At 44.0% G+C, this 72,089-nt stretch overlaps 1 protein-coding gene across 1 annotated transcript; it reads right to left on the reverse strand.

Moving 5' to 3' along the window:
- Nucleotides 1-27,124: 27,124 nt before the first annotated feature.
- LOC119352089 (receptor-like serine/threonine-protein kinase SD1-8) lies at nt 27,125-31,995 on the reverse strand. The gene is made up of 7 exons (XM_037618824.1): nt 30,669-31,995; nt 30,200-30,310; nt 29,371-29,495; nt 28,977-29,193; nt 28,024-28,261; nt 27,821-27,953; nt 27,125-27,662 (listed from the first exon to the last, which is right to left on the reverse strand). Exons 1-7 carry the CDS (start codon nt 31,993-31,995, stop codon nt 27,351-27,353), a joined length of 2,463 nt encoding a protein of 820 aa, XP_037474721.1. The 3' UTR covers nt 27,125-27,350.
- Between the last annotated feature and the right edge of the window lie 40,094 nt (nt 31,996-72,089).

Here is a 72,089-nt window from a genome sequence, read left to right on the forward strand (position 1 = left end):
GCAAGATGACATGATGTAGAGAGATAAATTCATGCAATATGAAATAAACCCCATCTTGTTATCCTCGATGGCAACGATACAATACGTGCCTTGCTACCCCTTCTGTCACTAGGTAAGGACACCGCAAGATCAAACCCAAAGCTAAGCACTTCTCCCATGGCAAGAACTACCAATCTAGTTGGCCAAACCAAACGGATAATTCGAAGAGACTTGCAAAGATAACCAATCATACATAAAAGAATTCAGAGAAGATTCAAATATTATTCATAGATAGACTTGATCATAAACCCACAATTCATCGGTCTCAACAAACACACCGCAAAAAGAAGATTACATCGAATAGATCTCCACAAGAGAGGGGGAGAACTTTGTATTGAGATTCAAAGAGAGAGAAGAAGCCATCTAGCTAGTAACTATGGACCCGAAGGTCTGAGGTAAACTACTCACACTTCATCGGAGAGGCTATGATGATGTAGAAGCCCTCCGTGATGACGGCCCTCTTCCGGCGGAGCTCCGGAACAGGCCCCAAGATGGGATCTCGTGGATACAGAAAGTTGCGGCGGTGGAATTAGGTTTTTGGCTCCTCTTTTGATCGTTTGTGGGTACGTGTGTATATATAGGAGGAAGAAGTACGCCGGAGGAGCAACGAGGGGCCCACGAGGCAGGGGGCGCGCCCTAGGGGGGCGCCCCTCACCCTCGTGACCGCCTGTTTTGTTCCTTGGAGCAGGGTCCAAGTCTCCTGGATCACGTTCGGTGAGAAAATCATGTTCCCGAAGATTTTATTCTGTTTGGACTCCGTTTGATATTCCGTTTCTTCGAAACACTGAAATAGGCAAAAAAACAGCAATTCTGGGCTGGGCCTCCGGTTAATAGGTTAGTCCCAAAAATAATATAAAAGTGGAAAATAAAGCCCAATATAGTCCAAAATAGTAGATAATATAGCATGGAGCAATCAAAAATTATAGATACGTTGGAGACGTATCAGGCATCCCCAAGCTTAATTCCTGTTCGTCCTCGAGTAGGTAAATGATAAAAAGAGAATTTTTGATGCGGAGTGCTACTTGGCATAATTTCAATGTAAATATTCTTACTTGTGGTATGAATATTCAGATTATAAAGATTCAAGACAAAAGTTTATATTGACATAAAAAATAATAATACTTCAAGCATACTAATAAAGCAATTATGTCTTCTCAAAATAACATGGCCCAAGAAAGTTATCCCTACAAAATCATATAGTCTGGCTATGCTCCATCTTCACCACACAAAGTATTTAAATCATGAACCCCGATGACAAGCCAAGCAATTGTTTCATACTCTAACTTTTTCAAAACTTTTTCAATCTTCACGCAATACATGAGCGTGAGCCATGGATATAGCACTATAGGTGGAATAGAATGGTGGTTGTGGAGAAGACAAAAAGGAGAAGATGGTCTCACATCAACTAGGCATATCAACGGGCTATGGAGATGCCCGTCAATAGATATCAATGTGAGTGAGTAGGGATTGCCATGCAACGGATGCACTAGAGCTATAAGTATATGAAAGCTCAAAAAGAAACTAAGTGGGTGTGCATCCAACTTGCTTGCTCATGAAGACCTAGGGCAATTTTTGAGGAAGCCTACCATTGGAATATAGAAGCCAAGTTCTATAATGAAAAATTCCCACTAGTATATGAAAGTGATAACATGAGAGACTCTCTACTATGAAGATCATGGTGCTACTTTGAAGCACAAGTGTGGTAAAAGGATAGTAACATTGTCCCTTCTCTCTTTTTCTCTCATTTTTTTATTTAGGCCTTTTCTCTTTTCTATTTATTTTATGGCCTCTTTTTATTTGGGCTTCTTTGGCCTCTTTTATTTATTTTTCATCCGGAGTCTCATCCCGACTTATGGGGGAATCATAGTCTCCATCATTCTTTCCTCACTTGGGATAATGCTCTAATAATGATGATCATCACACTTTTATTTTTCTTACAATTCAACAATTACAACTCGATACTTAGAACAAAATATGACTCTATATGAATGCATCCGGCGGTGTACCGGGATATGCAATATGAAAATGATGGAGTGTGTCATGATGAACTAGATGGTGGAAAGTTGCATGGCAATATATCTCGGAATAGCTATGGAAATGCCATAATAGGTAGGTATGGTGGCTGTTTTGAGGAAGGTATATGGTAGGTGTATGATACCGGCGAAAGGTGCGCGGTATTAGAGAGGCTAGCAAAGGTGGAAGGGTGAGAGTGCGTATAATCCATGGACTCAACATTAGTCATAAAGAACTCATATACTTGTTGCAAAAATCTAGAAGTTATCAAAGCAAAGTATTACGCGCATGCTCCTAGGGGGATAGATTGGTAGGAAAAGATCATCGCTCGTCCCCGACCGCCACTCATAAGGAAGACAATCAATAAATAAATCATGCTCGGACTTCATCACATAATGGTTCACCATACGTGCATGCTACGGGAATCACAAACTTTAACACAAATATTCTTTAAATTCACAACTACTCAACTAGCATGACTTTAATATTATCACCTCCATATCTCAAAACAATTATCATGCTTCAATCTTTTCTTAGTATTCAACACACTCAAAAGAAAGTTTCACAAATCTTGAATGCCAAGCATATTATTATTAAGCAAATTACCATGCTATTAAGAGTTTCTCAAAATAATTTAAGTGAAGCATGAGAGATCAATAGTTTCTTTAAAACAAATCCACCACCATGCTCTAAAAGATCTAAGTGAAGCACATAGAGCAAAATTACATAGCTCAAAAGATATAAGTGAAGCACATAGAGCAAAACTAATTAGCTCAAAAGATATAAGTGAAGCACATAGAGCAAAACTACATAGCTCGAAAGATATAAGTGAAGCACATAGAGTATTCTATCAAATTTTAATTCATGTATGGCTCTCTAAAAAGGTGTGTACAGCAAGGATGATTGTGGTATACTAAGACACAAAGACACAAATAATACAAGACGCTCTGTCGGTGTCAAAACCGGCGGATCTCGGGTAGGGGGTCCCGAACTGTGTGTCTAGGCCGGATGGTAACAGGAGGTAGGGGACACGATGTTTTACCTAGGTTCGGGCCCTCTTGATGGAGGTAAAACCCTACGTCCTTCTTGATTAATATTGATGATATGGGTAGTACAAGAGTAGATCTACCACGAGATCAGAGAGGCTAAACCCTAGAAGCTATCCTATGGTATGATTGTATGTTGTGATTGTTGTCCTACGGACTAAAACCCTTCGGTTTATATAGACACCGGAGAGGGTTAGGGTTACACAAGGTCGGTTACAAAGGAGGAGATATCCATATCCGTATTGCCTAGCTTGCCTTCCATTCCAAGTGGAGTCCCATCCAAACACGAGACAAAGTCTTCAACTTGTATCTTCATAGTCCAACAGTTCGGCCAAAGGATATAGTCCGGCTGTCCGGAGACCCCCTAATCCAGGACTCCCTCAGTAGCCCCCAAACCAGGCTTCAATGACGATGAGTCCGGCGTGCAGTATTGTCTTCGGCATTGCAGGGCGGGTTCCTCTCCAAATTTCGTGTACCTGTCGAAATAGTGTCTGGCCTCTTGTGAATGTTGCACTGCTTGGCTTCCACGCCCAATAATGGCCACTTTCCACGTGTCGAGCGAATGTGAAGAGCCAGGGTGCTTTTACATTTACCCCCCTAGCCATGTGAATGAGCTGCCTATTAAAAAGACGAGGATTCAGATCCAAATCACACCATCCTCCCTTGGCGAGCCTTCATCGGAGCGCATTCGACAGAGATCCATTCCATAATGGCCAGTCGACGCAGCTCCTCCTCTCACTCCCCTAGCCCCAAGCCTGAAGATTGGGAGAGATGTTCTGTCCCGCACAACAAATTAGTGATGCTTCAGACCAAGGGATTTCTTCCCCCAGCGTACATGGTCCCGGTTTGAGCCGGGCTTGCCACCTATAATGGCGGAGAGCCTTCCCAATCCCTCCAAGGGAGAGCGGGTATGCCTTGTCCCTTATTTGGTAAGAGGGCTCGGATTTCCAATTCATCCGTTTCTCCGGGGGCTCCTGGAGTTCTACGGCCTCCAGTTGCATAACCTTACGCCTGCCTCCATGCTGCATATCGCGGGATTCGTAGCCCTTTGCGAGTTGTTTTTGGGCTGTGAGGCTCATTTCGCTCTGTGGAAGAAGTTGTTCTGCCTTCTGCCCCGTTCTCAGAAGGGGTCAATATATCAAGTGGGCGGAGCCAAAGTGTGGCGTATTGCCGGGACAGGATACCTGTCCGAAACCCCAAAGAAGACTTCCGAAGACTGGCCTTCAGAATGGTTTTATATAGAATACGTCCCCCTCCCGGATCCTATTAGAATCGGCCTTCCTGAGTTCGACAACGCCCCTTTGAAGAAGCGCCGGAGCTGACGTCCATGGAGCTCCCTGGAGGAAGATGACAGGGACGTTCTTTACCTGATGAGCCGGATAAGTTTTTTAGCTCGATCCGGATTGACCATGACCGAGGTCATGGCCATATGTATTATGCGGGGGGTGCAGCCGCTTCAATATAGAGGCCACCCCATGTCGGATTTCAACGGGGAGGATGACGCCACCCGCCACGGCCGCAAAGGGCTGGGATCGGTTGCTGATCTAATAAAGATCTTATCCACTTTGTACAAGGGAGAAGAGGAGGAATTCCTTCGTGTCAACCCGCATGGCGGATTTTCTATGTACAATCCTCTGAGCTGGGTAAGCGGAGACTTTTTCTCGCCCATCCGTTTCGTACTCCCGTAGTTAAGTATTCAGTCTAGCGATTTCATCGCAGGAGCTGCGCCCGGCTGTAAAGGAGATAAACAGCCCCCCTCCACAACCCGAGGACCCTGGACGGTCCTTGACCCGGCCTCCCAGGAGGATCCGGACATATCTGTGGAGCTGATCGATGGGGTATTCTACCAATCGAGTAATGACAACGCTTTGGTGGCCATTACGGCCGATTACCTGGGCTACTTCCAGCCTCACAGGTGACTGAGACCGAAGTCCCAGCACTTTGAAAGGGGATCCGTCCTTGCGTGTTTTTGATTGTCGTATAACAGCCGTGTTTTGCAGGGGAGGTCCTTGAGGCGGAAGGCTGAGCCTGCGGCGACTAGCCAACAAGGGACCGCGAGGCCAGGCAGGCTGAAAAGACCCGCAGTCCGGATTGAGACACCGGCGCAGCGGTACGGCGCACCGTTTTTATTGCAAGACATTGTTCTCAAAGGCATATTAACGCCCATGCCTTCTTTTCAGGAAAAAGATCGCTCGCCGGACTATACCCATAGAGGCTACTAATCGCGCCTCCACCAGCCAGGCTCCAAGGCCGGATTCGGAGGCGGGAACGAATACGAGGCGTGCACCGGGCGCTCCTCCGATAGAGGATGCGGATAAACTGTCCGCCACCAATTCCGAGGTGGAAAGTGCCATGAACCACATGCGTCGCCGTACTGTTCTTCGTGACACTTGTTTCTCCCAAGAGGCATTGGATGCCTTCAACTCGGGAGATGCGTACCTCCGTGCCGCTCAAAATGATCTAGCCAGAGCCACGAAGCAGTATGTAAAAGACATATAGGTGAGAAAATTTGGTGATTATATATATCAGTAGCCCCTGAGACTTGAAACAGTTAGAATAACTGATTTAAGGATCATTTGTTATGCAGGTTCTTACCAAAAAGAATACTCAATTGTCCCAGGAGCTGGAAGAGTGCAGAGCCCAACTTCAGGCCGCATTGGCCGCGGCGGGGGAGCCAAAAGAGACCCCCTCTGGTAATATATCCTTCAAATGATAAGTGTCATATAGGATACGGCGTATATGCAGATCTGACGATAAAATTGCAGATGATGCTGGAGTAAATCCGGATAAGCAACAGCTCCTATGCCAGCTGAAGGCTGGTGAGAGCGTGCTTACGAGGGTGAGGCAGGAGAAGAATGATCTCCTAGATGCCAACACCAAGCTAGGCGTGGAACTAAAAGATGTTCGTGCCCAACTGTCGGACTCTGTTAAGGAGAATCGGCGGCTTCGACGCGGCATATTTAGTAAGTGCTTGAACGAACTTTGAAAAAGAGTTCGGCGAGGAAGCTGGCTGACAGAGTTATGTCTGTAGGTATGCTAACAGGTCGTCCTGCCGAGGAAATGCCCGGTTCAACGGGTGATCTTCTTCCCGAGCTCTCACAGCTGCACGAACGAGTTCGGCAGGTGATACAAGGCGTCGCCCAGGCCTTGTGGCCATCCATCTCCATACCCGAAGGCCTTGGAGAGCTTGCAGAAAAGCTGAAGGGAGCGCGGCGGCGCTTCCGATTATGGAAGATATCGGCCTGCCGTCAGGGCGCCAGGGAAGCCTGGGCAATGGTGAAGACACGGTACACGAAGGTTGACCCGAACCACATGGACGAAGTCGGACCTGTGGGGCCCGATGGGAAGGAGATCCCTGTGAGCTTAGTGTACGGCCAAGTAGAATTGGCCGCAAAGTATTCCCAACAGGACTGTAGAATAGAAAGCCTATTGGATGGTATTGAAGAGGAATTCAACCAGTCAAATTGACTATGTAATTTAAAGTGACATGTATAATGCCTTCTAGCCGGATTGTAGATCGTTTGTCGTGGCGGACCTTTTCGCTTCAACCTCGGGACCCGACGGTCCGGAGTGTATCCGAATAGCCTCTCGGTTATGTAAGAACCGGGGCATGCGTGGAGACTAGGCATAGGGTTCATTAGTGCTTTATCAGACAAGTGCCCAACTAGCTATGTTATATTACATGGGTAGTAAGAAACATCTTCCAGGGAGAATAGTTCCGTTAAGGGTTCCTTTCCCTGGGTAAGCATGCCCTAAAGTGCATGTCCGGACTGCGATAAGAAGCGCAGAAAAAGAATCTGGGGGCAGATATGGAAAATAAATAAAAGTCATCTTTTGTTCACCGACCGAATATTCCCTTAAGAACGCTAGCTTTCGGCTTCACCCAGTCTGAGGTACACATCCGGCTGACCCGGTGGTAACAATCGCAGAGGTGCTCCCCTTATGCCCTAGCCAAATTAACGGGAACGTAGGGCATAAATACAAGAGCCATGCAACCCAGCTTGGCCAAAACTTAAGTCATATCGATGCATATAATGGTGAAAAAAGGTACATGCGGAAGTATAGCACATGTGTTGGGCGTGAGGCCCAGGTAAATAATTTAAGCTTCTGTGAAAGAAGCCCCCAGGTATGAAGAGTGCGGCTAGTGCATCTGAAATGTATGAGTGAGGCACAAGGTGACCCTTGAAGGCCTAGAGAAATAATAAGAAAAAGAAAGAAAGGGAAACAAGATAGATGATGCATATGCAGAAAATGGACAAAGGGAGGGGACTAACATAGAGTCCGGTGGTAGGCGTAGAATCTTCGAAGCCTAGCTGCGTTCCATGGGTTTGGCTCGAGTCGACTAGTCGATGCATCCCGCAGTCGGTACGCTCCACCGGTCAGAACTTGGTCGATAATGAAGGGACCTTCCCATTTGGGCTCGAGCTTGTTCTTTTTCTTATCCGGCAGTCGTAGAACTAGTTTGCCAACGTTATAAGTTTTGGCCCGTACTTCTCTGCTTTGGTATCTGCGAGCCTGTTGCTGGTAAAATGCGGAACGGGCTTTGGCTACGTCGCGCTCTTCCTCCAAGGTGTCCAGACTGTCCTGCCGATCGAGCTCGGCTTCTCTTTCTTCGTACATGCGCACTCGAGGTGAGTCATGAATTATGTCATAGGGCAAGACTGCCTCTGTGCCGTACACCATAAAAACGGTGTATATCCAGTACTACGATTCGGCGTGGTCCGCATCCCCCAGAGTATGGAGTCGAGCTCCTCTACCCAGTGTGTGTCAGACTCCGTTAAGGAACGCAGTAATCTGGGTTTAATGCCGCTCATTATAAGACCGTTTGCTCGTTCGACTTGACCGTTGGTTTGTGGGTGATAGACCGAAGCATAATCGAGCTTGATGCCCATTTTGCTGCACTAGAGTTTTATCTTGTCGGCCGTGAAGTTCGTGCCGTTATCAGTGATGATGCTGTGGGGGACGCCATAACGGTGTACGACCCCGGATATGAAATCTATCACCGGTCCGGATTCGGCTGTCTTAACCGGTTTAGCCTCTATCCATTTGGTGAATTTATCCACCATGACCAATAAGTATTTTTTCTTGTGGGTTCCCCCTTTAAGGGGTCCAACCATGTCAAGCCCCAGACCGCGAAGGGCCATGTAATGGGGATTGTTTGGAGGGCAGTGGGTGGCATGTGGCTTTGATTTGCAAAGAGCTGGCAACTGGCGCAACGTTGGACCAAGTCCTGTGCATCTGCCTGGGCCGTTGGCCAATAGAATCCTATACGGAAGGCCTTGCTTACAAGAGCCCGGGCTGCGGCATGGTGACCGCCAAGTCCGGCGTGAATTTCTGCCAAAAGGTTCCGCCCTTCTTCTTCGGAGATGCACCTTTGAAGGACCCCGGTAGTGCTTTTCTTGTACAATTCTCCCTCATGGACCCTGTAGGCCTTGGATCGCCGCACTATGCAGCGTGCCTCATTTTGGTCTTCGGGAAGTTCCTGTCTAGTTAGGTAGGCCAGAAATGGTTCTGTCCATGGGGCAATAGTGGCCATTATTTCGTGGGCTGGATGTGTTATTTCAGTGTGGGAGCCTCCGATTGTGTCAGAGAGTTCGGTATCGGGTATTTTGGCCGCGTCCGAACTGTTGTTACCGGTGTCCCCTTCCCATGCTACGGATGGCTTGAAGAGCCTTTCCAGAAATATGTTGGGAGGGACCGCGTCGCATTTTGCACCAATGCGGGCGAGGATATCCGCCGCCTGATTGTTTTCCCGAGCCACATGGTGAAATTCGTGCCCCTCAAACCGAGCTGACATTTTTAGGACGGCATTGCGATAAGCTGCCATTTTCGGATCCTTGGCATCAAAGTCTCCATTTATTTGGGATATCGCGAGGTTCGAATCCACGCGCACCTCTAGGCGTTGAATGCCCATGGATACTGCCATCCGGAGACCATGTAGAAGGGCCTCATATTCGGCTGCGTTGTTGGAGTCCGTATACATTATCTGTAGTACGTATTGAACGGTATCTCCCGTTGGGGACGTCAAAACGACGCCAGCCCCAGACCAGCCAACATTTTGGAGCCGTCGAAGTGCATGATCCAGTTTGAATATGTGTCGTACTCCTTAGGGAGTTCGGCTTCCGTCCACTCGGCGACGAAGTCAGCCAAAACTTGCGACTTAATAGCTCGCTGTGGCTTGTAAGTTATGTCGAACGGGAGGAGCTCAATGGCCCATTTGGCAATCCGGCCCGTCGCGTCGCGGTTGTTTATAATATCGTTAAGTGGTACTTCCGAGGCTACCGTTATCGAACACTCTTGAAAGTAGTGTCGCAGCTTCCGGGATGCCATAAGTACCGCATATGCTATCTTTTGATAATGCGGGTACCGTGATTTGCATGGAGTAAGGACAGTGGACACATAGTAAACCGGCTTTTGAAGGGAGGATTTGTGTTTGTCCACTTCTCGCTCGACGACGAGCACTGCGCTTACTACTTGATGAGTTGCCGCAATGTATAATAGCATTGGTTCGCCAATGTTTGGCGCGGCCAGGACTGGGTTTGTTGCCAATATGGATTTTATTTGGTTGAGTCCGGCCGTGGTGGCATCCATCCACTCGAAGTGTTCGGTGCGACGGAGGAGGCGATACAGGGGTAATGCCTTTTCTCCCAAGTGGGAGATAAAGCGGCTTAGAGCCGCTACGCATCCGGTCAATTTTTGTATATGTTTGAGGTCTGTTGGGGTAGCCAACTCTGACAACGCTCGGATTTTGGCCGGATTAGCTTCAATACCTCTACCGGAGACAATGAATCCCAGGAGCTTTCCGGCTGGTACGCCAAAAACACATTTTTCCGGGTTGAGCTTGATGTCATATGTTCAGAGGTTATCGAATGTGAGCCTCAAGTCGTCTACTAGAGATTCGACATGCTTGGTTTTGACGACCACGTCATCTACGTATGCCTCCACTGTTTTTCCGATCTGGTTTGCCAGACATGTCTGAATCATGCGCTGATATGTTGCGCCGGTGTTTTTGAGCCCGAAGGGCATTGTGTTGAAGCAGAATGGGCCGTATGGTGTGATGAATGCCATTGCGGCTTGGTCTGGCTCTGCCATTTTAATTTGATGGTAGCCGGAGTATGCATCGAGGAAACACAATGAATCATGTCCTGCGGTAGCATCGATGATTTGATCGATGCGGGGGAGGGGGAAGGGATCCTTTGGGCAGGCCTTGTTAAGGTCCTTAAAATCGACGCACAAGCGCGATGATTTGTCCTTCTTTGGTACCATCACCAGGTTTGCTAGCCAGTCCGGATGTTTTATGTCTCTGATGAATCCGGCCTCCAATAGCTTGGCTAGTTCCTCTCCCATGGCTTGTCTCTTAGGTTCGGAGAAACGCCGAAGAGCCTGCTTGACTGGCTTGAATCCTTTTAGGATATTTAGGCTGTGCTCGGCCAGCCTGCGTGGGATTCCTGGCATGTCTGAAGGGTGCCAGGCAAAAATGTCCCAGTTCTCACGTAGGAACTCTCGCAGTGCAGCGTCGACATCAGGGTTTAATTGTGCCCCGATGGAAGCTGTTTTTGTAGTGTCCGTTGGATGGACTTGGAATTTGACTATTTCGTCTGCCGGTTTAAAGGAGGTGGACTTGGATCTTTTATCGAGTATCACGTCGTCCCTGTTCACTGTGGAGCACAGCGCAATTAGTTCCTCGGTCGCTAGGGCTTCGGATAGTGCCTCAAGGGCCAGTGCGGCTATCTTATTTTCGGCGCGGAGTGCTATCTCCGGATCACTAGCAAGAGTGATGATTCCGTTGGGCCTGGGCATTTTGAGCTTCATGTACCCGTAATGGGGTATGGCTTGGAAGATTGTAAACGCCTCCCGCCCTAATAGAGCGTGGTATCCGCTGCTGAACGGGGCCACTTGGAATGTAATTTCTTCGGACCTGTAATTATCCGGCGTGCCGAATACCACATCTAGTGTGATTTTCCCAGCACAGCGTGCTTCCCGACTGGGGATGATTCCTCTAAAGGTTGTGCTACTTTGCTCAATGCGGCTCCAGTCTATTTCCATCTTTTGAAGAGTTTCCTCATAGATGAGGTTTAATCCGCTGCCGCCGTCCATGAGTACCTTGGTGAGTCGAAAGCCGTCCACGATTGGACTGAGGACCAGTGCGGCTGGTGCTCGGGCTGTTCGGAATTTAGGTTCGTCACTGGCATTGAAGGTAATAGCCGTGTCACTCCAAGGATTTATTTCTGCTATGTGGCAGATTTCGGCCATGCTGCGGAGTGTTCGCTTGCGTCTATTATTTGACGCGAAGGTCTCAAAGACCGTTAACACCTTATTGTTGTCCACAGGATGGTGCTCTGTGGTATTTGGGAGGAGTAGATCCTCACCACTTTTGGCCACCTACCAGAGTATCCAACATGCTCTAAGGCTGTGCGTTGGTATTGCATCCGCTGTACTATGAATTTTGCAGGGTCCGTTGAGCCATCCCTCCAGTATGGTTCCTTGCCCCGTAGAGGGCTTTTTCTTTTTGGTAGTTAACCCAGGTGTATTGTGATAATGCACCCTTTTATTTTGGACTGGGTTTGTATTCAGGGCCGAATTATCCCAAAATTTTATTTCGGTTTTCCAGGCGCTTTCCATCGCACAGTACTTTCATACTACGGACACCAAGTTGGCAAAGCGTGTAATTTTGCGGCGATTTATGGCGTTGCGAATTCCCTTGTCTGTGCAATTATTGCAGAAGAATGAAATTGCGTCTTCCTCGCGGCAGTCCTTTATCCTGTTCATGGCCAGGAGGAATCTGGCCCAGTAATGGTGTACTGTTTCTTCGGGCTCTTGCCTAATTTGGGATAGATCGCTTATGTTTGGGTGGGTGGGTGGAATTGAACCTGAATCCTCACCCAATCTGAGACTCACGGGCCAAGGAGTTTCAAAACTCGGAAGTTTGGATTCTTGGATGTTTTCCAATAAATCTAGCCCGCTGCCTGACTCTAGGTTCAGGTCCTGAGTGATGTCCTCCCCTCCGCGGGTATCCGGCTTGGAGGGATCAGGAATCCGGACATAGCTAGTCCTTAAGATAGATGAAGGGTTGCCGCATTGTTCCTCCACCACTGCAACGTGATGGGTGACCTGGGGAGAGTTGATCTCTCTCAGATCGGGTTTAGGCCCAATCTGATCGTAGTCTGTAGCGACTCCCAGGGCGGCGATGTGATCCAAGAGCTCGTTCAGGGAAAAGAGTTCCATTGGATCTAACTGCTCGGCGAGTTTCGAGTTGACGTGAAGATTGCTTTTGATGACCCGAGAAGTCATCGTCGGCGCAGCGGCCGAACAGGCGGTCATAAGAAAACCACCTAGCCGGAGAGTTTGGCCGATAGCCAAAGCTCCCTTAGCAACAATGCCGTCTTTAAAACGGGATGAGACATCCTTCCTGGTGGCTACGGCACAACAAAACTCTCAATGAAAGAACCAATGTCAGTGTCAAAACCGGCGGATCTCGGGTAGGGGGTCCCGAACTGTGTGTCTAGGCCGGATGGTAACAGGAGGCAGGGGACACGATGTTTTACCCAGGTTCGGGCCCTCTTGATGGAGGTAAAACCCTACGTCCTTCTTGATTAATATTGATGATATGGGTAGTACAAGAGTAGATCTACCACGAGATCAGAGAGGCTAAACCCTAGAAGCTAGCCTATGGTATGATTGTATGTTGTGATTGTTGTCCTACGGACTAAAACCCTTCGGTTTATATAGACACCGGAGAGGGTTAGGGTTACACAAGGTCAGTTACAAAGGAGGAGATATCCATATCCGTATTGCCTAGCTTGCCTTCCACGCCAAGTAGAGCCCCATCCGGACACGAGACGAAGTATTCAATCTTGTATCTTCATAGTCCAACAGTTCAGCCAAAGGATATAGTCCAGCTGTCCGGAGACCCCCTAATCCAGGACTCCCTCACGCTCCAAGCAAAACACATATCATGTTGGTGAATAAAAATATAGCTCTAAGTAAATTACCGATGGAAGTGGACGAAAGAGGGGATGCCTTCCGGGCATCCCCAAGCTTTGACTTTTTGGTGCCCTTGGATTGTCTTGGGGGTGCCATGGGCATCCCCAAGCTTAGGCTCTTGCCACTCCTTGTTCCATGATCCATCAAAAGAATTCACCCAAAACTTGAAAACTTCACAACACAAAACTCAAAATATAAAACTCGGGAGCTCCGTTAGCGAAAGAAAACAGAAGACCACTTCAAGGTACTGTAATGAACTCATTATTTATTTATATTGGTGTTAAACCTACTTTATTCCAACTTCTCTATGGATTATAAACTATTTTACTAGCCATAGATTCATCAAAATAAGCAAAAAACACATGAAAAACAGAATCTGTCAAAAACAGAACAGTCTGTAGTAATCTATAGCTAGCGCAAGATCTGGAACCCCAAAAATTCTAAAATAAATTGCTGGACGTGAGTAATTTATCTATTAATCATCTTCAAAAATAATTAACTAAATAGCACTCTCCAAATAAAAATGACAGCAGTTCTCGTGAGCGCTAAAGTTTCTGTTTTTTACAGCAAGTTCAACAAGACTTTCCCCAAGTCTTCCCAACGGTTCTACTTGGCACAAACAATAATTAAAAACAAAAAACACAACCAAAACAGAGGCTAAATAATTTATTTATTACTAAGCAGGAGAAAAAAGCAAGGAATAAAAATAAAATTGGGTTGCCTCCCAACAAGCGCTATCGTTTAACGCCCCTAGCTAGGCATAAAAGCGAGGATAGATCTAGGTATTGCCATCTTTGGTGGGAAATCCATAAGTGGCTCTCATGATAGTTTCATATGGTAATTTATTTTCTTTCTTGGAAAGTGTTCCATGCCCTTTTTTAATGGAAATTGAAATCTAATATTCCCTTCCTTCATATCAATAATCGCACCAACCGTTCTAAGGAAAGGTCTACCAAGAATAATAGGGCAAGAAGGATTGCAATCTATATCAAGAACAATGAAATCTACGGGCACATAATTCCTATTTGCAACAATAAGAACATCATTAATCCTTCCTGTAGGTTTATTAATAGTGGAATCCGCAAGATGCAAGTTTAGAGAGCAATCATCAAAATTACGGAAATCTAGTAAATCACACAAAGTCTTGGGAATAGTAGAGACACTAGCACCCAAATCACACAAAGCATAAAACTCATGATCTTTAATTTAATTTTAATAGTTGGTTCCCACTCATCATAGAGTTTTCTAGGGATAGAAACTTTTATCTCAAGTTTTTCTTCATAAGATTGCATCAAGGCATCAACAATATGTTCGGTGAAGGCTTTATTTTGACTATAAGCATGTGGAGAATTTAGCACAGATTGCAACAAGGAAATACAATCAATTAAAGAGAAACTTTCATAATTAAATTCCTTGAAATCCAATATAGTGGGTTTAGCAACATCTAGATTTTTATTTCTTTCAATCCCACTTTCACCAATTTCATCATTAAGATCTAAATACTCTGAATTTTTAGAACGCCTTCTATGTAAAGGAAGATTATATTCAGTTTCATCAAGATTCATATTGCAAAACAAAGATTTAATAGTGGACACATCAATAACTTTTAGATCTTCATCTTGATTTTCATAGGAATTGGAGGAACACGCTTTAATAAAGGCATCTTTGGAACCACGCATCCTAGCGGTTCTTTCCTTGCACTCATCAATGGAAATTCTCATGGCTTTGAGAGACTCATTTATATCATGCTTAGGAGGAATAGATCTAAGCTTTAAGGAATCAATCTCAAGAGAAATTCTATCAACGTTCCTAGCCAAATCATCAACCTTAAGCAATTTCTCTTCAAGCAAAGAATTAAAATTCTTTTGTGAATTCATAAACTCTTTAACACTATTCTCAAATTCAGAAGGCATCTTATAATAATTTCCATAAGAGTTGTTGTAGGAATTCCCATAATTATTAGAAGGATTACTAGGATATGGCCTAGGATTAAAATTCCCTCTATAAGCGTTGTTACCAAAATTATTCCTACCAACAAAATTCACATCCATAGATTCATTGTTATTCTCAATCAAAGTAGACAAAGGCATATCATTACGATCAGAAGAAACACTCTTAGTAGCAAATAATTTCATAAGTTCATCCATCTTTCCACTCAACACATTAATTTCTTCTATCGCATGCACCTTTTTATTAGAAGATCTTTCAGTATGCCATTGAGAATAATTAACCATAATATTATCTAGGAGTTTAGTAGCATCTCCTAAAGTGATTTCCATAAAAGTGCCTCCCGCGGCCGAATCTAAAAGATTTCTAGAAGCAAAATTCAATCCGACATAAATTTTTTGTATAATCATCCACAAATTCAAACCATGAGTAGGGCAATTACGTATCATTAATTTCATTCTCTCCCAAGCTTGTGCAACATGTTCATGATCAAGTTGTTTAGAGTTCATAATATCGTTTCTAAGAGAGATGATCTTAGCGGGAGGAAAATACTTAGAGATAAAAGCATCTTTGCACTTGTTCCATGAATCAATACTATTTTTAGGCAAAGACAAAAACCAAGCTTTAGCACGATCTCTAAGCGAAAAAGGAAATAGCTTCAATTTAACGACATCATTATTGACATCTTTTTTCTTTTGCATATCACATAAATCAACGAAGCTATTCAGATGAGTGGCGGCATCTTCACTAGGAAGGCCGGCGAATTGATCTTTCATAACAAGATTCAACAAAGCAGTATTAATTTCACAAGATTCAGCATCGGTAAGAGGAGAAATCGGAGTGCTAAGGAAATCATTATTATTGGTATTGGTGAAGTCACACAATTTAGTATTATCTTGAGCCATCGCGACAAACAAGCAATCTAACACACGAGCAAACAAAAAAGACAAGCGGGCAAAAAGAGGCAAATAGAGAGGGAGGATAGAGAGAGAGGGCGAATAAAACGACAATGGTGAATTGGGGGAAAGGAAAACGAGAGGCAAATGGCAAATAATGTAATGCGAGAGATAGGGATTGCGATGGGTACTTGGTATGTTGACTTTTTGCGTAGACTCCCCGACAACGGCGCCAGAAATCCTTCTTGCTACGTCTTGAGCTTGTGTTGGTTTTCCCCGAAGAGGAAGGGGTGATGCAGCAGAGTAGCGTAAGTATTTCCCTCAGTTTTTGAGAACCAAGGTATCAATCCAGTAGGAGGCCACACTCAAGTCCCTCGTACCTGCACAAAGCGATAGCTACTCGCAACGAACGCGATTAGGGGTTGTCAATCCCTTCACGGTCACTTACGAGAGTGAGATCTGATAGATATAATATTTTTAGTATTTTTGGTATAAAGATGCAAAGTAAAAAGTAAAGGCAAAGTAAAAAACCAAAGAAAGATTAAAGTAATGGAGATTGATACGATGAGAATAGACCCGGGGGCCATAGGTTTCACTAGTGGCTTCTCTCAAGAGCATAAGTATTCTACGGTGGGTGAACAAATTACTGTTGAGCAATTGACAGAATTGAGCATAGTTATGAGAATATCTAGGCATGATCATGTATATAGGCATCACGTCCGTGACAAGTAGATCGAAACGATTCTGCATCTACTACTATTACTCCACTCATCGACCGCTATCCAGCATGCATCTAGAGTACTAAGTTAAAAACAGAGTAACGCCTTAAGCAAGATGACATGATGTAGAGAGATAAATTCATGCAATATGAAATAAACCCCATCTTGTTATCCTCTATGGCAACGATACAATACGTGCCTTGCTGCCCCTTCTGTCTCTGGGTAAGGACACCGCAAGATTGAACCCAAAGCTAAGCACTTCTCCCATGGCAAGAACTACCAATCTAGTTGGTCAAACCAAACGGATAATTCAAAGAGACTTGCAAAGATAACCAATCATACATAAAAAAATTCAGAGAAGATTCAAATATTATTCATAGATAGACTTGATCATAAACCCACAATTCATCGGTCTCAACAAACACACCGCGAAAAGAAGATTACATCGAATAGATCTCCACAAGAGAGGGGGAGAACTTTGTATTGAGATTCAAAGAGAGAGAAGAAGCCATCTAGCTACTAACTATGGACCCGAAGGTCTGAGGTAAACTACTCACACTTCATCAGAGAGGCTATGATGATGTAGAAGCCCTCCGTGATGACGGCCCTCTTCCGGCGGAGCTCCGGAACAGGCCCCAAGATGGGATCTCGTGGATACAAAAAGTTGTGGTGGTGGAATTAGGTTTTTGGCTCCTGTTCTGATCGTTTGGGGGTACGTGTGTATATATAGGAGGAAGAAGTACGCCGGAGGAGCAACGAGGGGCCCACAAGGCAGGGGGCGCGCCCTAGGGGGGGCGCCCCCACCCTCGTGATCACCTCTTTTGTTCCTTGGAGTAGGGTCCAAGTCTCCTGGATCACGTTCGGTGAGAAAATCACGTTCCCAAAGATTTTATTCCGTTTGGACTCCATTTGATATTCCGTTTATCCGAAACACTGAAATAGGCAAAAAACATCAATTCTGGGCTGGGCCTCCGGTTAATAGGTTAGTCCTTAAAATAATATAAAAGTGGAAAATAAAGCCCAATATAGTCCAAAACAGTAGATAATATAGCATGGAGCAATCAAAAATTATAGATACGTTGGAGACGTATCACGGCACGCGGACGACGTCTGGGCGGCGGGCTGCGTCGGGGCGGGGCAAGTGATGCAGAGATGTATCTGGAAAACGCTAAGTGGTTTCTTATATACTGAGAGCATTGGTCCCGGTTCGTGGCACAAACCGGGACCAATGCCCCCCTTTAGTCCCTGTTGCTGGCACCAACCAGGACCAAAGGTCTCTTTTCAGCAGCCCAAAGGGCGGGAAGCAGAGGCCTTTGGTCCCGGTTGGTGGCACCAACTGGGACTAAAGGGGGGCATTGGTCCCGGTTTGTGCCATGAAGCGGGACCAATGCACCCCTTTAGTCCCGGTTGGTGGCACCAACCGGGACCAAAGGCCTTGTGCTGCCCCGCATCAAAAGTTTAGTACCACCTCGTTAGCTGAGAGAGCTCGAGGATGGTTTATAAGCACTGATGCGCCCACCCTCTCGAGCTCCTCTCAATTGTAGGCTTTCGGGCCAAACCATACGCTGTGTGCCTGTGTGCCTACTGGGCCTCCGGCGGGCCTGAATCCTGGCCCATGGTAGGGTTTCTAGTCGTATTCAGGCCGTGGGGGCCCGGTAGGTGGCACTTTTTTTGTTTTCTTTGTTGCTTTATTTATTTTATTTTGTTTCTACTTACAACAAAATACTTATTGTTGCTATTTTTATTTATTTTATGAAAGTTTATTTTTAATTATTTTTCTTTTAGGTCACAAAAATTATAAACTTTCTGTTAGTGCCATTAGTTTTCAAATTTGTTTTTTTTGTTTTCTTTGTTGCTTTATTTGTTTTATTTTGTTTCTACTTACAACAAAATACTTATTGTTGCTTTATTTATTTATTTTATTAAAATTTATTTTTAATTATTTTTTCTTTTAGGTCACAAAATTATAAACTTTCTGTTAGTGCCATTAGTTTTCAAAGTTGTTTTTTTTGTTTTCTTTGTTGCTTTATTTATTTTATTTTATTTCTACTTACAAAAAAATACTTATTGTTTCTATTTTTAATTTATTTTATTAAAGTTTATTTTTAATTCTTTTTGCTTTTAGGTCAGAAAAATTATAAACTTTCTGTTAGTGCTATTAGTTTTCAAATTTGAATAGTTAAAATTTGAATTCTTTGAAATTTGTGTGAATCACAAGTTTGTGATTAACTTTACTATAAAAATAGTTTTTTTCTATTTTTTGTTTTGTTTTTTTGCATTATTTATTTTCTTTTATTTTTTGCTTTATTTTTTAATTCCTTTTGCTTTTAGGTCAGAAAAATTATAAACTTTCTGTTAGTGCCATTAGTTTTAGAAAAATTATAAACTTTCTGTTAGTGCCATTAGTTTCCAAATTTGAATAATTAAAATTTGAATTCTTTGAAATTTGTGTGAATCACAAGTTTGTGATTAACTTTACTAAAAAAATGAGCATAGATGCACTTATAGAGAAAATTCAACCTAAATTCATAGTAAATTTCTATGAATTTCAGAGAAATTCACTCTAAATTTAGGTCAAATTTCCTGTATAAGGGCATCTATTTTCACTTTGAGAGGAGCTCAACAAGGTAGAGAGGGAAGGGCTTATAAACCGGTGTGAGCGCCCTTCGGTTGGCGAGGTGGGACTAAACTCTGACCGCAACGAGGACCAACCCTTTAGTCCCGATTTGTGGCACAAACCGAGACTAAAGGTCATGGGTCAGGGGCGAGGCACATTGGTCCTGGTTGGTGCCACGAACCGGGACCAATGCCCCCTTTAGTCCCGGTTGGTGGTACCAACCGGGACCAAAGGCCTTGTGCTGCCCCGCGTCAAAAGTTTAGTACCACCTCGCTAGCTGAGAGAGCTCGAGAGTGGTTTATAAGCGCTGCTGCGCCCACCCTCTCGAGCTCCTCTCAATTGTAGGCTTTCAGGCCTAACCATACGCTGTGTGCCTGTGGGCCTACTGGGCCACCTGCGGGCCTGAATCCTGGCCCATGGTAGGGTTTCTAGTCGTATTCAGGCCGTGGGGGCCCAGTAGGTGGCACTTTTTTTTTTGTTTTTTTGTTGCTTTATTTATTTTATTGTGTTTCTACTTACAACAAAATACTTATTGTTTCTATTTTTTATTTTATTAAAGTTTATTTTAAATTATTTTTCTTTTAGGTCACAAAAATTATAAACTTTCTGTTAGTGCCATTAGTTTTGAAATTTGAATAGTTCAAATTTGAATTCTTTGATATTTGTGTGAATCACAAGTTTGTGATTAAGTTTACAATAAAAATAGTTTTTTTATATTTTTTGTTTTGTTTTTTGCATTATTTACTTTCTTTTATTTTTTGATTTATTTTTAAATTCTTTTTGCTTTTAGGTCAGAAAAATTATAAACTTTCTGTTAGTGCCATTAGTTTTAGAAAAATTATAAACTTTCTGTTAGTGCCTTTAGTTTCCAAATTTGAATAATTAAAATTTGAAATCTTTGAAATTTGTGTGAATCACAAGTTTGTGATTAACTTTACTAAAGAAATGAGCATAGATGCGCTTAAAGAGAAAATTCAACCTAAATTCATAGTAATTTTCTATGAATTTCAGAGAAATTCACTCTGAATTTAGGTCAAATTTCCTGTATAAGGGCATCTATTTTCACTTTGAGAGGAGCTCAACAAGGAAGAGAGGGAAGGGTTATAAACTGGTGTGAGCGCCTTTTGGTTGGCGAGGTGGGACTAAACTCTGACCGCAACGAGGACCAACCCTTTAGTCCCGGTTTGTGGCACAAACCGAGACTAATGGTCATGGGTCAAGGGCGAGGCACATTGGTCCCGGTTGGTGCCACGAACCGGGACCAATGCCCCCTTTAGTCCCGGTTGGTGGTACCAACTGGGACCAAAGGCCTTGTGCTGCCCCGCGTCAAAAGTTTAGTACCACCTCGCTAGCTGAGAGAGCTCGAGAGTGGTTTATAAGCGCTGCTGCGCCCACCCTCTCGAGCTCCTCTCAATTGTAGGCTTTCGGGCCTAACCATATGTTGTGTGCCTATGGGCCTACTCGGCCACCTGCGGGCCTGAATCCTGGCCCATGGTAGGGTTTCTAGTCGTATTCAGGACGTGGGAGCCCAACAGGTGGCACTTTTTTTGTTTTTTGTTGCTTTATTTATTTTGTTTTGTTTCTACTTACAACAAAATACTTATTGTTTCTATTATTATTTATTTTATTAAAATTTATTTTAAATTATTTTTCTTTTAGGTCACAAAAATTATAAACTTTCTGTTAGTGCCATTAGTTTTGAAATTTGAATAGTTCAAATTTGAATTCTTTGATATTTGTGTGAATCACAAGTTTGTGATTAACTTTACAACAAAAATAGTTTTTTTCTAGTTTTTCTGTTTAGTTTTTTGCATTATTTATTTTCTTTTATTCTTTGCTTTATTTTTTAATTGTTTTTGCTTTTAGGTCATAAAAATTATAAACTTTCTGTTAGTGCCATTAGTTTTAGAAAAATTATAAACTTTTTGTTAGTGCCATTAGTTTTCAAATTTCAGTAGTTAAAATTTGAATTCTTTGAAATTTGTGTGGATCACAAGTTCGTGATTAACTTTACTAGAAAAATAGTTTTTTTCAAGTTTTTTCTTTTGTTTTTTGCATAATTTATTTTCTTTTAGTTTTTGCTTTAATTTTAAATTCTTTTTGATTTTAGGTTAGAAAAATTATAAACTTTCTGTTAGTGCCATTAGTTTTAGAAAAATTATAAACTTTCTGTTAGTGCCATTAGTTTTCAAATTTGAATAGTTAAAATTTGAATAATGGTATTACGAGGGCCGAACCATAAGACATTAAAGCATTTCAAATGAACTCTAAAAAAGTTAAAAGTTGGCATGGTATCATAATTCCACCCACATAGCATGTGCATGTACAAAATGGACAATGGTATCATACTCGTCTGTTACAAAGTTGGCATGGTATCATCATAATAGTTACGGGAGAAAGTCTTCACTTTTTCTTCGCTTGTGTCATTTGCTTATTGCGCCGTAACCATGTATAATCTTCATCGTTTATCAGGATGCTTGGGTCAGCCTTGACTTTGAAGGGAGGAATTTCATGAAACTTTTCATAATCTTCAGACATGTCTGTCTTGCCCTCCACTCCCACAATGTCCATTTTCCTGAAAGAACTATGTGGCGCTTTGGCTCATCGTATGATGTATTCACTTCCTTATCTTTTCTTTTTCTCGGTTTGGTAGACATGTCCTTCACATAGATAACCTGTGCCACATCATTGGCTAGGACAAACGGTTCGTCGGTGTACCCAAGATTTTTCAGATCCACTGTTGTCATTCTGTACTGTGGGTCTACCTGTACCCCGCCTACTGACAGATTGACCCATTTGCACTTAAACAAAGGGACCTTAAAATCATGTCCGTAGTCAAGTTCCCATATGTCCACTATGTAATCATAATATGTGTCATTTCCCCTCTCGGTTGCCGCATCAAAGCGGACACCGCTATTTTGGTTGGTGCTCTTTTGATCTAGGGCGATCATGTAAAATGTATTCCCATTTATCTCGTATCCTTTGTAAGTCAATGCAGTCAAAGATGGTCCCCTGGACAACAAGTACAACTCATCACAAACAGTGTTGTCACCTCTGAGACGTGTTTCCAACCAACTGCTGAAAGTCCTGATGTGTTCACATGTAATCCAGTCGTCGCACTGCTCCGGGTGTTTGGAGCGCAGACTTTTCTTGTGTTCATTGACATACAGGGTCACCAAGGTAGAGTTCTGTAGAACTGTGTAGTGTGCTTGAAACCAAGAATATCCGTCCCTGCATATTATTGAGTACCCTCCCAGCGTGCCTTTTCCAGTCAGTCTCCCCTCATACCACGATTTAGGGAGACCTATCTTCTTAAGGCCAGGAATGAAGTCAACACAAAACCCAATGACATCCTCTGTTTGATGGCCCATGGAGATGCTTCCTTCTAGCCTAGCGCAGTTACGGACATATTTCTTTAGGACTCCCATGAACCTCTCAAAGGGGAACATATTGTGTAGAAATACGGGCCCCAGAATGAAAATCTCGTCGACTAGATGAACTAGGACGTGCATCATGATATTGAAGAAGGATGGTGGGAACACCAGCTCGAAACTGACAAGACATTGCGCCACATCACTCCTTAGCCTTGGTACGATTTCTGGATCGATCACCTTCTGAGAGATTGCATTGAGGAATGCACATAGCTTCACAATGGCTAATCGGATGTTTTCCGGTAGAAGCCCCCTCAATGCAACCGGAAGCAGTTGCGTCATAATCACGTGGCAGTCATGAGGCTTTAGGTTCTGGAACTTTTTCTCTGGCATATTTATTATTCCCTTTATATTCGACGAGAAGCCAGTTGTGACCTTCATACTAAGCAGGCATTCAAAGAAGAATTCTTTCTCTTCTTTCGTAAGAGCGTAGCTGGCAGGACCTTCATACTGCTTCAGAGGCATGACGTCTTTTTCGTGCAAACGTTGCAGGTCCTCCCGTGCCTCAGGTGTATCTTTTGTCTTCCCATACACGCCCGAGAAGCCTAGCAGGTTCACGCAAAGGTACTTCGTCACGTGCATCATGTCGATTGAAGAGCGGACCTCTAGGTCTTTCCAGTAGGGTAGGTCCCAAAATATAGATTTCTTCTTCCACATGGGTGCGTGTCCCTCAGCATCATTCGGAACAACTAGTCCGCTGGTACCCTTTCTAAAGATTACATGTAAATCATTGACCATAGCAATTATGTGATCACCGGTACGCATGGCGGGCTTCTTCCGGTGATCTGCCTCGCCTTTGAAATGCTTGCCTTTCTTTCGACATTGATGGTTGGTCGAAGGAAATCGACGATAGCCCAGGTACACATTCTTCCTGCATTTGTCCAGGTATATACTTTCAGTTTCATCTAAACAGTGCGTGCATGCATGGTATCCCTTATTTATCTGTCCTGAAAGGTTACTGAGAGCGGGCCAATCGTTGATGGTTACAAACAACAACGCGTGCAGGTTAAATTCCTCCTGTTTGTGCTCATCCCACGTACATACACTGTTTCCATTCTACAGCTGTAAAAGTTCTTCAACTAATGGCCTTAGGAACACATCAATGTCGTTGCCGGGTTGCTTAGGGCCTTGGATGAGAACTGGCATCATAATGAACTTCCGCTTCATGCACATCCAAGGAGGAAGGTTATACATACATAGAGTCATGGGGCAGGTGCTGTGATTGCTGCTCTGCTCCCTGAAAGGATTAATGCCATCCGCGCTTAAACCAAACCATACGTTCCTTGGGTCACTTGCAAACTCAGGCCAGTACTTTCTCTCGATTTTTCTCCACTGCGACCCGTCAGCAGGTGCTCTCAACTTCCCGTCTTTCTTACGGTCCTCACTGTGCCATCACATCAACTTGACATGCTCTTCGTTTCTGAACAGATGTTTCAACCGTGGTATTATAGGAGCATACCACATCACCTTCGCATGAACCCTCTTCCTAGGGGGCTCGCCATCAACATCACCAGGGTCATCTCGTCTGATCTTATACCGCAATGCACCGCATACCAGGCATGTGTTCAGATCCTTGTACGCACCGCGGTAGAGGATGCAGTCATTAGGGCATGCATGTATCTTCTGCACCTCCAATCCTAGAGGGCATACGACCTTCTTTGTTGTGTATGTACTGTCGGGCAATTCGTTATCCTTTGGAAGCTTCTTCTTCAATATTTTCACTAGCTTCTCAAATCCTTTGTCAGGCATATCATTCTCTGCCTTCCACTGCAGCAATTCTAGTACGGTACCGAGCTTTGTGTTGCCATCTTCGCAATTGGGGTACAACCCTTTTTTGTGATCCTCTAACATGCGATCGAACTTCAGCTTCTTCTTTTGACTTTCGCATTGCGTCCTTGCATCGACAATGACCCGGCGGAGATCATCATCATCGGGCACATCGTCTGGTTCCTCTTGATCTTCAGCAGCTTCCCCCGTTGCAGCATCATTGGGCACATCGTCTGGTTCCTCTTGATCTTCAGCAGCTTCCCCCGTTGCAGCATCATCGTATTCAGGGGGCACATAGTTATCATCGTCCTCTTCTTCTTCGCCATCTTCCATCATAACCCCTATTTCTTCGTGCCTCATCCAAACATTATAGTGTGGCATGAAACCATTGTAAAGCAGGTGGGTGTGAAGGATTTTCCGGTCAGAGTAAGACTTCGTATTCCCACATTTAGGGTATGGACAACACATAAAACCATTCTGCTTGTTTGCCTCAACCACTTCAAGAAAATCATGCACGCCCTTAATGTACTCGGAGGTGTGTCTGTCACCGTACATCCATTGCCGGTTCATCTGCGTGCATTATACATAATTAAGTGTGTCAAAAACCATTACAGAACATCATGAATAGATAATTAAGTGACCAAATTAATAGAAGTTCATCATTACATTAAAACCAAAGTACATACATAGTTCTCATCTAACAACATATAGCTCTCGAGAGCATCTAATTAATTAAACCATACATTGAAACTATGTAAAACATTTCAATGCGAAAACAAATGCGATCATAATCGCAACCAAGGTATCAATTGATCCAATGGCATAGTGATACCAAGCCTCGGTATGAATGACATATTTTCTAATCTTTCTTATCTTCAACCGCATTGCATTCATCTTGATCTTGTGATCATCGACGACATCCGCAACATGCAACTCCAATATCATCTTCTCCTCCTCAATTTTTTATTTTTTTCCTTCAAGTAATTGTTTTCTTCTTCAACTAAATTTAACCTCTCGACAATAGGGTTGGTTGAAATTTCCGGTTCAACTACCTCCTACATAAATAAAATCTATGTCACGTTGGTCGGCATAATTGTCATAAACAATAAATGAAGCAAATAGTTATAAAAAGATAATATATATACCACATCCGAATCATAGCCAGGACGAGGGCCGACAGGGGTGGATACCAAAACCATCGCACTATATAATAACAAGCAATAATAAAAGTAAGAAAATTAGACAAGTATCTATCTAAAGTAAGAATTTTTTTTCTTTCAGAAAGAAGATAAAAAACAAGAGGCTCACCACGGTGGTGTCGATGACGAGATCGGCGCGGGCGATCGACGGTGGTGAAGACGGGAATGGGGACGTGACGGGCCGCTAAACCTAGACAAATCTCGAGGAAAATGGAGCTTTGAGGTCGAGTTTCGAGAGGAAAAAACTTAACTAGTGCGGCTTGGGCATTTCATCGAACACCTCATGTGCATAGGAGGTGAGCTAGAGCACCACAAAGCCCTCCCCTCGCCGGCCAGAGAAAAACAGAGCACTGGAATGCTCTGCTCGCGGGCGAGGGGTATATATAGGCACCTCATTGGTCCCGGTTCGTGGCATGAACCGGGACTAAAGGAAAGCCTGTTGTCTCGGTTCAAACCATCAACCGGAATCAATGATGGTGGGCCAGGAGCGAGGCTCATTGGTCCTGGATCGTCCCACCAATCGGGACCAAAGGGGCCAGACGAACCGGGACCAATGCCCCCACGAGGCCCGGCAGACCCCTGGCCTCACGAACCGGAACCAATGCCCCCATGGGTCCCGGTTCTGGACTGAACCGGGACTAATGGGCTGACCCGGCCTGAACCAAAGCCCTCTTTTCTACTAGTGGGGTGGTTCGCCCCAAAAAAAAATTGACAAGAAATATGACATGTGAACATTTTAACCAAGCAAATGAATTAGGGAAGGTGATACGAGGGCTGAAGAAACTTTAGCCACGCTGCTCATCAAGGAAGTCTCCTGGCAAAGTCATTATCTGTATGCATCTTTATAGTGGTCCTCGGCTTGTATGTAGTACGGATTTTTCTTGTTTTCTGCTGCATTACCCTATAGGAACTTCCTTTTGAATGGAGACGAAGAGGCTAGCGGGCCAAATGACATGTTAATTGGAAAAGAACCTGTGGGTCATCTAAGGTTGGTGGTCTAGGAATCAAGTCATCAAGGGCTAGAACAGAGCACTTCGGGTTCGTTGGGCTTGGTACGAGTGGAGCAAAAACAACCAGATACATTGGAAAGGCAATGCCATCCGTTGCGATTCCTCGGGCCGACAACTATTCTCTCCTTGCACTCAAATATTCATTGGGAATGGAGCTCGCGCAAAGTTCTGGGTCGACAGATGGCTGCATGGCAACGTGCTCGCGCTGCTTGCGCCGGGGTTATTTTTTGCTCGCTCGCCGAAAAAACTTGACAGTCAAAGAGGACCCGGATAGGATTCACTGGATGAATGGGCTGCAGGGGATTAGTTGTGAGGAAAGAAAGGAAAGCACCTTTGCCCGTTGCCTGCCAAAAAAAGAAAGAAAGACTGACAGACAAATCGATGTCTACATATAGTACAGTAAGTATGTACTGCGTGTACTCAAGAATAACCACATGAACAAAGACAACTCCTATATGCAATTTAGACTACGTTTTACACTGCGCTGGATTCTCATAATCACGATTGCCCAACCAATTTCCTCCCCATTTTAGTGTTTGCTTCACCCGCCTTTTTTTCACTGTTGAACAATTTTTTTTTTGAGGGACCACTTTTGAACCTAATTTTACAAACACAAACCGAGCCTTTAATAAATCGCCTACAAGCGAGGCTGCAGCAACAACTAGTTGCACCCAATAGGAATTTACGTCAAATCAATAGTAGTGGGGCTCAAAAGATCTGTCTCAAGCCCATGTGATGAATTCGAAGGTTGTACAACTCCTCCGCTATCCAGCACCGGCCTTCTCGGCCGATCGATTTGCGATGCCGTGCTAGTCAGCATAGCGACAACTGTGGACATGGTTGGCCTTTCGCAGGGCGTCTCCTGGACGCAGAGGAGCCCAATTTGGATGCATCGTTTTAGCTCAGACAATAGCTCAGGCTCGGATTTGGCGAGTGGCACCACTGCGGTGTCAAGAAGCTCCATAGTCCTGTTCTGCTCCCACAGTTCCCATGCCTACCAAAAAGATTCGCCAAGTTATGTCTTGCTTCATTTCACGAAGAGAAATATTAAAATCAGACTGAGTGCCGGAACACAACATCAATATATATTGTACATGGATGCACATGCCTTAGTTTGTGATAAATATGAATTCCTGAAGTATCTGAGCTTACATGAGAAAGGAGCCTATGCAAGCCACCATTCCTTTCCCCGCTGATCGTCTCGAGGAGGACAACTCCGAAGCTATAGACATCACATTTCAGCGTCATGTCCCCTCTCCGTGCATACTCTGGAGCTGCGTATCCCCTTTTTAAAGAACTCAACAATGTTAGGTATATATCTGGTGGTGAAGTAGCATATATATTTGACTACTTACGGTGAAACTACAATTGTTTGATCAGGCCCCGCCTGGTCGACGACAAACAGCTTAGCGGTGCCAAAGTCGGCAATTTTAGGCTTCCACTCATCATCTAGGAGAATGTTCCCAGGCTTGATGTCCCGGTGGATTACACTCTCACCCGATCCTCCATGTAGGTACGCAACACCATGCGCAATGCCATGCAGTAACTCCAACCTTCTTGTCCAGCTCAGTAAAGCACGCAGTTTAGGTATACCTGTGAGTGCCAAATATGTATTGTTAGATAGGTACACCCACTTTGATAATATTCATAAATAATGCATTTTAAAAGGTAAAAGTTCATTTTACTCCCCTAATTGTACAGATTTAAGTCTCTAGTTGTTTCTAGCTCACTTAACCCCCGACTGTCCATCCTAGAGCACATCACCCTTTAACCAATTTTCGAAATGAAAAAAATCTTTGTAAAAAGATTTCAAAAAATCCGTAGAAAAATCATATATGTTAGTTGTACATGAAATACATACGAATAACTATCTGAAGAAAAAAAATGCCACGACAGCTTATGACCTAACGGACCTATTTAATTATTATTTTTTACATTGGTTGCTATTTTGTAACCAAATGACACGTATATACTGACCCCATGACTGAAAAAGGATCTCGGATGTGATAGCTTCTGGCGTTAGGTGGGTTCAAATATAATTTGAGAGGGTAAGTGAGTCAAGCTAATAAGTCAGGGGAATAGTTAGGGGATATAAGGGAAGAGTGGACTTAGGAGGTGCATGCATGTAAACAGTAGATTAATAAAACTTGAGAGATAGTGCATACACAAGAATTAGACGGTCGAGTTTTCATGATAAGTCGAGAAATTTACCGCTTGGAATAAACGGGTAGCTACCTCAAAAAACAATCAACAACTCAGAAAAAAAGATAAGTCAAGAAATTTCTCGTGTTCTTGTAGCAGTGTGTACCGAATATGTAGACGTTCAGGCTCTTGTTCTGCATGTGTTCATAGATGAGTATTCTCTCCTTGCCTTCGTTACAGTAAGCAAGGAGACGAACAAGATTGCCATGCCGGAGCCCGGCCATCACTTCCACTTCTCTCCCGAAATCCTTCTTGCCTTTCGTGGTTAGTGCTGACTGTTTAAGCCTCTTGACAGCGATCATTCTTCCTTCAGGCAGCAGCCCCTGTTGATTTTGAAATTTTAGATGATAAGAATTGAGCTGTAGAGTTTGCAATGGATGGTTCTATATGTGAAAATCATGTGAAGGATATAGTCATGCATGAGTTTCTCAAACAGTACAAGATAGACCCACACACATCACAAACCCCACTCATATCTCTTTAGTAGAAAAAGAACTAACCTTGTAAATGATACTAAATCCTCCCTGGCCTATAATGTTACTTTCAGAGAAGTTTCCAGTGACATCCTTTATAATGCTTAGATTAACTGAAGGAACGGCCATAGCAGGATTTTGAGGGATAGCACCTGCAACAAGAACATATTGATTATTATGCTTGAAATTGTGTTACAACATGTATAGGTCCGGCAAGGCATCAGTGGAATGAGATTTAAGAAAATCAAATCACGAATAATAGTGAGTTGTTGGATCTCCATCGAACAATCACTTGACAAAAGAAAATAAGTTACATGCGATAAAAAAGAAGGATTTTTACGAGACTAATCTAGTAGTGCAAAGTTCACTAGACCAAGACTTGGAGAAATCTCAGGCCTTGTTGCCGGAAGTTTCATGGCAGCCTATGGAACTGTTCTAAGAAAAATTGTTCCATAGGCTGAACGGCAAGAACATGTTAGGGATGCACATGCGCTAGTTAAGTTTGTGACCTCCCTCTCTAACGGTGGGCATATTTGGTTTGCCACATATCCCTAGCCCGGTTTGTATCCCCAATAACATTATATCTCTGTTCCCTAAAAAAACCTTTAACGAGGTTGTGGACTTGGGTGTTAAAATTCTAGAAATGGGGATATTTTTCCCTCGCCAAAATGACCAAAAAAATCATGAATCTAGTCTAGAAATTTCAAATCGTTTTATATGTCACCAACCGTAATTTTTGATTTTTTTAATATAAAATCATGTTTAAGTTTAAACCAGTCCAATTATCTTGTATTTTTCCTTTTTCTCCATATGAAATAACAGTAACAGCGAACCATCCCATCAGAGTAGAAATTACCTATGATTCTGCGTTTCCGTCTCCACCAAATCAGAGAGACGACCAGAAGAACAATGACACCGGAAGCTACAGGTGCGACAACAAGTAGAGTAGGAAACTCTTTCTGGTCATCTGTTATGGCAGCAAAACGGTGAACTGTGAGTTCAAACATGCATGAACTAAAAATTAAAACTCTTTTTTTTTCCAACATGCATGTATAAATCGAGTCAATATTTTTGTCAAGGTGTATGACTGTGACTTGATTTACATGCATGTGTAAATCGAGTCGACAAGCAGAGTAGGAAACTCTTTCTGGTCATCTGTTATGGCAGCAACCAGTTCAAACGTGAACTAAAAATATAGAAACTCTTTTTTGGTCCAGTAGGTGTAAATCAAGTCAATTTGTCTCTCAAAAAGTTGAGTCAATTTGTGTCAAGACAAAGAAGAAAGGTGCATGGCAACGGTAGGTGGTTGGATAATCTGTACATACCGAATTCTGATTTTGACAACCTCAGGTAGAGATCTTGCCCCCTGTCGACGAGACGTAGATCGACGATGGCATCCGCCCACATGACGCAGCCGGTGCCGTCGCCGCCTCCCCGGATATCGGCCGCGGCGTAGGCCCGGCACGAGCAGTCGGCGAAGCACCTCGCCCTGCACCCCTCTAGCGTGACGTTCATGTCCACCGACGCGTTCTGCGTGTCAGGAAGCTTCACGCGCCGCACCACCGCGAAGCCGTCCGTCGTCGCCCCGCCGGCACAGTCCAGGTCCGCGTCTCGTCGGCACCCGCCCGCCGCGGTGTCCTTCACCTCCTGATCCGACAGCGACGGGATCCCGGCGGCGGGGCGGCTGAACCCCACGACGCAGCCGCAGAACCCCGACGACGCCGCCTCGGGGTCGCAGAGGCCGAACGCCCCGCACCGCGCGTAGGTGTCGCACTGGTCCCTCGGCCCCTTGAACAAGGGCTTCCACGCCCGGGTGCCCGCGTCCCACATCAGCCGCTCCACGTCGCCGGTGTAGTTCACCACGACGCGGGTCAGCGGCGCGCCGGGCTTGGCGGTGTACCCGTAGGTTACCTCCCACGGGCTCGTCGTCGCCCGCAGCGTGTACTTGTCCGCGTACGCCGTCACCTCCGGGACGCCGTTGAAGTAGAGCCCGTTCCACGGGCCCGTGCGGTACCTCTTGACGTCTCCTTGCCACAGGACGATGTCCGGTAGCCCCTTGGTCTCCAGCGTGCGGCGGTAGTCCCCCGGAGACGGGTCGTCGGCGGACCTCCACGCCGTGAGCTGCCACTCCGCTCCGGTCCAGAGGTCCTTGCCCAGCTTCATGTCGGGCAGCAAGGTGTCCGTTGGGTGGTCGAACGATTGCCACAGTGCGGCGCTGCTGCTGCCATTGTGCACGACCAGGTTGCCGGAGTCGAGAAGCTGAACCACCGCGGCGGAGGCGGCCATGAAGTTCGGTGACCACACCGTCCGGCAAGAGCCGTCGACCAGGACGAGGCTGCTCAGGTCGTCGAACACCAGCATGCCGGACTTGTCGGGCAGAGGCTGGTCGCGGTTGGCGACCCAGCAGACGGTGTCGTTGGACACGGAGAACCATATGCCGAGGTACCTCTTGGCGGACGCCCCGGGAGAGAAGAACCCCAGGGTGAAGGAGCCGTCCGGCGAGACGAGCGTGTCGCCGTCGGTGAGGTTCTGGCCCTTCTTGAACCTATCACGGACACCGGAGGCGGCGGGGGTTTGGACTGAAAGGAGGAAGAGAGTGATCAAGAGCAGCTGCAGTAGGAGGTGTACCAGAAGTTGGCTGGTTACCCTCATTGCTTTGCATTGTCCTTGCACAGCGGAGCTCATACATGGGCCATGGAATATATACAGTCGAATTGAGAGGATGGTCATGCACTGAAGTTGTTACTCGGCTTGGACCGAGAACATAACTTTTTTCATCGAAATTATAACATGTTACTTTGGCCAATTTAGTTGGTAGTAATAGTACGTACTACTACCTCTGTATCAAAATATAAGGCCTTTTTAAAGATGGAAATAAGCTTTGTTTACTATGGAGCTGGTCAAGAGGCAGTAGCACTGCAATTTTACTATTTTTTTAGGGCTGCAATTTTACTATTAGAAGGAGGGAAACTTCCCGCATATGGACCGGAAACCAGTAAAATCCAAACAAATACTTTCCGCCGTTCAACAGAAGCCAATTTTCCAGGAAGTTGCAATCTCAGCTGATTTTCTTCAGTTGTTGATGTGACAGGGGTGCATATGATGGGGCAATCATGGAGCCAAGAAAACTTCTCCATCTCAAACGAGTGGTTCCTCTCAAGAACAATGTAAGTGGGCATGCTTCTAGAGTCATTAGACTAGACCTAAGTGATATGGCTATTACTCCAGTAAAATGCAGTGCTGTGTCATCGATCGCTACTGCTACTGGAATACCAACGATGACGGCGAGGTGATTTTCAACGTGATGTAACTGAAGCTACTCTCGTTCAAAGCTTTGAAGTGGTTGATTGGTCATCCTGTGATCCCAGTCCAGTTCAAGTGGATTCGCGAGAGTCCTTGTCAGTCTCAAGGCTCTAAGCACATACTTTTGTCTCGATTCTTATTGCGTCATTGGTTGAATACTCTCCTTGGAGTGATTAAAGAATTCCATTCTTGCTAATAGATTATTCCTGGTTGTCATATTTTTGTGGAAGTCGTGGTTGTTGGAGGCTTGGAGCCTATAGTGTTTCAATTACAGTGAAAAGGAAAGGCTCTTGGTGAGTTGAACAAAGTTGTAATACCTAAATTCGGAGTAGGTCTCATAGCAAGTTCCGTGCATGTAGGTGATGTGGCACCGTAGTTGAAGAAAAAGAAAAGATACCGGTATTAATATGATATATCATGCCATAACTCATCCAATGAGGAAATTTAATGGCAAATGGATCTCGTACACAACTTCTCATTGGGATTCCACATATGAATAAATAAAGTGGCACAAATTAACATACCAGGCAATGACACTATGCAGTGGGTAGGTAGTAGTAGTAACTAAGATAATATCCTTCACTGTGATGTGGAAGGGTGGGGTAGACCGAGTAGTTAGTGATAGTTTAGGGTGGAAGGGTGTGCATGGAAGCAAGCGGGACTACTAAGGCTACTTATAGTGGGGAGTATCATATACTAGTATTACTAGTAGAGTGCCCGTGCGTTGCCACGGGCTTTTGGAATATTTTTGTTGAGTTGTATAAACATAATGACTGTTTAATTTCACATGTAGAGATAAGATAGCATGGGAATGTCGATGCCTTGTCACGTGCCACAAAAATATTTTGCTGGAATTATGCAAACACAATGCATGTCAAATTTCACATGTAGAAACAAGATAGCATGGGCACAATCGGGTGTTTATCGTAGTCCAATTCACTTGCAATGTAAATTGATAAAAAAATGATAAATTAACGATGTATACATATAGAGCGATGATCCAATTAAAATTCTATTACAAATTAATATAAAGTTGTTGTGCTTAAGAAATTTTCACACAATTCTTTTATGGAAAGATATACAGAAACGATGTGTTCTCGTTGATGGACATATACAGAGGGGTTACAACTTGCATCCCTAGAGCTGGCGACACAATTCTTCTATGGAAAGATATTCCGATCGATGACGAACCCCTTTCCAACAAGCTGCCACACATGTTCTCTTTCATAAGGGAGGAGGATATTTCTATAGTGCAATTCCAAGACAGACCACATGCTTCTAAAAACTTTTACCTCACTCTATCAATCGAGGCGCTACATGAATTAACATATCTGCAGAATCATATGAATGGTCTCTACTTGGAACCAATGATGGTTGATGAATGGATTACTTGTTGGGGAGATGTTTAGTTTCGGCCCAAGAATTTCACCAACTTCTTTTTCAGAGAACTGCAGCCACCCGCATACATCACAATGATCTGGAAGACAAAGTGTATCATGAAACTTAAAGTGTTCACCTGGCTGATGTCAATGAACAGAGTCAACATAAGGGACATGCTCCACCGGAGACATTTTGATATTGGAGTCACTCCTGTCTTTTGTGCAACACCACACCACTGGAAACGAACAAACACCCATTCTTTGAGTGCACCTTCAGTGCGGTCTATTGGAACTCCATCAATATTCAATGGGATACCAACTTGGAACTTCAGGAGATGTTTGATGCAGTGAAGTCTTCATGGCCACACTCATTGTTCAATGCAATCAAAGTCCCGGCCGCCTGGAACATTTGGAAACAAAGGAACATATGCTACTTTGACAAGATTGCTGCATTCCTGTATGATTGGAAAAGAGCACTCAAAGCTGACTTGGAAAATCTTAAATTCAGAGTTAATCCTGAATTGGTCTCCTTTCTTGATAGCTTCATCCCAAACCTATCTCTATAAATCATAGTTCCTTTCTTTTTATTTGCTTCTTGGCCATGTAATTACCCAGTACTTTATTTTGAGTAATATATAATAGTAGGAGACTCCTGTTGTTTTCAAGGTTCAAAAAAAATTAATTCCCACAAAATATCACGAATGTTGTTTTTAGCTTGATTCACATGATATTTGAGTAAGCATGATAAAAACTTCTTCGTTAGCTTATATACACATCTTGCACAAGCAACGTGTAACGGAGCTTCATGATGAAGGACTTAAAATGTGCAACGGAAAATACTCATGGTGTTAACCGGACGAACTAATTCTTTACCATTCCATCAAAGCATAAAAAAACATAATAGCCAGACACATTTCTGCATTTCCTAAATTAGTACTCCCTCCGTAAACTAATACAAAAGCGTTTAAAACACTATTTTAGTGATCTAAACATTCTTATATTAGTTTATAGAGAGAGTATTATTTTAAATATAGTGATAACAAAAATAAATGTTGGTACTTTGAATGTAGAAGGTTTTGTAGTACATTTCTTGAAACGTTACAAAATTTCTATGGTTTCCAGTTTTTCCCCTCGCTCACTCACTCACCCACTCACCCAGTCGCCTCTTCACGCTCATTCCCCTCGCTCACCCACTCCACCAAATCCCTAGCCCGCGGCGGCGACGCATCTCCCCCTCACTCGCGTCGGTGAATCAACCGCGTCGCCGCCCTTCTCCTCAGGCGTCGCCGCCAGGCCTTCTCGTCCGCGTCACCTCTCCCTCTCGCCCGCATCCTCAGCACCACAGTTGAGCCAAAGTTGGATATTTTAGCGAGGTCGAGTAGGAGCGTGAGAAGCGCGGGCACGGCGGCCTTGTCCTGCTCGAGGAAGGCGGCGACGGATGCTAGCGCTCCTCGCCGCCATCGACCTGCAAGGAGGAGCGCCGTGTTGGACGCTGCCATCTCCGACGCTGCTGGTACTCCTCCGCCGCTACGAGTGCCCCGTCACCTGCGCCCAGGTCAGCCGCGAAGTCGAGCTCCCCATGCTTGACCTGCAAGGTTATCATCCTTAATTTTCCCCACACCTTTACAATCTCTGGAGCCTAGGATTCGGGGAAAGGCAAGGAGAGATTTTGGAGCTGATTGTGATGTGATTGTTGATGTGGATGGAATATGGATGTAGATGTACTGTGGTCAAGAACTGCTCTCTGCCGCGGGAGTAGATTGGAAAGGCTGCTGCTGCTGCCACTACCACTCGCCGATTCGGGCATGGTAAAGACCACTCGGTTGCACTACTCCATGTGTAGATGACTGAACTTGGGTGTGAGCATTTTGATGCCTCTGAATTTAGTAAATTCAGTACTCACAGGAGTACACTTTCAGTACTTAGGAGTACATTCCCCCTAGAGTATTTGTACTACAGGAGTACTTTCAGTACTGTAGGAGTACTTGTATTGTTTCTTAGAGTATTTGCTTGGAGTAAATATTGTAGTTTAACTGAAATCAACATTTCTGAAAATCATGTTTATCAATGGGTTGTAAGTACTGAAATCAACATCTCTGAAATCATGTTTTTCATGCTGTAGTATTCTTTTTGTCAGGATTTTAGTACTCTTGCTTGGCTCAAACCAAACTGATTCTGCTGTAATACTCATGTTGTAGTATTCTTTTTATCATGCTGGAGAACTTTGATTGATCTAGTGGGCTCAAACCGTACTGATTTTTAGAGTATACTCCATGTTACTTCCATTTTAGAGCACATTCTTGGAGTGGATCTGCATTTCATAAAGTTAACAAGTGGGAGTACATGAAGCACTACATTTTAAGTCAAGGAGAAGATGGTGCCTGCTCCGTGATGATGCCACCAGCACCTACGACTTCCTCGACCACCACCACCATGATGACGACTTCCTCGAACGTGGTGAGTACTCCTCCAATGCTTGTACTCTTATCAATGTTTACTGCTGTGATCATGGAGTAGTTAGCTGATGTTATCATGGCAGGAGTAATGCACCATTAGTTGGTAAGAAATGATTTTAGTATGAAACCTCTCGACAGTAACTGTTTTTTTGTGAGGAATAGTACATGGTTTCAACTTTATTTGCCCCATTCCAAGTTCTGAAATCATTACCAAATCATACGAAGCATGAAACAATGTTCAAGCTGATTTGGTGAATCCGTAGATTACATCTTACTGTGTGTTCCCAAAATATTCAGCATTGCAAAACAAAGAAATATTAAATACAAGTTTCACTATGGATGATAGTGTGAAAAAATATATCATATTTTCTTTTTCCTGGGAGCATCATGGACCAACTTGTCAATGTAACCTCGGTTGTATACTACATCTACATCCCTGTCAATGAACATGTGCACTATTGAACTATCTATGCATCTACATCTCTATGAAGATACATATACTACTGCATCTTGGATGAATACTATTGTCAGTTTACTCGCATGAGCCATTCAAGGAAAGTAGTCTCTCAGTTCTAGTGTACCTAGATGTACGATGAAACGAATTTGTGAACCAAAGCAATTTGAGTTGACAACCGGACAGAGGAAGCGGGCAAGAGATGATTTATTTATGGGCGATGATGATTTGCTACAAATACATATACTGCTACCTTCCATGCATGTCAGCATCTGATGCTACCACTTGATTCCCTGAAGATTGAAGAACCACCCCTGCCATTAACAAATCATTTCATATAAACTACTGTACCTAGCAATGTAAAAAAAATACAAAAAGGATAAAATCACTAAGCTGTCATAGAAAAAATGGCACACTCCTGGCCGTCCTGCATGTTTTGGCTTCAATTTCCCTCGCCTTGCATGTCACTGCGTCCTTAAGAAAAACAAACACATTGATAATTATAATTAAGAACTTTGCCTACAACAAAACAAAACCAGCAGAAACTCATCGCTTTCATTGTCTTCAAGACCCTCATTGTCCTCTAATAATATAGTTCGAGAGAAGTCCACATTACCCCTCGAACTTGTCTTTGGCTTCACTTTACAAACCTCAGAATTGTGTTCATTCAAGTTTCATCCTTCAACTTTATAAACCGTTCATAATTATAAGGGGTCTGCTTCAGTATACCCAACCTTCTCTTATTTTATTTATTAGAACATGCCGATGTTACATTATTCTGAACTTCCCATCTTATTTATTAGAACATGCCGATGCCACTGAAAATTATGATTACTATATCCGCACAGCCTCATACCTGGACTACTTGGGTAATTCTCATCAACATTTCGTATGAAAGGCGCATCAAGCCCTACCTGATTCCCCTCGCACGTATGATCAGAACCTGCAGGGAAGGGATCAACAAAAAAGCCGTAAGCTGTATACAGAAACAAAGATGAACACCCATATATTGTTTCGTATGAAAGGGATCACCAAAAAAGCCGTAAGCCGTAAGCTGCATAAAATGTTTCGTATGAAAGGCACATCGGGTAGTACCATTTGAATTTCCTGGTACATATGCGCCATAAACATGTGTGAGATTACTCGCCGCCGGCAACGAAGCAGCTTGGTGCACACCGACCCGTAGCAAACTTGTTCCGTCTGATTTGTTCTTGCCTGGATCAATACAAAGCCAATGATATATAGGCAACAAAGTATGCAGGCAACATTCTCAGCATTGAGTAACTATATCGTCAACATTTTCCTTTTCCCTTTTATCCTCAGCTACCTAAATACCCAGATAGAACTCTGCTTGCCCAACAGCTCCACATGCTCTGACTTCTTCTGTCTTTTTAGCTTCTCCTTGTTCCTCCAGCTCTCGGCTTCTCAGCTTCTAAGATCTTTCTTTCATCTGTACATCATCACATGTGCGCTATAGGTGTGCCTAAAGATGCATTTTATTGCCACTAACAAAATGGTGAGCTATTCTAAAAAAAGGCACACCATGATAATTAAGGTAAAACAAGGTTGAGTCCCATGAGCAGTACTACAGACAAATAGGAGTCCTTGTTTCCTGTAAGAGGTTCATATGAAAAGTTAAGGCAATGATAATTAGTAAGACTGACGCTGCGGATTAAAGCCAATTGGATGAGGTAATTCGTCAAAGAAGTACAATGCAAAGCTGAAACAATGCAAGTGAATTAAAAGAGGGGCTGATGGAAATTGAGCTTCAAGTGGCGATATCCTTCGTGGCATATGTAATGCAACCAATTCAGTTCAATATGTATTTATTATGTTAGCATGAAGGGTAAAAAGAAAGGGGACAAACTAATCTTATGTTTAAGCATACAAAAAAAGTAAAATCTAAATAGTGATGTGATCACTTCCTTTTAAACAGTTGTTACGATCAGGTCAGAAGATTGAAAAACTATAATATTTATAACAATGGAATAGAGGGGCTACTACATTACACACTTATGTTTCTACTCATTCAGTTGAGAAAATCCATGATGCACAAAACAAGATCAGTTTCATCCATCTAATTGTTAATGACCACAAAATGACATGATACAAAAGAAAATAGCATGTGCATTTAATAGAAAGTGCTTGTGCATTGCTACTGGCAATAATGGAGATAACTGAATACCATGTGAATTTAACGCAAAATGAAGGTTCCAACCAAAGATTCAAAATACCCATCACCTCCATGACATGATAATTTAGAATGACATATCAGTGGATATCACCAAAAGGAGGACCTCCTATGGTGTAGGAGGCTTCTGATATATTAAGATCAAAGTCTTCTCACCATAATGGAGATAACTGAATACCATGTGCATTTAATAACACAAAATGAAGGTTCCGACCAAAGATTCGAAATAACGAGAACCTCCATGACATGATAATTTAAAATAACATATGTGAATGTATTTGTACTATAAAGTTATTCAATGTGCCATGTGATAGGAAAGAGAGAAAATATGCCTAGGTAGGTTCTTACTACAATTGTTGCTCCTGCTACTAATTACCAGTCACTTCAATCAATAGCTAAAAAGTATTTTAACTTTTTCTCTTCCCTAAAAAGTATTTTAATGTTTTTCTCTGCCCCTGCTCTTGGATTTGATTGCAGACTTGATTAGCCTTACCGAATCTTAGAGTTGCTTCGCCAAGGCGTGTTGTTTTTCGCCTTCCCATTGCATTCAACAATTTTTTTTCCTATCACTCCCTTTAGCTGATGGTTCATCCCCACATAAGATGTACCTGATGCTCCCTGGAAAACCACATTTGTGTATCTTCTGTTACATACATGAGATTCTCTAATGCGTGTTTAGGCAGGAGCTAGCAAATTAGGAATGAAACATACAAGCCTAGTGAACACTGGATTCACGCACAACCACAGGAAATCCCTCCAAACTAAACTAACCTGTGAATCCTGCTTCAGCGAGGCAGGTGAGGAGGAGGGTTACCAGAGGCTGGAGGAAAATGAGAGTAGGGACTGCCCGCCGAGCATCCCCATCGCTGGCGAGCCGAGCATCCCCAGCCGGTAGCAAGGGACAAGGGAGCAGTAGGCACTACGTACCTCCATTATTAGAGTTAAATGTCATGTCTGGACTGACCTTTCCTTCTTCCTGGGCAGCCAACACTTTGTAGTTGGAAATAGTATCAGTTTACACTCCTGATGAAGTGGTAAAAATACATAATTGAGAAATAGATTTACCCTGATAATTGCTTGCACTGCACACTTCCTTACATTTGAATTTGCAGATGATTCTTCAAATGGGAGATGTTCCAAAATTTAGTGATTACCTGATATTTCAGATGATGATTAGGATGATTGACAAGGAAGAAATGTTCCACAGGCTTGCTAACTGATTCATCAGGGTCTGGTGGTATGTTCCGTATAAGAACCTACAATAAAAACACATTGATGACTCAGAATCAAAAGAATAATCAGAGAACCATTAATCTAGATAAGATCATTGTTGTATGCAGCATTCTTTTTCCTAGCAAAGGGATCTAAACTGAGCTCATGTATAAGTTGCAATCACAAAGGGATCCCATGGCCTCAATCCTCATCTCCGTCTCTCTATCCCGATCTGATTCTCTCCGTCTTGCACCAAATAGAGAAAAGAGGGGAGATGAACCTGAGGGAGGAAGGCGATCGCATGGTGGCGAACGCAGGAGGAACCGGAGGACGGGAGCACGGTGGTTGATGCCTAGGGTTTAGCGCAGGTCGTGGCGGCGTCTCCTCTGGGAGGTCGGCGGCGTGCGAAGGCGAAGGCGTACCTCAGCAGAGGTGTCCAGATGGCGACCCAGAGGTCCACAATGATGGCGGCGGCGCCTCCTTTGGGACCTCAACGGCGGCGCCTCCTTTGGGACCTCAACGGCGGCGCCTCCACGACCCCTCGGAGCCGGCAAAGGGATCCGCGGCTAGCGCCTGGGATCTGCCAGGCGGCGGCGTTCGCGTTGCGAATAGATCCAGGGGTCGTCGCTCCTTCCCCTCGTACGTGCGGGCGATAGGTTTAGCTTTTTTTGTCGCTGGTTAATTTTCGTAGGTCTTTTTTCGTTGGTTAACCTTCGTAGGTCTTTTTTCAGTCGTACGTGCATGGGTGCGGGTTGGGGTCTTAGCACGAGGTTTTTTCGGTTTGTGGTGACTAAGTCAGAGGTGGGAGGAGATATAACAAAAACCATAGGAGGTGGGACTAAAAAAACCTGGAAGCGAGACTACCAACTGCTCCATTAGGAGTAGAGATACATATGATATTAGTATATGATGCTATCTTTATAGTGCATAATATCATAGAGTAGTATTATAGATGACCTTATTTATGGCTATGCATTACACAAAGTAGTATAATATTTATTATGTTACGGTATCTACCAATATTACTCTAACCCCTCCTCTCTCTCTCTTCTTTAATTCTGTCACATCGTCATGTTTATACTATTCCCGAGTGCATGATACCAGCTATGATACTCCCACTATGGCCAGCCTAAAGGGTGACATGAACAACTTCTTCCGTGATGTGGAAGGGTGGGCTAGACCGAGTAGTTGGTGATAGTTTAGGGTGGATGGTGGTGTTGATGTTCATGTACATATAGTTTGTAACACTAACATGGAGGGGCTATTTAATCCATTTTTCTCTTTATAATATAGTACGCACACTCGTGTGTATTCGAGAAAGAAAAGATAATATGCTTCACTATAGTAGTACCCACCATGAGAGACGTAGAAGCATCTATTGGCCATGGTTATCCCGTTGGTCAAAAGACAAGCTCTCATCCATCAAAGTAGTGGTTTTAGCTTGAAAAATGATCATAGTGACATATATTAAAAATATATATAACTATGAAATGCAATTACTTCTCTTGATATAGACATAAGGTTGTATTCTATGTACAAATTGCATGTAAGCTTGATATAACTATCAACAATGCAGTGGGGAGTAATCTGTTGACCTATTGTAGTGGTTTAAAGAAGATAGTGTACACATATATCAAGGGGAGTAATTGCACCACATGTTGCAATCCAGTGTTGTGTGATTTGTAAGGTTGCATTATATGTACAAATTTAGCATCAAATTCCAAGGCTTGCTAACCTCATAGGATGCACTTAATTTCTGTGTTTCTCATAGGCTTTCAGTTTTTTTTTTCAAGCCGGGTTTGGTGAATATAACAAAACATATTATCATAGTTCACCATAAAGGGAAAAATCAGGATTGCACTTGTCTCTCAAGGTGACTCGGGTGGCACGTCTAGGCCACCGGCATGAGAGCCTCATTTCCCGTATCTCCTTCTCTTGTCGCCGCCATTGTGCCACCTTTATGGATTGAGATTACGACCTAGAGGGGAGAGGTGAATAGGTCTCCACAAAATTTACTATTTTACGGTAGCAATTTTGGTTTTACGAATAAATAAGTTCTCATAAATGAAACTACATTGAGTACGCCCTATATAATGATATAATATAACAACAAGGTAAATAACACAAGCAAAAGAAGTCGTATAGGAATAAACGGGGTATGCGGAGAGAAGAGATGTGTCCCAATGTTCACTTCCTTGGAGTGAAGCGGGTCACTATTTGAGAGGTACCAAAGGTTTCCCGATGGCACAAAGGCTCACCTTCATCCCTTTAAGCCTCCATTGCAAAGTAGGAGCTCAATCACTAATGGACGACCTTGGCATGGCTTCCAAACCTTCACAAACTAGAAGGAATCCAAAAACTTGGATCCTCATTAGTGACTCCTACGTCCTAGGGGTCTTCGACCTCCAAGTGTGTAACAAGATTGATGGATAAAGCTTGAAGCTTCCTCAACTCATGAAAGTGATTGGTCAAAGGATAGGGGGATCTTGGAGCTTGGCTAGGGTTAGCTCCTTCCTCAAATATCTCACCAAACTCTCCAAGAATAAATGGATTTGAGCTTGGGAGAGGTGGGGATGAAATATCTAAGGTTTGTAATAAGAGGCTGAAAGTGGTTAACCCTATCCCAAAGTGGTATGGTGTCATTTATAAGTAGAGGAGAACTATCTGTTTTTTTGGACTGAACTACAAGCAAGGACGGTCCGACCATGTAAATGACTCATCATCAAACATGTCAAAGCCAGTGCACAGCGGGCTCGAATCTTAGCCTTGCACGGATCGACCCAAAAGCTAAATGGTATGACTCGAGATCGAACGACCCCGGGCAGTACTAAACAACATGCATGGATGGTCCGACCTGTTAATCACCCCACGACTTGACTTGGTCGCTACTCCAGACCTAGATGGTTCAGCTAACTGGCCCTGATTTATGACTCGAGGCTGATCGACCTGGATGAAATTCCTGGACTCCGATGTGACGTTGAGTGACCCTGAACACGCCTGACTACTTTTCATGGACAATCTAGTAGGAGCTTTGCCTACGCCAGCCCAAAGTGCTCAGTCGTACGAACCGTCCTAAATGGTTCGGATATATAGTCCGGTTTCCTAAAAGCAGCATTTTGATAAGTTTTAAGAAAATAAGAATTTTGGCCTACGACATTGGTCTTTTTGGTGGATTGGTAGGCTGCATGTTTATACCATGATATGAGCAAGCACTTTGCTAACCACAATCCTAGCTCTCTGGTTATAACTCAAGAACCAAAAATAAAGGCTACAAAAAAACAACCCTCATAGTCCTATTCAGTATTTTCACTTTTGGTGGGTCATTGATGCTTGACGACCTTCATACATGGAACTAAAATCTGCACATAGATTTATCAGTCTCAATATTCCCTTTAATTTCTCATCATAAATGCCAGAACATAGTTAAGAGCCCAGGTGCGTTTTCACACCAGGGCAAACCCCACGTCATTGGCGACACTGGGACTTCCCACAGATAGAGGGCATGGCAGGCCTTAGAGGGTTGGGTTCCAAGTGGGGCGGAGCTGGTATGAGTATCAGTCCACTGTGTTGCTTCTAGCCGGTGTCGAGGGGCAGCCAGCTGTGAAGGTTGTCGCTCCTCCAGCACCCCCATCGTATAGCAGTACTTGCGATTTTGATCAGGGTGGCAGCGAGCCTATTTCCCTAGTCATTCCTTGTGGCAGGATGTGGACTCATGGCGATAAGGTGCCGAATTTTCTATCCAACACGTAATGCATCGGCAGCACCCATTAACAACTTTCACCAGTGGTGCTTTACATTCAGTAGCATCGCGTCAATCTGGTGATGGAGCCTGCGACATGTAGATCCCTGCGCTGATAAGAACATATTTCAGTGAAACTATTCATATTTCTCTCATGGGGCAATGGGTGTTGAGCAAGTGCGCACCCACTTCCTCACCCCCACTCTACGCCAACACTAAGTGGATGGGCCCACTGCGGCACCACGCAGCTCACCTCCTTTTTTCTTCATTTATTTTCCCTTTTTTCTTTCATTTTTGCATTATTTACTTATTTTCCCATTTAATGATCATTTCTCATAAATTCAAGAATATTTATTACAAAATTTGGACTTTTTATAAAACTAAATCTCTTGATATTGTGGACATTTTAAATATTAGTAACATTCTTAAAACTCATGAACATTTTTCTAAATTGGTAAATGTTTTTAAATCCAAAATAATTTTTTTTAACATTTTTCTGGATTCGTGGAAAAATTGAAAATCTGAAATATTTTTCAAAATTTCTACATAAGACGGTTATGTGACCAAAATAAACCCTAGCTCGTAACTGCTACCAAACCCGTCCGTCGAATATCTCATAGCAGTAGCAAGTTATGTGACCAAAATGAATAAAAAAAACTAGGAGGTCTCGGCTCGTCATAGCTATACCTCGCTCATAGTAAGACCGAAACCTGCCCCTATTGGGTCAGCCCAGTAGTAGGTTTGTGCATTTTCTCGATCTAATTTCACTTTTTCTCAACTTTTTATTTATCTTCTTTTTTTACTTTTAATTTTTTTTCTCAAATGAATACACATATTCCACAAAGAATTACTTATTTTTGAAAAAAAATGTTTAGGCAGTGTTAAAAACATGTTTGTGCAACTTTTAAAAAATGTTGATTGCTTTTGAAAAAAATGGTTCAATGCATATTTGAAAGATTATTAAAACATATTCAAAAACATACAAAAGCATATCTTTGAAAAATAGGTTAAACATGTATTTGCAAAATGTTAAACGAACATAGAATACTTTTTTTGGATGTATACAAAATTATAGGTGTGTATAAAAATAGGAGACATGAAACATGTATCTGAAAAAAAACATTAACCATTTCATTTAAAAAATGTTTGTACTCCTATGGGGTGCCCCCTCCCCCGTATATAAAGGAGTGGAGCAGGGGAGGGCTGGCCCTCTCTATGGCGTGCTGATGACCCACAAGTATAGGGGATCTATCGTAGTCCTTTCGATAAGTAAGAGTGTCAAACCCAACGAGGAGCAGAAGGAAATGAACAGTAGTTTTCAGTAAGGTATTCTCTGCAAGCACTGAAATTATCGGTAACAAATAGTTTTGTGATAAGGTAATTTGTAACGGGTAACAAGTAATAAAAGTAAATAAGGCACAACAAGATGGCACAATCCTTTTTGTAGCAAAGGACAAGCCTGGACAAACTCTTATATAAAGGAAAACGCTCCCGAGGACACATGAGAATTATCGTCAAACTAGTTTTCATCACGCTCATATGATTAGCGTTCAGTACTTTGATAATTTGATATGTGGGTGGACCGGTGCTTGGGTACTGCCCTTCCTTGGACAAGCATCCCACTTATGATTAACCCCTCTTGCAAGCATCCGCAACTACAAAAGAAGTATTAAGGTAAACCTAACCATAGCATGAAACATATGGATCCAAATCAGCCTCTTACGAAGCAACGCATAAACTAGGGTTTAAGCTTCTGTCACTCTAGCAACCCATCATCTACTTATTACTTCCCAATGCCTTTCCCTAGGCCCAAACAATGGTGAAGTATCATGTAGTCGACGTTCACATGACACCACTAGAGGAGAGACAACATACATCTCATCAAAATATCGAACGAATACCAAATTCACATGACTACTTATAGCAAGACTTCTCCCATATCCTCGGGAACAAATGTAACTACTCAAAAATCATATTCATGTTCATAATCAGAGGGGTATTAATATGCATAAAGGATCTGAACATATGATATTCCATCGAATAAACCAACCAGCATCAACTACAAGGAGTAATCAACACTACTAGCAACCCACAGGTACCAATTTGAGGTTTTGAGACAAAGATTGTATACAAGAGATGAACTAGGATTTGAGATGAGATGGTGCTGGTGAAGATGTTGATGGAGATTGACCCCCTTCCGATGAGAGGATCGATGGTGATGACGATGATGATGATTTCCCCCTCCCGGAGGGATGTTTCCCCGACAGAACAGCTTCGCCGGAGCCCTAGATTGGTTCCGCCTCGTGGCTGCGGAGTTTTGTCCCGTAAGCTTGCTTATGATTTTTTTTCGAACGAAAGACTTCATATAGCAGAAGATGGGCACCGGAGGCTTGCCCGGGGGCCCACGAGGCAGGTGGCACGCCCCCACCCTCGTGGATGGTAGGTGGCCCCCCTCTGGTGCTTCCTTCGCCCAATATTTTTTATATATTATGAAACTGACTTCCGTGGAGTTTCAGGAGTTTTGGAGTTGTGCAGAATAGGTCTCTAATATTTGCTCCTTTTCCAGCCCAGAATTCCAGCTACCGGCATTCTCCCTCTTCATGTAAACCTTGTAAAATGAGAGAGAATAGGCATAAGTATTGTGACATAATGCGTAATAACAACCCATAATGCAATAAATATCGATATAAAAGCATGATGCAAAATGGACGTATCAACTCCCCCAAGCTTAGACCTCGCTTGTCCTCAATCGGAATCCGATGTCAAAAAATATGTCCACATGTTTAGAGATAGAGGTGTCGATAAAATAAAATACGGACATGAGGGCATCATGATCATTCTTATAACAACAACATATATATGTATATTGTCATATGCTTTCTTATGCTAAAGTAACAATCATTCACAATTTGAAGTATGAATCAGAAACTTCATTGGAAACTAACAAACTATAATCTCAGTCACTGAAGCATTTGCAATTTATCATAACATCGGAAAGAGTCAATATAAGAGCTTTTCAGCAAGTCCACATACTCAACTATCATTTAGTCTTTCGCAGTTGCTAACACTCACGCAATATTTATGGGTATGAAGTTTTAGTCGGACACAAAGAAAGATAGGGGCTTATAGTTTTGCCTCCCAACCTTTTACCTCAAGGGTAATGTCAACAATAATATTTCATGAAAACTCACATCCAATTAGCTATATATATCAGGATCTTTCCAACACATTGTGCTTGCCAAAGGATAAAATGTAAAAAGGAAAGGTGAAGATCACCATGACTCTTGTATGAAGTATAAGACAAGAATAAAAGATAGGCCCTTCGTAGAGGGAAGCAGAGGTTGTCATGTGCTTTTATGGTTGGATGCATAAAATCTTAATGCGAAAGAACGTCACTTTATATTGCCACTTGTGATATGGACCTTTATTATGCAGTCCGTCGCTTTTATTTCTTCCACATCATAAGATCGTATAAACTTATTTTCTCCACACTAATAAATCATACATATTTAGAGAGCAATTTTTATTGCTTGCAACAATGACAACTTACTTGAAGGATCTTACTCAATCTATAGGTAGATATGATGGACTCTCATGGCAAAACTGGGTTTAAGGATATTTGGAAGCACAAGTAGTATCTCTACTTGGTGCAAAGAATTTGGCTAGCATGAGAGGGAAAGGCAAGCTCAACATATTGGATGATCCATGACAATATAATTTATTTCGGATGTAAGAAAACATAACCCATTACGTTGTCTTCCTTGTCCAACATCAACTTTTTAGCATGTCATATTTTAATGAGTGCTCACAATCATAAAAGATGTCCAAGATAGTATATTTATATGTGAGAACCTCTCTTTCTTTATTACTTCCTATTAATTGCAACGATGACCAAAACTATGTTTGTCAACTCTCAACAACTTTTATTCATCATACTCTTTATATGTGAAGTCATTACTCTCCATAAGATCCATATGATCTATTTAATTCTTTTTATTCTTTCTCTCTTTTATTCCCTCAAGATCATAGCCAGATAATCAAGCCCTTGACTCAATACTAATCTTTATTATATATAGCTCACAGACTCGATTACATAGAAGGATCATAAAGCAAAACTCAGAACTAGATCATACTAAAACTTTATTTTACTAGATCAAGATATTACCAAAAGGACAGAACTAAGAAAAACGGTAAAGATAAAAGTGTGATGGTGATACGATACCGGGGCACCTCCCCCAAGCTTGGCAGTTGCCAAGGGGAGTGCCCATACCCGTGTGTTTATGTCTCCTTCCTCGGAGGTGGTGATGATGGAGTTATTGATGATGTAGGCTTGTCGTCCATCTTCCAAGGCATAGGATCACCATCAGGATGATCGAGTCTCCGGGATCCTTGAATCTGCAGCCAAACTCATCCTCTTGAATCTATATTCATACTCACAGTTTTGGTTTTGTAGGTCATAGATCTGGGCTTGGAGATGCTCGATTTTCTCGTGAAGCTTGAAGATGGTCTCCCCGATGTTCCTGGCATCTAGCTTGGTGTTGTTGGTGAACTCCGTGATCATTATGTGGTTGGCGTCGAGTCCACGTTCCACTGTCTCCTGGCACTTGAAAACTTGTTGCTCCACTGCTTTGAGTCTTGTCTCCACGCTTCCGGTCCTCCTTGGTCCCTCAACATCGCGGATGTGCAGCAACCCCTCACGCATCTCAATGGTTTGAGGATGTTGCAGCACTTCCGTGAGGTAGGGGTTGATGACCTTCTCGAAGAACTTGTCCTTGGAGGTGCTTGGAGACATCATATTGATCTAGATATGTCAGAAAAACAGCTCGAAACAAAAACGGAGGATATTTGCGTGGTACGATAGTCAAAACCTCCGGGAGATTATATAATGAATTTTTACCGACCAAAAGAAGTATCGTGCAAGAAAATGGAGTCTAGAGAGTGCACGAGGTGCCCACGAGGCAGGGGGCATGCCCAGGGGGTAGGGCGCGCCCTCCACCCTCGTGGAAGCCTTGTGTCCTTCTCGGACTGCTTCTTATTTTCCTATTTTCTTAAATATTCCAAAACAGAGAAAAATTGCTATTAGAACCGTTTTGGAGTTGGTTTACTTACCGTACCACATACCTATTCCTTTTCGGAGTCTGAAACATTTTGGAAAGTGTCCTTTATGTATTACTCCGAGGTTACGGTTTCAATAACATTAGTTTCAACATTTATAGGATTATGTGAGATATAATGTTTGATTCTTTGATCGTTCACCACCCTCAGATTTGTGCCTTCGAAGTTGTTGATTTTTATGGCACCGGAACGATAGACCTCCTCGATAACGTAAGGACCTTCCCATTTAGAGATGAGTTTGCCTGCAAAAAATCTTAAACGAGAGTTGTATAGCAAAACATAATCACCTACATTAAACTCATGCTTTGTATCCTTTTGTCATGCCGTCTTTTAACTTTTTCTTTAAACAGTTTGGCATTCTCATAGGCCTGGGTTCTCCATTCATCAAGTGAGCTTATGTCAAATAACCTCTTCTCACCAGCAAGTTTGAAGTCATAGTTGAGCTCTTTAATGGCCCAATATGCATTATGTTCTAGTTCGAGAGGTAAGTGACATGCTTTTCCATTATCCATTTTATACGGAGACATACCCATAGGATTTTTATATGCAGTTCTATAAGCCCATAATGCATCATCAAGTTTCTTGGACCAATTCTTTCTAGATCTATTAATAGTCTTTTGCAAAATTAATTTAAGCTCTCTATTACTCAATTCTACTTGACCACTAGACTGTGGATGATATGGAGATGCAATTCTATGATTAACATCATACTTAGCAAGCATTTTACGAAAAGCACCATGAATAAAATGTGAACCACCATCAGTCATTAAGTATCTAGGGACTCCGAAGCTTGAAAAAATAACTTCTTTAAGCATCTTGATAGAGGTGTTATGATAAACACTACTAGTTGGAATAGCTTCTACCCACTTAGTAACGTAATCAACAGCAACTAAAATATGTGTATATCCATTAGAGGAAGGAAACGGTCCCATATAATCAAAGCCCCAAACATCAAATGGTTCAATTACAAGTGAATAATTCATAGGCATTTCTTGACGTCTACTAATATTACCACTTCTTTGACATTCATCACAAGACAAGACAAACTTACGGGCATCCTTGAAGAGAGTAGGCCAATAAAAACCGGATTGTAATACCTTATGTGCAGTTCTATCTCCAGCATGGTGTCCTCCATAAGCTTCGGAGTGACACTTGCATAGGATCTATTCCTGTTCATGCTCAGGTACACAACGTCTAATAACCCCATCTACTCCTTCTTTATAAAGGTGTGGGTCATCCCAGAAGTAATGTCTTAAATCATAGATTTCTTTCTTTCTTTTGTTGGTATGTGAAACTAGGTGGTATAAATTTAGCAACAATGTAATTAGCATAATCAGGATACCATGGAGCAGTACGAGAAGCATTTATGATGGCTAATTGTTCATCAGGAAAACTATCATCAATAGGTAGTGGGTTATCAAGAACATTCTCTATCCTAGAAAAGTTGTCTGCAACGGGGTTCTCAGCTCCCTTTCTATCAATAATATGCAAATCAAATTCTTGTAGTAGGAGAACCCATTTAATAAGTCTAGGTTTGGCATCTTTCTTTTCCATAAGATATTTAATAGAGCATGATCAGTGTGAACAGTTACCTTAGAATCAACAATATAAGGTCTGAACTTATCACAAGCAAATACAACTGCTAAAAATTCCTTTTCAGTAGTAGCATAATTTCTCTGGGCACTGTCTAGAGTTTTACTAGCATATTGGATAACATTTAATTTCTTATCAACTCTTTGTCCTAGAACAACACCTACAGCATAATCACTAGCATCACACATAATTTCAAATGGTAAATTCCAATCAGGAGGCTGAACAATGGGTGCAGAAATCAAGACTTTCTTAAGTATTTCAAATGCTTCTACACAATCATCATCAAATACAAATGGAACATCTTTTGGTAAGAGATTAGTCAAAGGCCTAGAAATTTTTGAGAAGTCTTTAATGAACCTCCTATAAAAATCGGCATGAGCAAGGAAACTTCTTATACTTTAATGTCCTTAGGACACGACATCTTTTCAATAGCATCAACTTTAGCTTTATCAACTTCAATACCTCTTTCAGAAATTTTATGCCCCAAGACAATACCTTCGTTAACCATAAAGTGGCACTTTTCCCAATTCAAGACAAGATTAGTTTGTTCACATCTCTGCAAAACTCGACCAAGGTTTCTTAAGCAATCATCAAAAGAAGTTCCATATGCGGAGAAATCATCCATGAAAACCTCAACAATCTTTTCACAAAAGTCAGAATATAGCAGTCATACATCTTTGAAAGGTAGCAGGTGCATTACATAAACCAAACAGCATACGTCTATAAGTAAAGGTACCGAAAGGGCAAGTAAAAGTTGTCTTTTCTTGATCCTCTTTTGACACAGGTATTTGAGAGAAACCAGAATAACCACCTAGAAAGAAAAAATGTGTATGTCTGGATAATCTTTCTAGCATTTGATCAATAAAAGGTAAATAGTAATGATCCTTTTTAGTAGCTTTATTTAATTTGCGGAAATCAATTACCATTCTATAACCTGTAACAATTATTTGTGGAATCAATTCATCTTTATCATTAGGAACAACAGTAATACCTCCCTTCTTAGGGACACAATGGACAAGACTTACCCACTAACTATCAGCAACGAGATAAATTATACATGCCTCCAAAAGCTTTAGTATTACTTTTCTTACCACTTCTTTCATCTTAGGATTTAACCGTCGTTGGTGATCAACAACCGGTTTCACGTCTTTCACCAATTTTATTTTGTGTAAGCATAGAATGGGACTAATGCCATTAAGATCATCAAGAGTATATCCAATAGAAGCATGGTGCTTCTTTAGAGTTTTCAATAATTTCTTTTCTTCATGCTCTGAAAGGTTAGCACTAATAATAACATGATATATTGTTTTCTCAATAAGATAAGCATATTTAAGAGTATCAGGTAATGGTTTAAGCTCAAATACGGGATCACCCTTGGGTGGAGTAGGATCCCCTAGGATTTCAACAGGCAAGTTGTGTTTCAAAATAGGTCCCTATTTAGAGAATACTTCATCTATTTCCCTTCTTTCATTCATAGACATATCATTTTCATGGTCGAGAAAATATTGTTCTAAAGGATCATTAGGAGGCACGGCAATAGAAGCAAGACCAATAATTTCACTTTACTAGGTAATCCTTTATCATGGGGTTGTCTATGAAATTTAGCAAAATTAAACTCATGAGACATATCCCCCAAACCAATAGTAACAACATATTTTTTGCAATCTATCCTAGCATTAACAGTATTCAAGAAGGGTCTTCCAAATATAATGGGACAAAAGTTATCTTGTGGAGAACCAAGAACAAGAAAATCAGCCGGATATTTAACTTTCCCACACAAGACTTCAACATCTCTAACAATTCCAACTGGTGAAATAGTGTCTCTATTAGCAAGCTTAATTGTAACATCAATTTCCTCTATCTGAGCAGGTGCAATATCATGCATAATTTCTTTATATAAGGAATGAGGTATTGCACTTGCACTAGCACCCATATCACATAAGCCATGATAGCAATGATCTCCTACTTTAACAGAAATAACAGGCATGCCTACAACAGGTCTATGTTTATTTTTAGTGTCGGGTCTAGCAATTCTAGCAGCTTCATCACAGAAGTAAATAACATGCTCATCAATATTATCGGCCAAGAGATCTTTAACCATAGCAATACTAGGTTCAACTTTAATTTGCTCAGAGGGTGTAGGTGTTCTAGTATTACTCTTACGAACCAAAGTTGAAGCTTTAGCATGATCCTTTATTCTAACAGGGAAAGGTGGTTTCTCAATATAAGCAGTAGGAACAACAGGATCAACTTTATAAGTGATAGTCTTTTCTTCAACTCTAATAGGTGCAACTACTTTTACTTCAATGGGAGGATTATATTTAAACCACTTCTCCTTAGGGAGATCAACATGAGTAGCAAAGGATTCACAGAAAGAAGCTACTATCTCAGAGTCAAGTCCATATTTAGTGCTAACTTCCGAAAAACATCGGTGCCCATAAAAGATTTAACACAATCAAACTTAGGTGTTATACCTGACTCCTTACCTTCGTCGAGATCCCAATCTTCAGAGTTATGTTTAATTCTTTCCAATAAATCCCATTTGAATTCACTAGTCTTCATCATGAAAGAACCAGTACAAGTAGTATCGAGCATGGAGCGATTATTGAGAGAAAGCCGAGCATAAAATTTTTGAATACTAATTTCTCTTGAAAGCTCATGATTGGGGCATGAATATAACTTTGGCTTAAGCCTCCCCCAAGCTTGAGTGATGCTTTCTCCTTCGCGAGGCCAACAATTATATATATAATTATGATCACGATGAACTAGATGCATAGGATAAAACTTCTGATGAAATTCCAATTTCAATCGGTTGTAGTTCCATGATCCCATATCATCACATAGCCTAAACCATGTCAATGTCTTTCCCTTAAAAGATAAAGGGAAGACTTTCTTCTTGATAACATCCTCGGGCATACCTGCAAGCTTAAATAATCCACAAACTTCATCCACATAGATTAAGTGCAAATCGGGATGTAAGGTTCCATCACCTGTGAAAGGATTAGCTAGCAGTTTCTCTATCATACCCGAAGGAATTTCAAAGTAAAAAATTTCAGTAGGTTTAGTAGGTTGAGGAGAAACTCTTTGCTCTACTGTTCGGGGTGAAGATATCCGAACAAGCCCCTCAAAGGATTATGTTCCATAGTAACAAGTGACAGTAAATTTCAGCAAACTATATAAATTTTTCCTTACCAAATTCCACCTACCAAAGGCGCTTCACTCCCCGGCAACGGCGCCAGAAAAGAGTCTTGATGACCCACAAGTATAGGGGATCTATCATAGTCCTCTCGACAAGTAAGAGTGTCGAACCCAACGGGGAGCAGAAGGAAATGATAAGCAGTTTTTAGTAAGGTATTCTCTGCAAGCACAGAAATTATAGGTAACATATAGTTTTGTGATTAGGTAATTTGTAACGGGTAACAAATAATAAAAGTAAATAAGGTGCAGCAAGATAGCCCAATCCTTTTGTAGCAAAGGACAAGCCTGGACATACTCTTATATAAAGGAAAACGCTCCCGAGGACACATGAGAATTATCATCAAGCTAGTTTTCATCACGCTCATATGATTCGCGTTCGGTACTTTGATAATTTGAGATGTGGGTGGACAAGTGCTTGGGTACTGCCCTTCCTTGGACAAGCATACCACTTATGATTAACCCCTCTTGCAAGCATCGTCAACTACAAAAGAAGTATTAAGGTAAACCTAACCATAGCATGAAACATATGGATCCAAATCAGCCCCTTACGAAGCAATGCATAAACTAGGGTTTAAGCTTCTGTCACTCTAGCAACCCATCATCTACTTATTACTTCCCAATGCCTTCCCCTAGGCCCAAACAATGGTGAAGTGTCATGTAGTCGACGTTCACATGACACCACTAGAGGAGAGACAACATACTCATCAGAATATCGAATGAAACCAAATTCACGTGACTACTTATAGCAAGACTTCTCCCATGTCCTCAGGAACAAACATAACTACTCACAAATCATATTCATGTTCATAATCAGAGGGGTATTAATATGCACAAAGGATCTGAACATATGATATTCCACCGAATAATCCAACTAGCATCAACTACAAGGAGTAATCAACACTACTAGCAACCCACAGGTACCAATCTGAGGTTTTGAGACAAAGATTGGATACAAGAGATGAACTAGGGTTTGAGATGAGATGGTGCTGGTGAAGATGTTGATGGAGATTGACCCCTCCCGATGAGAGGATCGATGGTGATGATTTCCCCCTCCCGGAGGGATGTTTCCCCGGCAGAACAGCTCCGCCGGAGCCCTAGATTGGTTCCGCCTCGTGGCGGCGGAGTTTCGTCCCGTAAGCTTGCTTATGATTATTTTTCCGGACGAAAAACTCCATATAGCAAAAGATGGGTACCGGAGGCCTGCCAGGGGGCCCACGAGGCAGGGGGCGCGCCTAGGGGGGTAGGGCGCGCCCCCACCCTCGTGGATGGTGGGTGGCCCCCCTCTGGTGCTTCCTTCGCCCAATATTTTTTATATAGTCTGAAAGTGACTTCCATGGAGTTTTAGGAGTTTTGGAGTTGTGCAGAATAGGTCTCTAATATTTGCTCTTTTTCCAGCCCAGAATTCCAGCTGCCGGCATTCTCCCTCTTCATGTAAACCTTGTAAAATGAGAGAGAATAGGCATAAGTATTGTGACATAATGCGTAATAACAACCCATAATGCAATAAATATCGATATATGATGCAAAATGGACTTATCACGCGCCCTAGGGGGAGTCCTACTCCCACCGGGAATAAGATTCCCCCCTTTCCCTAGTAGGAGTAGGAGAGAAGGGGGGAGAGAAGGAAGGAAGGGGGGCCGGCCCCCCACCAAATCAGATTGGGCAAGGGGGACGCCCTCCAACTTGGCCTTCCTCTCCTCTATTCCACTAAGGCCTAATAAGGCCAATATACTCCCCGGGGGGTTCCGGTAACCCCCCGGTACTCCGGTAAATGCCCGAACTCACCCGGAACCATTCCGATGTCCAAACATAGACTTCCAATATATCGATCTTTATGTCTCGACCATTCCGAGACTCCTCGTCATGTCCGTGATCATATCCGGGACTCCGCACTACCTTCGATACATCAAAACACATAAACTCATAATACCGATCGTCACCGAAAGTTAAGCGTGCGGACCCTATGGGTTCGAGAACTATGTAGCGATGATCGAGACTCATCTATGGTCAATAACCAATAGCGGAACCTGGATGCTCATATTGGTTCCTACATATTCTATGAAGATCTTTATCGGTCAAACCGCATAACAACATACGTTGTTCCCTTTGTCATTAGTATGTTATTTGCCCGGGATTCGACCGTCGGTATCTCAAGACCTAGTTCAATCTCGTTACCGGCAAGTCTCTTTACTCGTTCCGTAATGCAACATCCTGTAACTAACTCATTAGTTACATTGCTTGCAAGGCTTATGGTGATGTGCATTACCGAGAGGGCCCAGAGATACCTCTCCGATACACGGAGTGACAAATCCTAATCTCGATCTATGCCAACTCAACAAACACGATCGGAGACACCTGTAGAGCATCTTTATAGTCACCCAGTTACGTTGTGACGTTTCATAGCACACTAAGTGTTCCTCTGATATTTGAGAGTTGCATAATCTCATAGTCATAGGAACATGTATAAGTTATGGAGAAAGCAATAGCAGTAAACTGAAAGATCGAAGTGCTAAGCTAACAGATGGGTCAAGTCGACCACATCATTCTCTAATGATGTGATCATGTTCATCAAATGACAACTCTTTGTCCATGGCTAGGAAACTTAACCATCTTTGATCAACGAGCTAGTCAGGTAGAGGCATACTAGTGACAATATGTTTGTCTATGTATTTACACATGTACTGAGTTTCTGGTTAATACAATTCTAGCATGAATAACAAACATTTATCATGATATAAGGAAATATAAATAACAACTTTATTATTGCCTCTAGGGCATATTTCCTTCAGTCTCCCACTTGCACTAGAGTCAATAATCTAGTTCACATCATCATGTGATTTAACACCAATAGTTCACATCTTTATGTGATTAGTTCACATCTCCATGTGACTAACACCCAAAGGGTTTACTAGGGTAAATAATCTAGTTCACATCGCTATGTGATTAACACCCAAAGAGTGATCATGTTTTGCTTGTGAGAGAAATTTAGCCAACGGGTCTGCCACATTCAGAGCCGTATGTATTTTGCCAAAAATTTATGTCTACAATGCTTTGCACGGAGCGACTCTAGCTAATTGCTCCCACTTTAATATGTATCTAGATCGAGACTTAGAGTCATCCAGATCGGTGTCAAAGCTTGCATCGACGTAACTCTTTACGACGAACTCTTTGTCACCTCCATAACCGAGAAACATTTCCTTATTCCACTAAGGATATTTTTTACCGCTGTTGTCGGTGTCAAAATCGACGGATCTCGAGTAGGGGGTCCCAAACTGTGCGTCTAAGACGGATGGTAAAAGGAGGCGGGGGACACGATGTTTACCTAGGTTCGGGCCCTCTTGATGGAGGTAATACCCTACGTCCTGCTTGATTGTTCTTGATAATATGAGTAGTACAAGAGTTGATCTACCACGAGATCAAAGAGGCTAAACCCTAGAAGCTAGCCTATGGTATGATTGTATGTTGTCCTACGGACTAAAACCCTCTGGTTTATATAGACACCGGAGGAGGCTAGGGTTACACAAGGTCGGTTACAAAGGAGGAGATATACATATCCGTATTGCCTAGCTTGCCTTCCACGCCAAGTAGAGTCCCATCCGGACACGAGACGAAGTCTTCAAACTTGTATCTTCATAGTCCAACAGTCCGGCCAAAGGATATAGTCCGGCTGTCCGTAGACCCCCTAATCCAGGACTCCCTCAGTAGCCCCTGAACCCGTCTTCAATGACGATGAGTCCGGCGTGTAGTGTTGTCTTCGTCATTGCAAGGCGGGTTCCTCCTCTGAATACACCATTGAAGATCTTGAATACAATGATAGTGTCCGACCCTGCAAAATAAGTTCCACATACCACCGTAGAGAGAATAATATTTCCACGAATCTAATCTGTTCACACGTTTTGACAGCATGACATCATGCCATGGCCCAGTTTTTATTCGAACCGCTTTTCTTAACCAGCTCCGCACATATCGCGAGGTGGTTTTCTTAACACGTCTTGTCAAAGTAGAGATTGTGTTCCCCTTATCACGGGATTCTCATCAATACGGATGTGGGTAACCCAACCGCGCCATCAATTATGGTGCCTGGGGAATAAGTGGTTTTGCTAGGCAAGTGGGGAGGCACATCGCTTCTTCCGCCCTTATAAAGGGGACAAAGATTTACTTTTTTCACCCACGCCTTCTTCCTCCTCGCTTACCCATTCCCGCACACTCGAGCTCTAGCGCCCAAGCTCGCGTTCTTCTTCTCGAACCACTCCAAGCATGTCTGGAGCAGGAGGCAAGTGGATGGTATCCTCTGTCGCGGAGGAGAACATCAAAGAGTTACGGGAAGCCGGATACCTGGCTACGGATATTGCGCACCGGCTGCCGAATGCGGGGCAGATCGTCCCAACGCCCGAAACCCATGAGAGGGTAGTTTTTCTTACCCATTTCATCCGCGGACTGGGACTCCCTCTCCACCCGTTTGTCCATGGGCTCATGTTCTACTATGGGCTGGATTTTCATGATCTGGCCCCCAATTTCATCCTCAACATCTCGGCGTTTATCGTCGTGTGCGAGGCCTTCCTCCGCATCAGGCCCCACTTCGGCCTATGGCTAAAAACCTTCAATGTCAAACCGAAGGTGGTGTGAGGCCAGCAAGCAGAGTGCGGAGGCGCCATGGTGGGAAAGATGCCTAATGTCACCTGGCTCGAGGGCACCTATGTGGATACCATAAAGGGGTGGCAATCAGGGTGGTTCTACATCACCAAGCCGTGCGACTCCAACTGGGTGGCGGCCCCCAAATTTCTATCCAGAATCCCCACGCGGCTCACCTCCTAGAAAAAGAAGGGCCTATCCTGGGGTTCTTCGGTAGAGCTGACCGGACTCCAGACCTGCATCTAGAACATGACGAGCAGAAAAATCAAGCTTGTCAATGTGGTCCAGGTTATGCTCTTCCGCCGGATCCTTCTGTGCCAAAGACGGGCATTCAATTTGTGGGAGTTTGACTCGGCCAAGCACCAGACACTGCGAGAGCCCTATGACACGACGCACGAGGACGTCTGGAGGGTGTTGTTCAAGAGCGCCGAGATGCCTCCCTCCCTCACCGAGGACCGCGGACTCAGCGCAAAGCGCCGCGCCAATCCGGTAGGTTTTTATATCTCCGAGGGTATTTATTTGCCCCGGATTAGTTGTGTGCAGGATCTGAACATCCATGTCATTAACAGGACTGGATAGAGACGGCGGAGCAGCTTGACAGCCCAGCCCCGCTGCCTGAAGATCCTGCAGACACTCTTATGACGAAGATGCTGACTCCGGCACCCTACGAGGTGCCGGAAAAGAAGACCAAGAAGAAGGCCGCGGGGACCTGAAAGGGTCTCCGGTGCAAGGTTGTATCGGAGTCATCAGATGATGACTCCGACGCGCACTCCTCCCACGGAAACGAGGAGGAGGAGAAAAGTTCTCCCCCCCAGCCGGGGGAGACAAGAAAAGGAAGGCCGACCCATCCGGGGAGGCCAAAGGGTCCAAGAAGGGAAGGTCCCTCCCTCCGGACTGCGCCACGACGGCCGCCGACTGCGGCGACGAGTGGCTACCCAGGGTCAAGCCCCTGGCGAAATCGTAAGTGTCCGGACACCATAGTACTTCATGGTATGTTTTATTGTACTGCCTGCCCTCATGCCGAACATGATTATGCAGTCCGTCCCGAGCTCATCTCGACATACCTTCGTCAAGCGGCTCTTTGGACTCGTCGGATATGAACAGTGGTTCTCTTCCAACTGCTTCCACCCTTTGCCCTACGGACAACGCCGATGTGTTGTCTCAAAAGGCACCGAGCCAAGGGGAGGTGGTCCCGGGGGCGCCTGACGGCGACTTCCCGGACCCTGGGTACCTAGGGAGTGAGGCTCCTATGGGCTTCGAGTTCGGGCCCCAGCCGGACACTGCGCCGGAACCTTCGATGGTTCCGGACTGACCGAAGCTTGCGCCAGCCTCCTAACAGTCTTTGAGGTAAGCAATCAAAATGATAACTCAGGAGTCCCTGATGCTCTGTTCGGCGTTCGCGAAGAAAAACCGAATAGAGGATCAAATGATAACTCAGGAGTCTTATTAGAGTATGTCTATGTGTATGTGCAGGCTTCACTACTGGCCGCTGCCGCACATACTGCGGAAGTCTCTACGCTGAAGCAGGCCCTGAAGCGGTCCGAGGACGAGCTCGGCCTTACCAAGAGGCAGCTCGAAGAGAGAAAAGGTAAGATATACCCCTGTCTATATAGTTAAAAAGAAGTTCGGGTGTGAAGTAATAGGATCATCATGAATTTGTCAGGGGCCACGACCGAGGTGGAGACCCTGAGGAAGGCGTTGTCTGAGGCTGAAGACAAAGCGGCCAAAGAGCGCATTGAATGGGAGAAACAAGAAGCTCGAGTAGGCGAGGTGCAGCAAGAGCTCAAGGCTCTTGCCAAAAAGCACGAGTCCTTGGAGCTTGACTCCAAGACGCGAGAGTCTGAGCTCGCGCAGGCGCTTGAAAGCATCCGGAGTGCCAACGCCGAAGCCCACAAGGCCCTTCAGGAGATTGACGCGGTGAATAAGATAGCAGCGAGTAAGGCATTCAATATGCAAAGCAAGCATGTGAAGGAGACTTTCCTTTTTCTTACCTGAGTTCGGAGCTCTCCAGGAGCATTTGCAGATCTTCCCCGCAGTGTACTGGATGCCGCGGTGTTTTACCGGGCTGAGGAGGGGAGCTCAACGGAGAAGTTGTTCTGGTCTCAGTATACTGGGACCGAACACCCCGTGCCCTTGAGCGACCAGCTGAAGCAACTGGTCGAGCTTCACAAGGCGGCCGAACAGGCCATGAGGGGCCTTATAGTCCGGATGTGGCCTGGCAAGCCCCTGTCCGGCAGCTACTTCGGCCTGGTGAGGCGGCTAGTGGAATCCTGCCCATGGCTTGAAGTCATCAAGCGGTCCGTCTGCATCGAGGATGCACGCAGGGCTTTTGCCCGGGCGAAGGTGCACTGGGCGAAGCTGGACGCCGTGAAGCTGGTGAAGGAGGGGCCACCGAAGGGCAAGGAGCATCGCTGCCCCAAGAATTATTATGAGAGTGTCCTAAAGGGTTCCCGCTTAGTGGAAGATGAGTGTGCCAAGGATGTAATTTTTGAATGAACATGCCCATGTGATCCTGTAATATTAAACGAGTTCGTTTGCACCATGCGACGCTTTCTTAATTTAAAATATTACCTTCTATGCGGCCATTTATAAAATCTGAGAGTTGGCCAGTCGTCGGCTTCTACCCCCATGTAACTAGTACTGGGGTGTTCGGGATAAATCTGAACACTCTTTACCCCAATTTTGGGTCCTTCAAGGGAGGTGTTTAGCGCAACGAACCAGACAATCGGACTATAATGCTTTATCACTCTCACTTAGCCATAGAAGTCTATGATTTTAAATTTTTGGCGAAGCCCCTGGTATTCAGAGGGCCGAATTTGCGGCGCTATACACGCCTAAGCCGGACAAGGCCGACTCCTCGCCCGAAGCGGAAAAAGTCTTTAAGGACTTGAGACCTCTCGAACAGCGACCAGTCTCTCGCCTTATCATGACAGTCAGTTTTTGGCTTTCTCTACTGAGGTGCTCGTCCGGAAGAACCGGGACACAATCACAGTAGTTCTCCCACCGCTACCTTAGCCGATATAGCGGAACGTAAGGTACCAAAGCATGGGAGCCGGGCAACCCAACATTTGACCAAAGACATGATTCAGAGCTGATGCATATAATGCTATAAGTTCGGGGTGCCACACTGTCGAAAGTGTTCGGGCTTCTTGCGCCGTATTATGGGGTAAATGAGGACCCCTGGCAAACTGACCGCACCCGCACGTGCGGGTGCGGATTGTCGTAAATGGACATATATAAGAGAAAGAAAAAAACTTAAATAATGCAATGACAGATTAATGATATGCATTGTTATTTAAATGATACATCAAAGCATACTTGGTACAAGTAGTGCAATAAGCATAAAGGGGGACAATTCGAAATGTCCTATCCCAGGGCAAGCTGTGCATAAAATAGTGAAAAGCGGGTATATCAATTATTACTAGAGACCACCTGGCGGTTCCCGTGTTCATCTTAGCTTCTTGCCGCCTTGGTTGTTGCTTCCGGAATGTGTCCGGCAATCGTACTACCGGAAAGGGCTTACAGAGAGTTAGGCCCTGAAAGAGAAAAGGAAAGTCGAAGTTATACAGCGCCTAGTGTGGTTAAGCCACAATGCGGGGAGTGTCCTGATCGTGCCCCCGCCTATGTCCATGGTATTTTTAATGTGTAGTTATGTACGCGCGGCATGAATTTCGTCGCTTCACTGGGACTGGGACGGGGGCAGAATTGCTAGGCGAGCTCTGATCGTGCTAGGCGATCCTGTTGCAGCTTGTTCCGGACTCACTTGAAGGTGTCCTTGGGCCGTGATGCCGAATGAGTGGTTTGCCTGAACAGGTTGCTTTGTGCCTCTGCTGCAAGGGCCGCAGTGTGCTCTTCCATACGGAGCGAGCGTTCTGTGTTTCCATTTACTGTTATGACCCCGCGAGGTCCTGGCATCTTGAGCTTGAGGTATGCGTAATGCGGCACTTCATTGAATTATGCTGTCCTTCCGAGCAGTGCATGGTAGCCATTGGGGCAACGGGCTCCATCGCATAAACGTCCCTTAGTGCACGCTTCTGCTCCCTCTTGGGAATGTGGGTTGCGTATACCATGTTCACCATCTTCACTTGTGGGGGAAACCCCTTCTGTCCTCCTGTGTTCGGTGGCCGGGGCTCCTGCTCATCATCGCTATGCAGCCCCTTGTCCTTGTTTTTGGCATTTAACTTGCCGGCCTGCTTGAACACCCAGCATTCTCTGTTGGTGTGATTGGCTGGCTTGTCGGGGGTGCCGTGGATTTGACACGAGCGATCCAGTATGCGATCCAGACTGGATGGAGCCGGAGTATTTCTTTTGAATGGCTTTTTCCGCCGACCGGATCTAGAGCCTCTGAATCCGGCATTGACTGCCGTATCTTTGGTGTTATCGTCGTTATTGTGGCGCTTTGGTCTATTACGCCGCTGCCTACCGTTAACATCTTTGGTATCCGAGGTATCCAGATTCTTTGATGTGTTGTTGCTGCGAGCCAGCCAGCTGTCCTCGCCCGTGCAAAAGCGGGTCATGAGTGTTGTGAGGGCTGCCATAGATTTCGGCTTCTCCTGGCCGAGGTGGCGGGCGAGCCATTCGTCATGGATGTTATGCTTGAATGCCACTAGGGCCTCTGCATCCGGATAGTCTACAATTTGATTTTTCTTAGTCAAGAACCGTGTCCAGAATTGTCTGGCCGATTCCCCTGGCTGCTAGGTTATGTGGCTCAAGTCATCAGCATCCGGTGGCCGCACATAAGTGCCCTGGAAGTTGTCAAGAAATGCGTCTTCCAGGTCCTCCCAACTGCCGACGGAATCTGTTGGCAAGCTATTCAGCCAATGCCGAGCTGGTCCTTTGAGTTTTAGTGGGAGGTACTTGATGGCATGTAGATCATCACCGCGAGCCATGTGGATATGAAGGAGGAAATCCTCAATCCATATAGCGGGATCTGTTGTGCCATCGTATGATTCCATATTTACGGGTTTGAAACCCTCCGCGAATTCATGATTCATAACTTCATCAGTGAAGCATAAGGGGTGTGCGGCACCTCTGTGTCGGGCTATATCCCGACGTAGTTCATAGGAGTCTTATCTGCTGTATTCAGCCCAGCTGGATTTACTCTTGGTGTATCCGACACGACGATCGTCGTCTCGTGTGGGCGCATGTGCCCGTGTCCCGTATATTGACCTTGCGATTTTTGCCTTATTGTCCAAGATGTCGCGCAGGTCCTCTGTGTTGCCCCGGGCCTTAATATTTTTGACTGAGTGGCGACGGGGTGCGGTCTGAACTTTAGGCTGAAACGCCTCTCTGGCTTTGCCGCGTAGTGGCCGGTCAGCCGCATCGTACACTGGTGAATGAGGTTTCAATGCTTTCTCCTCGAGGTGAGGTAGCAACTTGCGTTTTGGGTAACTCTTGGACGGGCGCTCGAGTTCATGCTCCTCGACCGCGAGGACTTCAGTCCACCTGTCTGCTAGCGAGTCCTGGTGAGCTTGAAGTTGTTGTTGTTTTTTCTTTAGGCTATTTGCCGTGGCCATAAGTCGGCGCTTGAAGTGCTCTGGTTCGACGGGGTCCTCAGGCATAATAAACTCGTCGTCGCCGAGGCTCGCCTCGTCTTCGGAGAGAGGCATGTAATTGTCATCCTCCAGTTCTCCATCTGATGTCTGCTCTGGAGGGCTAACTTGTTCGTCCTCTAGCTCTACACCGTGCTGGAGGGGATTGTTGTTGTCTGATGTCTACTACACAACCTTCTTCTTGTAGACGTTGTTGGGCCTCCAAGTGTAGAGGTTTGTAGGACAGTAGGAAATTTCCCTCAAGTGGATGACCTAAGGTTTATCAATCCGTAGGAGGCGTAGGATGATGATGGTCTCTCTCAAGCAACCCTGCAACCAAATAACAAAGAGTCTCTTGTGTCCCCAACACACCCAATACAATGGTAAATTGTATAGGTGCACTAGTTCGGCGAAGAGATGGTGATACAAGTGGTATATGGATAGTAGATAATAGTTTTTGTAATCTGAAAATATAAAAACAGCAAGGTATCAAGTGATAAAAGTGAGCGTAAACGGTATTGCAATGATAGTAAACAAGGCCTAGGGTTCATACTTTCGCTAGTGTAAGTTCCCTCAACAATGATAACATAATTGGATCACATAACTATCCCTCAACATGCAACAAAGAGTCACTCCAAAGTCACTAATAGCGGAGAACGGACGAAGAGATTATGGTAGGGTACGAAACCACCTCAAAGTTATTCTTTCCAATCAATCCGTTGGGCTATTCCTGTAAGTGTCACAAATAGCCCTAGAGTTCGTACTAGAATAACACCTTAAGACACAAATCAACCAAAACCCTAATGTCACCTAGATACTCCAATGTCACCTCAAGTATTCGTGGGTATGATTATACGATATGCGTCACACGATCTCATATTCATCTATTCAACCAACACAAAGGACCTCAAAGAGTGCCCCAAAGTTCCTACCGGAGAATCATGACAAAAACGTGTGCCAACCCCTATGCATAGGTTCATGGGAGGAACCCGCAAGTTGATCACCAAAACATACATCAAGTGAATCACATGATATCCCATTGTCACCACAGATATCCACGACAAGACATACATCAAGTGTTCTCAAATCTTTAAAGACTCAATCCGATAAGATTACTTCAAAGGGGAAACTCAATTCATTACAAGAGAGAAGAGGGGGGGAAGAAACATAAGATCCAACTATAATAGTAAAGCTCGTGATACATCAAGATCGTGCCAAATCAAGAACACTAGAGAGAGAGAGAGATCAAACACATAGCTACTGGTACATACCCTCAGCCCCGAGGGAGAACTACTCCCTCCTCATCATGGAGAGCGCCGGGATGATGAAGATGGCTACCGGAGAAGGATTCCCCCTCCGGCAGGGTGCCGGAACGGGTCTAGATTGGTTTTCGGTGGCTACGGAGGCTTCTGGCGGCGGAACTACCGATCTATTGTGTGTTCTGGAAGTTTTAGGATACGTAGGTATATATGGGTGCATGAAGTACATCGGTGGAGTTTCGGGGGCCCCACGAGGTAGGGGGGCGTGCCCTAGGGGGGGTGGGCGCGCCCCCACCCTCGTGAGCACCTCCCTTGGCTCGTGACGTGGGGTCCAAGTTCATCCAGTGGCTTTCCTTCCAAAAATAACTTCTCTAGTTGATTTCGTTCCGTTTCGACTCCGTTTGATATTCCTTTTCTTCGAAACACTGAAATAGGCAAAAAAACAACAATTTTGGGCTGGGCCTCCGGTTAATAGGTTAGTCCCAAAAATAATATAAAAGTGGATAATAAAGCCCAATATTGCCCAAAACAGTAGATAACATAGCATGGAGCAATCAAAAATTATAGATACGTTGGAGAGGTATCATTGTCTATGGTGCTATCCGGAGTGTTATTATCTCCTGTGCCAGTATCACTGCTCTTGCTGTGGCGGGACTTAGAGCGGCACCACTGACGTTGGCGCTTGGGCTGCTTCTTGGAGGGGTCATCCTCCGCTGTCTCATCGCCATTGCCTTCCTTGGGGGTGTCCACCATGTATATATCATATGATGAGGTGGCGGTCCAGCGCCCTGAGGGCGGTGGTTCCTGTTCGTCTCCGGCTTCATCGTCCATACCATCAAAGTCTTCGGAGTCGAAGTCGAGCATGTCGGTTAAGTCATCGATAGTGGCTACTAAGTGGGTGGTGGGTGGGCAGCGAATTTATTCATCGTCCGCATCCCATTCTAGTCGAACATAGTTCGACCAAGGTTCTCCTGACAGGGAGAGAGACCTTAATGAATTTAGCACGTCTCCGAAAGGTGAGTGCTGAAAGATATCCGCGGAGGTGAACTCCAGGATCGGCGCCCAGTCGGATTTGACGGGCACGGATGTGAGCGGCTCGGAGTCCGTGGCCAGAGATGAATCCCGTGGTTCGGCGACACGGCTCTCGTAAGGGGTGAAGTCAGTATTTGGATCTATCACCACTGAGAGTGCGGCCTCCATGGCGGGGTCAATCCCTCCGCTCTTGGATGGTGTGATTTGCTCCGGGCTAACTGCCGGAGTAGTTGCAGATGCGATCTCCCGAACACTGTCCGACGGCAGAGTTATGTCATGCTCGTTGCGACTGTGCGGCGCGTCCGGCATGGGCTCGAATCCGTCGAAGATCAAGTCTCCGTGGATGTCGGCCGTGTAGTTCAAGTTTCCAAATCTGACCTGATGGCCAGGGGCGTAGCTTTTGATTTGCTCCAGATGGCCAAGCGAATTGGCCCGCAATGCAAAGCCGCCGAATACGAAGATCTGTCCGGGGAGGAAGGCCTCACCCTGGACCACATCCCTAGCGATGATCGAAGGAGCCATCAAGCCTTACGGTGACAACACAGTGGAACCCTTAATGAAAGCACCAATGGCGGTGTCAAAACCGGCGGATCTCGGGTAGGGGGTCCCGAACTGTGCGTCTAAGGCGGATGGTAACAGGAGGCAGGGGACACGATGTTTACCCAGGTTCGGGCCCTCTTGATGGAGGTAATACCCTACGTCCTTCTTGATTGTTCTTGATAATATGAGTAGTACAATAGTTGATCTACCACGAGATCAAAGAGGCTAAACCCTAGAAGCTAGCCTATGGTATGATTGTATGCTGTCCTACGGACTAAAACCCTCCGGTTTATATAGACACCGGAGGAGGCTAGGGTTACACAAGGTCGGTTACAAAGGAGGAGATATACATATCCGTATTGCCTAGCTTGCCTTCCACGCCAAGTAGAGTCCCATCCAGACATGGGACAAAGTCTTCAAACTTATATCTTCATAGTCCAACAGTCCGGCCAAAGGATATAGTCCGACTGTCCGGAGACCCCCTAATCCAGGACTCCCTCAGCTGTCCAGTGATCCACTCCTGGATCACTATTGTACCCTCTTGCCAAACTTATGGTGAGGTACACAATAGGTCTGGTACACAACATATCATACTTTATAGAACCTATGACTGAGGCATAGGGAATGACTTTTCGTTCTCTTTCTATTTTCTGCCATGGTCATGTTTTGAATCTTTACTCAACTTCACACCTTGCAACATAGACAAGAACCCCTTCTTTGACTGTTCCATTTTGAACTACTTCAAAATCTTGTCAAGGCATGTACTCATTGAAAATATATCAAACATCTTGATCTATCGCTATAGATCTTGATGCTCAACATGTAAGTTGCTTCACCGAGGTCTTTCTTTGAAAAACTCCTTTCAAACACTCCTTTATGCTTTCTAGAAAATTCTACATTATTTCTGATCAACAATATGTCATTCACATATACTTATCAGAAATGTTGTAGGTGCTCCCACTCACTTTCTTGTAAATATAGGCTTCACCGCAAGTCTGTATAAAACCATATGCTTTGATCACTTTATCAAAGAATATATTCCAACTCCGAGATGCTTGCTTCAGTCCATAGATGGATCGTTGGAGCTTGCTCACTTTGTTAGCACCTTTAGGATCGACAAAACCTTCTGGTTGCATCATATACAACTCTTCTTTAAGAAATCCATTAAGGAATGGAGTTTTGACAATCATTTGCCAGATTTCATAAGATGCGGCAACTACTAACATGATTCGGACAGACTTTTAAGCATCAATACGAGTGAGAAAATCTCATCGTAGTCAACACCTTGAACTAACCTTTTGCGACAATTCAAGCTTTGTATATAGTAACACTACTATCAGCGCCCGTCTTCCTCTTGAAGATCCATTTATTCTCAAAGACTCACCGATCATCGGGCAAGTCAATCAAAGTCCATACTTTGTTCTCATACATGGATCACATCTCAGATTTCATGGCCTCAAGCCATTTTGTGGAATCTGGGCTCATCATCGCTTCCTCATAGTTCGTAGGTTCGTCATGGTCTAGTAACATGACTTCTAGAACAGGAATATCGTACCACCCTGGTGCGGACTGTACTCTGGTTGACCTATGAGGTTCGGTAGTAACTTGATCTGAAGTTTCATGATCATCATCATTAGCTTCCTCACTAATTGGTGTAGGAATCACTGCAACTGATTTCTGTGTTGAACTACTTCCCAATTTGGGAGAAGGTACAATTACCTCATCAAGTTCTACTTTCCTCCCACTCACTTCTTTCGAGAGAAACTCCTTCTCTAGAAAGGATACATTCTTAGAAACAAAATATATTGCCTTCGGATTTGTGATAGAAGGTGTACCCAACAGTTTCTTTTGGGTATCCTATGAATACGCACTACTCCGATTTGGGTTCGAGCTTATGAGTTTGAAACTTTTTCACATAAACATCGCAAACCCAGACTTTAAGAAATGACAGCTTGGGTTTCTTGCCAGATGTCATCTCAACAGATTTAGATGGTGCCCTATTTAACGTGAATGCAGTTGTCTCTAATGCATAACCCCAAAACGATAGTGGTAAATCGGTAAGAGACATCATAGATCGCACCATATCCAATAAAGTATGATTACAACGTTCGGACACACCATTATGCTGTGGTGTTCCAGGTGGCGTGAGTTGTGAAACTATTCCACATTGTTTCAAATGAAGACCAAACTCGTAACTCAAATATTCGCCTCCGCGATCAGATCGTAGAAACTTTATTTTCTTGTTACGATGATTTTCCACTTCACTCTGAAATTCTTTGAACTTTTCAAATGTTTTAGACTTATGTTTCATTAAGTAGATATACCCATATCTGCTCAAATCATCTGTGAAGGTCAGAAAATAATGATACCCACCGCGATCCTCAACACTCATTGGACCGCACACATTGTTGGGGAACGTTGCAGAAAACAAAAATTTTCCTACTCGTTTCACCAAGATCATCTAGGAGTTCATCTAGCAACGAGTGATTAGATGCATCTACATACCTTTGTAGATCGCGCACGGAAGCGTTCAAAAGAACGGTGATGATGTAGTCGTACTCGACGTGATCCAAATCACCGATGACCAGCGCCGAACGGACGGCACCTCCGCGTTCAACACACGTACGGAACAGCCACGTCTCCTCCTTCTTGATCTAGCAAGGGAGGGAGGAGAGGTTGAGGGAGATGGCACCAGCAGCAGCACGACGGTGTGGTGTTGATGGAGCTGCAGTACTCCGGCAGAGCTTCGCTAAGCACTATGGAGGTGGAGGAGGTGTTGGGGAGGGAGAAGGAGGCAACCAAAGGCCAAGACGTTCAGGTATGAAGTCCCTCCTCTCCCCCACTATATATAGGGGTGCCAAGGGGGGTGGCCGGCCCTAGGAGATCCAATCTCCTAGGGGGTGCGGCGGCCAAGGGGGGTTTCCCTCCCCCCCCCCAAGGCACCTAGGAGGTGCCTTACCCTCCTAGGACTCTTGCCCCCTTAAACCCTAGGCGCATGGGCCTATGTGGGGCTGGTGCCCTTGGCCCATTAGGCCAAGGCGCACCCCCTACAGCCCATGTGGCCCCCCGGGACAGGTGGACCCACCCGGTGGACCCCCGGGACCCTTCCGGTGGTCCCGGTACAATACCGATAACCCCGAAACTTGTCCCGATGCCCGAAACAGGACTTCCCATATATAAATCTTTACCTCCGGACCATTCCGGAACTCCTCGTGACGTCCGGGATCTCATCCGGGACTCCAAACAACATTTGGGTTACTGCATATACATATCCCTACAACCCTAGCGTAACCGAACCTTAAGTGTGTAGACCCTACGGGTTCGGGAGACAAGCAGACATGACCGAGACGACTCTCCGGTCAATAACCAACAGCGGGATCTGGATACCCATGTTGGCTCCCACATGCTCCATGATGATCTCATCGGATGAACCACGATGTCGAGGATTCTATCAACCCCGTACGCTATTCCCTTTGTCTATCGATATGTTACTTGCCCGAGATTCGATCGTCGGTATCCCAATACCTCGTTCAATCTCGTTACCGGCAAGTCACTTTACTCGTACCGTAATGCATGATCCCGTGACCAGACACTTGGTCACTCTGAGCTCATTATGATGATGCATTACCGAGTGGGCCCAGTGATACCTCTCCGTCATACGGAGTGACAAATCCCAGTCTTGATCCATGTCACCCAACAGACACTTTCGGAGATACCCATAGTCTACCTTTATAGTCACCTAGTTACGTTGTGACGTTTGGCATACCCAAAGCACTCCTACGGTATCCGGGAGTTACACGATCTCATGGTCTAAGGAAAAGATACTTGACATTGGAAAACTCTAGCAAACGAACTATACGATCTTGTGCTATGTTTAGGATTGGGTCTTGTCCATCACATCATTCTCCCAATGATGTGATCTCGTTATCAATGACATCCAGTGTCCATAGTCAGGAAACCATGACTATCTGTTGATCAACGAGCTAGTCAACTAGAGGCTCACTAGGGACATGTTGATGTCTGTTATTCACACATGTATTACGATTTCCGGATAACACAATTATAGCATGAATAAAGACAATTATCATGAACAAGGAAATATAATAATAATGCTTTTATTATTGCCTCTAGGGCATATTTCCAACAGTCTCCCACTTGCACTAGAGTCAATAATCTAGTTACATTGTGATGAATCGAACACCCATAGAATTCTGGTGTTGATCATGTTTTGCTCTAGGGAGAGGTTTAGTCAACGGATCTGCTATATTCAGGTCCGTATGTACTTTACAAATCTCTATGTCTCCATCTTGAACATTTTCACGAATGGAGTTGAAGCGACGCTTGATGTGCCTTGTCTTCTTGTGAAACCTGGGCTCCTTGGCAAGTGCAATAGCTCCAGTGTTGTCACAAAAGAGCTTGATCGGCCCCGACGCATTGGGTATGACTCCTAGGTCGGTGATGAACTCCTTCACCCATATTGCTTCATGTGCTGCCTCCGAGGCTGCCATGTACTCCGCTTCACATGTAGATCCCGCCACGACGCTTTGCTTGCAACTGCACCAGCTTACTGCCCCACCATTCAAAATATACACGTATCCGGTTTGTGACTTAGAGTCATCCAGATCTGTGTTGTAGCTAGCGTCGACGTAACCCTTTACGACGAGCTCTTCATCACCTCCATAAACGAGAAACATTTCCTTAGTCCTTTTCAGGTACTTCAGGATATTTTTGACCGCTGTCCAGTGTTCCTTGCCGGGATTACTTTGGTACCTTCCTACCAAACTGACGGCAAGGTTTACATCAGGTCTGGTACACAGCATGGCATACATAATAGAACCTATGGCTGAGGCATAGGGGATGACGCTCATCTCTTCTATATCTTCTGCCGTGGTCGGACATTGAGCTGAGCTCAATTTCACACCTTGTAACACAGGCAAGAACCCTTTCTTGGATTGATCCATATTGAACTTCTTCAATATCTTATCAAGGTATGTGCTTTGTGAAAGACCTATGAGGCGTCTCGATCTATCTCTATAGATTTTGATGCCTAATATATAAGCAGCTTCTCCAAGGTCCTTCATTCAAAAACTTTTATTCAAGTAGGCCTTGATG

This window comes from Triticum dicoccoides, chromosome 2A (assembly GCF_002162155.2).
Source record: "Triticum dicoccoides isolate Atlit2015 ecotype Zavitan chromosome 2A, WEW_v2.0, whole genome shotgun sequence".
Taxonomy (NCBI): Eukaryota; Viridiplantae; Streptophyta; class Magnoliopsida; order Poales; family Poaceae; genus Triticum; species Triticum dicoccoides.

What these genes read in the sequence shown, in the direction of transcription:
- LOC119352089 (XM_037618824.1), bottom strand. Translation starts at nt 31,995, where the DNA reads ATGAGGGTAACCAGCCAACTTCTGGTACACCTCCTACTGCAGCTGCTC. An exon ending in CCTGAACGTCTACATATTCG is followed by an intron (nt 28,262 to 28,976) that starts GTACACACTGCT and finishes TGGCACTCACAG; the next exon opens with GTATACCTAAACTGCGTGCT. An exon ending in TGCATAGGCTCCTTTCTCAT is followed by an intron (nt 27,663 to 27,820) that starts GTAAGCTCAGAT and finishes TCTTTTTGGTAG; the next exon opens with GCATGGGAACTGTGGGAGCA.